The sequence below is a fragment of the Hyperolius riggenbachi genome, chromosome 3, assembly GCF_040937935.1.
Source record: "Hyperolius riggenbachi isolate aHypRig1 chromosome 3, aHypRig1.pri, whole genome shotgun sequence".
Classification (NCBI taxonomy): domain Eukaryota; kingdom Metazoa; phylum Chordata; class Amphibia; order Anura; family Hyperoliidae; genus Hyperolius; species Hyperolius riggenbachi.
In genome coordinates this window covers 105,317,127-105,380,634 of record NC_090648.1, presented here as the reverse complement: position 1 = coordinate 105,380,634, position 63,508 = coordinate 105,317,127, and the positions used below count along the sequence as shown (strand labels likewise).

At 46.0% G+C, this 63,508-nt stretch overlaps 1 protein-coding gene across 2 annotated transcripts; it reads right to left on the bottom strand.

Moving 5' to 3' along the window:
- Window positions 1–24,352: 24,352 nt before the first annotated feature.
- Window positions 24,353–34,615, bottom strand: NEFL (neurofilament light chain). Of its 2 annotated transcripts, none has more exons than XM_068272324.1 (4): window positions 33,569–34,615; window positions 29,991–30,115; window positions 27,606–27,955; window positions 24,353–25,310 (listed from the first exon to the last, which is right to left on the bottom strand). In XM_068272324.1, exons 1-4 carry the CDS (start codon window positions 34,595–34,597, stop codon window positions 25,141–25,143), a joined length of 1,674 nt encoding a protein of 557 aa, XP_068128425.1. In that variant the 5' UTR covers window positions 34,598–34,615; the 3' UTR covers window positions 24,353–25,140. The 2 variants fall into 2 exon arrangements, with proteins under 2 accessions (XP_068128425.1, XP_068128427.1); XM_068272326.1 differs by having other exon boundaries at window positions 27,618–27,955.
- Between the last annotated feature and the right edge of the window lie 28,893 nt (window positions 34,616–63,508).

Here is a 63,508-nt window from a genome sequence, read left to right as displayed (position 1 = left end):
GTTGCCTACAGTATAGGTAGCCAGTATAGTTGACACAGTATAGGTTAGCCAAGTAGGTGCCCCCGGTAGGTAGCCAGCCTGTCCCTCTCCCTCCCCGGCCACGGCTCATCTTCTGAGCAGCGGCCACTTCCTCCAGGACAGCCCAGGTCCCCCTCACTACTACTAGACTTCAGTTCCCTCGTAACATTGCATTGCATATACAGAAAGTAAGTACTTTCTGTATATGTGCCGCTACGGGAGCCGCTCTCCTCCCTTCACTGCGGTGCTGCGGCTCACCGCTGATCTGAGGTCTAGTGGTAGTGAGGGGGACTGGGATTGTCCTGGAGGAGGTGTCCACCACTCAGAAGGTAAATGAGTGGCTGCCGGGGAGGGAGGGGGACAGACAGCATGCCGCCTGATGCACGTTATTCAGGTGGCATAATGGACGGACGTCCCTGTTTGTTCTGGAAAGCTAGACATGAACATCTGTGACACTCAGACTAACAGATTTCCATAAACAAATTCAGAGAAGCTGCACCTTCTGCCTAACTGCATGTGCATAGTGCCACACAACTGTAGTTAGATTACAACTGGGCAAACTAAGGCCCACGGGCCATATAAAGCCCATTAGTGCTTTGTGGCCCGGATTCCTCTACTCCCTCCCTCCCTACAGAGTTGTGAGCGGTGCGTGGAAATATGTTGCTTGACGCCATATCCGATGTACAGTTTTTTATGCTGATTTAAATGCGTTATAGTTCAGGGGACCTAGCGAAAATTGAATTTTCTGGAATTGCTAGGCCTTGTAAGAAGGGGATAATTTGTGACATTAGAACGTGGGTTCTGATATTATGATGAGGGACTCGAGAGGTACATTACTGAGGGATTGTCAGGCCATGGAGTAGGAGTGTTGTTGTTACACATGAAGTTGTGTTGGGAGGAGGTGTTGTTTAAGGGAAATAATTACTACAAATGTTATACTTAGGATTAAGATATCAGGCAATAATGGATGGTTATGTTGGGAGGAGGAACATGAGGACTACACTTTTTTATGGGGTTTTGCATCTGTTTAAGGAATGGAAATTAAGACTTAGTTTGAAGCAAATTGTGATTAGAGATGGCCAAACCTCCGATTTTCGGTTCGCGAACTGCAAACTTCCGCAAAAGTTCGGTTCGCGCGAACTTTTGCCAACCGCAATAGACTTCAATGGGGAGGCGAACTTTGAAAACTAGAAACATTTATGCTGGCCACAAAAGTGATGGAAAAGATGTTTCAAGGAGTCTAACACCTGGAGGGAGGCATGGCGGAGTGGGATAGATGCCAAAAGTCCCGGGGAAAAATCTGGATTGGGCGTAAAGCAGCATTTTAAGGGCAGAAATCACATTGAATGCTAAATTGCAGGCCTAAAGTGCTTTAAAACATCTTGCATGTGTATACATCAATCAGGGAGTGTAATTAGAGTACTGCTTCACACTGACACACCAAACTCACTGTGTAACGCACCGCAAACAGCTGTTTGTGTTCTTATGGCCGTGTTGGACTGGTGCGCACCATCGCGAGAGTACAGGCCTGGGCGTTTTTGAGCCCATGTGGTCGCCGGGCTGTGATAGCTCAACGATAGAACAACAGTAACTGTCCAGCTAATCAAATTTGGTCTGTCCACAATGAAGCAACGACCTTATTATCTTGGGTGTGCCCCCTCATTTAGTCTTCGGGCGGGCAGTAGCCCTCCGGGATCCATGCCTCATTCATTTTGATAAAGGTGAGCTACTGAACACTTTTGTGACTTAGGTGACTTCTCTTCTCAGTGACAATGCCTCCAGCTGCGCTGAAGGTCCTTTCTGACAGGACGCTTGAGGCAGGGCAAGACAGAAGTTGGATGGCAAATTGTGACAGCTCTGGCCTCAGGTCAAGCCTGCGCACTCAGTAGTCCAAGGGTTCATCGCATCTCACAGTGTCTACATCCACACTTAAGGCCAGGTAGTCAGCTACCTGCCAGTCCAGGCGTTGGTGGAGGGTAGATCCGGAAGGGCTAAGGCGAGGTGTTGGACTATACAATGCCCGCATGTCCGACATCACCATGAGATCGCTGGAGCATCCTGTCCTTGCCTGCATGGACATGGTAGAAGGATTACTGGCAGTGGTATTTTTCTTGTGTTGTGCTGTGACATCACCCTTAAACGCATTGTAAAGCATAGTTGCCAGCTTGTTCTGCAAGTGCTGCATCCTTTCTGCCTTCTGGTGATTTGGAAACATCTCCGCCACTTTGTGCCTATACCGATTCCCCTTGAATTCTTTTATACGGGGGTCCCTCAACAGGCTGGACAGCATGAAAGACACCATCTGCACAAAGTTGGATGTAGACATACTATCCATCTCCTCTTGCTCTTCCTCAGTGATGTCAGGTAAGTCATACTCCTCCCCCTAGCCATGAACAATACCACGGGAACGTTGAGCAGCACAAACCTCCTGCGACGTCTGCTGCGGTTATTCTTCTGCTGCTGCCTCCTCCTCCTCCTCCAAAGAAACTCCTTCCTCATCATCCGAGTCTGACCCCTCTTCTGCATAGGACTCTTTCTCCTCCTCCTCCTCCCCTCTCTGTGCTGCCGAGATGTTGAGGAAACATCTGGTTCTGATGAGAATTGATCCCACAACGCTTCCTCCTGTAACTGTTCCTATTCACGCTCCTCCACAGCTTGATCCACCACTCTACGCATGGCACGCTCCAGGAAGTAAGGGTACGGGATCAAGTCGCTGATGGTGCCTTCACTGCGACTCACCAGGTTGGTCTCCTCCTCAAACGGCCGCATGAGCCTGCATGCATTTCGCATGAGTGTCCAGTTTTTGGGCCAGAACACCCCCATCTCCTCAGAGTGTGTCCATCTACTGTAGTTGTAGAGGTACTGGGTGACGGTTTTCTCCTGGTCTAGCGGGCAAGAGAACATAAGGAGGGTCTAATTCCAGCAAGTCGGGCTACCGAAAATCAGGCGTCTCACCTGCAACATGTTTCTCCGCTGAATATCGGCAAAGTGTGCCATGGCCGTGTAAGACCGCCTGAAATGCCCACACAACTTCCTGGCCTGCTTCAGGACGTCCTCTAAGCCTGGGTACTTTGACACAAATCTTTGAATGACTAGATTCAGCACATGGGCTATGCAGAGTATATGTGTCAGCTTTCCCAAATTCAACGCGGAAATGAGATTGCTGCCGTTGTGACACACCACGTTGCCGATCTCCAGCTGGTGTGGGGTCAGCCACTGATCCACCTGTTTGTTAAGACCAGCCAGGAGAGCTGCTCCAGTGTGACTCTCCACTTTGAGGCAAGACATGTCTAAGATGGCGTGACACCGTCATACCTGGCATGCAGCATAGGCCCTGGGGAGCTGGGGCTGTGTAGCTGGAGAGGAGATCGCAGCACCAGTAGAGTTGAACTGCCACACAGCCAAGAAGGAGGATGATGACAGCGAAGAGGATATAGCAGGAGGAGAGGAGGTGACAGGAGGCCTGCCTGCAAGCCGTGGAGGTGTCAGAAGTTGGTCCGCTGCAAAGCCACCTACTCCCTGCTTGTCAGCGGTCACCAGGTTGACCCAATGGGCTGTGTAAGTAATGTACCTGCCCTGACCGTGCTTGGCAGACCAGGCATCCATGGTCAGGTGGACCCTTGACCCAATGCTGTGTGCCAGAGATGACACCACTTGTCTCTCAAATTCATGTTGGGTATCGCCTTTTTAGAGAAATAATTGCGGCCTGGCATCTTCCACTGCAGTGTCCCAATGGCCACAAATTTACGGAAGGCCTCAGAGTCCACCAGCTGGTATGGTAACTGCTGGCGAGCTAACAGTTTCACCAAGCCAGCTGTCAGACGTCGGGCAAGGGGGTGACTGACAGAAATTGGCTTCTTTTGCTCAAAGATTTCCTTCACAGACACCTGGCTGCTGTGGGCAGAGGAGCAGGAACCGCTCAAGGTCAGAGGTGGAGTGGAGGAGGGTGGCTGTGAAGGTGCAAGGGAGAAAGCGACTGAAGATGCTGCACCTGAAGGAGGAAGAGGAAAAGGAGGGTGGATTTTCTTTTGTGTGCGGCTTTTGCTCAGGTGCTCTTCCCTTTGCAGTTTGTGCCTTTTCTGCATGTGCCTTCATAAGGCAGTTGTTCCTACATGGGTGTTGGCCTTTCCACGGCTCAATTTTTGGAGGCAGAGAGAACAGATGGCATTGCTCTGATCTGAGGCAGACACATTAAAAATTTCCAAACCACTGAGCCTCCCTGGGGCGATGGCACCATGGTGGCATCAGCAGCTGACGTTGAAGGGCATGTTGGCCTGCTGTCCATAGGTGGTGACACATGGCGCCGGACACTGCCTCCAGCTGTTTCTGAAGACGATCTCCCCCTGCTTCTTTCAGCAACTCGTCTCCTCCTACTCCTCTCTGACTTCCCCTCTGAACTGTCCCCTTGGTCATCTTGTCTCTTAGGATCCCACGTGGCATCCGTATCATCGTCATCATCATAATCATCCTGCCCAGCTTCGCTTGCCTCAGACACCTCCAAAACTGCACCAACAGCAGGTACTTCATCCTCCTCCTCCTCACACATTACGTCCATAGTGTCGCCTAACTCAAACATAGGAGGTGGTGTAACTTGCTTAGCGCCTTCATCTTGTTGTAACAATAATGGCTGTGCATCAGTGATTTTCCCACCAAATAACTCCTGCGAAGTGTCAAATGCAGCGGATGTGGTGCTTGTAGTAGCGCTGGTGGCTGCGGAAGATGAGGTGTTCTGTGTTAAATAGTCAACCACGTCCTGACAATCTTGGGAGTTGATGGGACGTGCCTTCTTTTGAGCACTGTATTTTGGTCCAGGGCCGCACGAAATCACATCAGCACGACCTCGCATAGACCTGCCGGGTGGCTTTCCTCTGGGTCTGCCTCTACCTCTGCCTCTACCTGTTTTGTCCGTTTTGTCCATATCGGGGGGGAGGGGGGGATGAAGTGAAAGGTATGCACTGACTTGACTAATACAATGTGCAGTCACACAGGTGCAGTTAACAGGTATGCACAGAGTGGTATATCACACTGCGTGCACTCACATAGGTAGGTGAGTGCACTGAACACAACAGGTAGGTATATGCAGTGATGGGTATTACACAAGTGCACCTGTCACATACACGTACCGTGAACAGGTACAGTGACTGGTGGTATTAAATATTACACTGCGTGCGCTCACGTAGGTAGGTGGGTGCACTGAACAACAGGTAGGTATATGCAGTGATGGCTATTAAATGTGCAGCTGTCACACACACACACACGTACCATGAACAGGTACAGTGACTGGTGGTATTAAATATCACACTGCGTGCGCTCACGTAGGTAGGTGGGTGCACTGTGAACAACAGGTAGGTATATGCAATGATGGGTATTACAATGTGCACCTGTTACACACAGACAGGTACCAGACAGGCACAGTTAGGTATATGCAGGTAGGTATATGCAGTGATGGGTATTACAATGTGCACCTGTCACACACAGACAGGTACTGGACAGGCACAGTGACATTGCGTGCGCTCACGTAGGTAGGTGGGTGCACTGAAGTGAACAACAGGTAGGTATATGCAGTGATGGGTATTACAATGTGCACCTGTCACACACAGACAGGTACCGGACAGGCACGGTGACACTGCGTGCGTTCACGTAGGTAGGTGGGTGCACAGAAGTGAACAACAGGTAGGTATATGCAGTGATGGGTATTACAATGTGCACCTGTCACACACAGACAGGTACCGGACAGGCACGGTGACACTGCATGCACTCACATAGGTAGGTGGGTGCACTGTGAACAACAAGTAGGTATATGCAGTGATGGGTATTATAATGTGCACCTGGCACACACAGACAGGTACCGGACAGGCACAGTCACACTGCGTGCGCTCACTTAGGTAGGTGGGTGCACTGTGAACAACAGGTAGGTATATGCAGAGATGGATATTACAATGTGCACCTGTTACACACAGACAGGCACAGTTAGGTATATGCAGGTAGGTATATGCAGTGATGGGTATTACAATGTGCACCTGTCACACACAGACAGGTACTGGACAGGCACAGTGACATTGCGTGCGCTCACGTAGGTAGGTGGGTGCACTGAAGTGAACAACAGGTAGGTATATGCAGTGATGGGTATTACAATGTGCACTTGGCACACACACAGGTAGTCACTGAATGTGCTGGGCCTGGCAGTGGCACACACAGTAGGAATTACCAAGGCTGTCTATGCAACACAAGTGTCTGTGGGACACACACACAAAAAAAAAACCCAAAAGATCACAAGAACAAGATTAGCTCTCAAAAGAGCTGTTGAGGGGTGATTTTGTAGCAATAAGAATCAGCGAGGAGCAAGCTAAGAATCCTACAAGAGCCTAACTAAGCTTTCCCTTTAGGTCTCTGCACAGAAGCTCTCCCTTCTCTAATTACGAGTGAGTCCAATGGGCTTGATTCACAAAGCGGTGCTAACCTACTTAGCACGTCTAAAGTCTTTAGGCGCACTAACCAGGGTGCTAAGTAGGTTAGCACCATTTTTTTTCAATCAGATCGCGCGCTATGTCCCATAGGCTTTAATGGGCACTTCGCGCTGAGTTTTGCGCGCAAAAAGCTTGTTTAGACGTGCTAAGGGGGTTTTCACAGGCATGCTAACAGTTAGCACCGCTTTGTGAATCAAGCCCAATGCCTGACGCTGCCTGACTTTTATAAGGGGCTGGGGCTCCAGGAGGGAGTGTAGCCTGATTGGCTACAATGTGCCTGCTGACTGTGATGTAGAGGATCAAAGTTGACCCTAATGATGCACTATGGGGGCGAATCGAACTTCCGGAAAAGTTTGCGGTTCTCCGTGAACGCGAACCACGGAAGTGCGCTGGGAACCGTTCGGGCCATCTCTAATTGTGATCATTTTGCTGCTCTAAGCAACATACAATTTATCCTCTCACCTCTCCCCCCAAACACACAAGCATATAATGTTCAGCTATAAAATCTCCTCAAAACATGAGTAGCCATAACGTCCTGTCTGTGTCAGGTGCAATTTTTTCCAAGGTCAGTAGCAATGTCCCTCCTCAGGAAGTACAGCCATAATAAGCCCATTGTAACAAAGGCAACCATATTGAGCTCCTTCTCCCCCACCCCCAACAAGCATCTTCACCACACTACAGTTACAGTCATTTCCTCTGCATATAACAAGTAATAAGTAGTAAGTAAAACAACTAGTCCCCATCTTACTGATCTTAAAAGCATAGCCGTCACCACCCTAATATAAAAAGTACTGCCATCCTTTATAAGACAAGTGTAGCTATAATGCATAACTGTAACAAGTGCTGGTGCTATCTTGTTTCCCCTCCCCATAACAAGTGCAGCTATAATTTCTATTATCACAGGTTCTATAGTTTCCCCTCTTATATAATTATCATTGTTCTTCCGCTCCATCTCTCTGAATATGAGTGCTGCAGCTACCTGCTTTGGTGGCAGCTCCAGAGCATTAAGCTCTTAATTCTATCCTCAGTGCAAACATTAGCAATTTAATGCCACAGGACAAAATCATGTAATCCGTCCCAGAGATGCCAATGCATGTAGATATCCCCTTCCAGTATGTCACTATATTCATTATGCTAGATAAAGGGAAGAGTAGCACAAACAGAGGCAGGTGCAGGCTAGCAGGGAGCTGGGGAGAAGTGTGCTATGCTTCCCCTGCGACAATGGTAATCCAAACCCAGTGGGACTCTAGCCCCCTCCCACTTAGTCTGCTTATGCCCAGAAATGGCCTTGACACCTGATCTGCCAAGTACCACCCCAACAGCAACCTTTGGTATTCTACTCATCCTCATATATCCTCCATTAGAATTGCCGCCTCAAATTCACATATACAGAATTTCTCATGGGCTTCTCCCCTCTTCTGGAATTCCTTCCCACTACATATTCTCCTCTCTCCAACTCTTAAACCATTTAACCTCCTTAGCGGTAACCCCGAGTCAGGCTCGGGACAGAAATCCTGCAGCTCAGAGCGGTAACCCAAGCTGGATCCATAGGAGGTGAGGAGCGTGCAGGGATGCCGCATATCTATCTAGCGGTACGATTTTTAGGGTCTAAAAGCTTGTTAAAAAAAAAAAAAAACGCTTTTAGACAATAAAATCTGCTAATAATCATACCGCCAGTTAGATGCATCCACACACCTTTTCAGGCAAGGATATAATTTAATATCTATCTCTAAAGATTAATTTTCTCTAGGCTGCTTTCACAGTGGGACGTTACAGGCGCACGTTAGTGCAGCCTGTAACGCTCCCCCAACGCACAGCAATGTAACACAAGTGGGCTGTTCACACTGCCCACGTTGCGTTACATGTAACGCTGCACGTTGTAGTGAAAGTGCAGCATGCTGTGTGTACTACGCGGCTTTAGCCACATTAGACTGTTTGCACATGCTCAGTGGGGGGCGGAGAGAGGAGGCGGGGAGATGCCGCTACAGTAGCCACGCACATGGCTACTTAATATGCACTGCACTGGCGGCCTCTGGTTGGCCGGCGGGACCACGTGATGCGCCACTCTGGGAGACCTTATGCGGATAGAGCCGCCTAACGCGGCTCACTCTAATGTCCTCTCCCGCACCACCATGCGTTGCGTTAGGGGCACGTTATGCGACCATAACATCCCCTAAAGCGCAACGTCTTAGTGTGTAAGTAGCCTAAAAAAAAAAAAGTGTTTTCACATGCATGCCCAAAATTTTTGCACATATGTGCAATTGCAAATGTGTTATCTAATGCTCATGGGCCCATATGCAATTAAGTTTCTCTCCTGAGTTTTCTCCTAGGTGATATTTTTAAACTTGCCAATAAAATGTCTTTTAATTCATAAGCAAGCAAAAAAATACTCAAAAAAATTTTGATAGTACTTATTAACTTACTTTTTTGGTACTTTTTTCCATTGCAAAGTGCTAAAAAGTGTGAAAATATTTTTTACATTTCGATATATTTTTGCAGATATTCTCATTTGTACAAACAATTTACATTGTTTTAAAAATATGGAGAAACGAAAAGGAGCAAATTCGCTCATCATTATCTCTCCTGCAGAATGTTGAACTCATCAACAAACTATACACAGCTGTCACGATTGTGGAACTTTCCCCGTGATCAGCGCACAACGCGTGCGCTGACACGGCGGAGATCCTCCACAAGCGTATAATTTGCAGGAACCCAGCAAAAGGTGCTACGCACCTGTAGAGGGAAATTCCTGTCGGCAGATGGCGCTGGGGAGTGCAGAGGAACCAATCCTCTGTACCTCCACAAGTGCCAGACAGGAATTGTACGAAGCGCAGAACGCAATCGCAAGAGAGGCGATTACGAATGAGTTTGAGCAAAGGGATAGGTTGTATGTGTGTGCGCCAATCCAGTCGCCACCCCGCGACCGCGCACACACAACAGCAGATACGAAATAGGAACGCGAGAGGTGCGATCGCCAGACGTGACACAAAGCAGATCAGAATAGAATACGAGGGTAGCAAAGGCACAGCAAATACAATAAGGAGATACGGAAAATAACAACCGCTAGCTAACCGCGAACACCACACTCATTCGCAACAGTGCACGCGGTTATGCGCGATCTCCACGTGATAAGCACAATAGAGACAAGCACGCCTAACTAACCATAAACAGACAAACATGAAACAGAGGATGCGAGCGCTTGCTTAACGGTTACCTCACCGAGCCTGCAGCAAGCGTAGCGGACAAGACAGACACACGAAAAACAGGAACTAGGCAGAAAGGATCCACCGCTCTTCCGCCAGAGCAAGTGTGATCCAAGCAGGAACACAGATCAGAAAGATCCACAGCCGCTAACGCTAGCGGCTAGTGCGATCTAAACAAGACAGAGCGATTCGCTATCAACCGCCGCTGGTGACAGCGCAATCGCGACAGACAAGACAGAACAGAAGGATCCCCAGCGCTCGCAAAAAGTAGCTAGCGCGATCCCAGGAGACAGAACAGAAGGATCCCCAGCGCTAGCAAAAAGTAGCTAGCGCGATCCCAGGAGACAGAACAGAAGGATCCCCAGTGCTAGCAAAAAGTAGCTAGCGCGATCCCAGAAGACAGAACTGAAGAGATAGCTGGTAGCAACCGCTGCACCAGCTATACTCCAAGAACAGAGATCAGAACCATTTCCTGTCAACCACCATAGGGACAGGACAATGGCAAACAGGCAAGACAAGACAGAACAGGCAATACAGATAATACAACCTGACTGGGCTAGCAGGGGAGCCTAAAGCAACCCCCAGGAATTAACTATACTAGATAGCAATGGCTGACACTCCAGCAGTGTCCATCAGGAACAGAGCATGGAAGGGAAATGTCCAGCAAAGCATTCTGGGAAACATAATGCTCTTATAGTGCCAGTCATCAAAGAAGGCAGGCAGGGGATTTGCATAACGAATGTATGCAAATTCCCCAGCAAGAGAACAGACCAGAAACTTGCAATGGAAAGACAGGTCTCTGTTCCAGAGACCTGCAGCCCACAGACTAGAGGAATGGACAAACAGCTGTCTGCCTGTGCAGCCAGCTGAGCGGATCATCACAGTACCCCCCCCCCTTCTAGGGATGGATTCCAGACATCCCTCAAAACTGGTATCATCACAAAACTCTAACTGAAGACTCATGAAGGTCAGGACAGCCCGACAAGGCCCAATTCCAGAGTCAGTCCATCCGAAACCGACCTCATCAGAAGCAGAAGCCACCGAAACATGCCCATCAGCACTGCAAGTCTCAGCGTAACACCCATCAGGACTGTGGACACCAGAGAAGAAGCCATCGACACCCTCCAGACAATACCCACCACCTTCCAAGGAGCGTCCAAGAATACCAAACCTGCCGCAATACCTGTTCGAAGTGTCCCTTACAACACCAAAGCCATTGCTGATCGTATTCAGGGCACCAAACAAAACCTTTCCCGGAATCTCCCAGAACGCCTTGAAGCTCCGCAGAGATCCCAAGAAGCCAGAACGCTCACCAGGCTCACATGGAGAACCACCAAGAACCCCTATGGAACCTATGATCATTCCAGACTCAAAATTAGCAGGACACCCATCAAGATCAGGACTTTCAGGGACCACTTCTGGGCATGCAAGCAGGCAGGCTATATCAGAACATGTCTCCACTGAGGAAGCATCTGAGTACGCTGGTAACCGAGGCACACTTGGGCTTTCTGGGTCACAGAGCACATCGGGGTACACTAGTACAGGAGAAACCTCAGGACATGTCGGGGAACTGCCAACCTCAGAGTCCGACACGACAAGACCAAAACCAGCACCGGGCAGAAAATCATCACGAGTAAAGATCACAGGTACTGGTCTTTCAAAAGAAGACTCGGACTCAAATTCAGAATTTTCTGTAACTGTAATATCATCATTGACTACACATGAATGAAGCTCCACAAGAGCTGCAAAAGTAGTCAGCAAGGCAGCAATGCCTACTGAAGTGGGCAACACCTCAGAAGGACCTGGGGGGCAGGAGACATCTCCTACAAGTTCTGCACCCTTTGGGAGGAACTCGGAGACCTTTAGATCATCAAACAAGACCTCAGGAACATCATTTTTCAAGTTGTCTAAGAAGGATTCTGTACTATCCATGTTACAGGGCAAAACTGGAACTTTATTTTGAGAGCAGGGCAGATGTCCCAGGGAAGGTTCCACCATAAACTGAGACTGAATTTCATCATCATGAGTGGAACGTACAGGAATATTCACTGGACCACACACTGACTCCCTAACTTTAATCTCGCTGCACCCAGAACTCTGCGTAGTAGTCAAACTAGCTTGCAATTCCAAAACTGCAGAAAGACAGGTAAAAATAGCAGCAATACCTAGACGAGCCTCTAGGGGCAGGGCAGGAGATATTGTACAAGGCAATATTGACTCATCCAGAGTACTGGGTGGAGAGTCAATACTTTCTTTAGAATCAGACTCGCAAATGTCAATGCAAGTGGACATCATGCCTTCATTCATGGTACAGGGCAGGTTCAGAGAAAGCTTCTCTGGACAAGGCAAAGAAGCTTCAGCATCAGATTCACAAAACCGAAGCGCTGTCTCACTCTTAGATTCAGCTAACAATGTCGAATCCGAGGAGTCAGAACGCAAAATTTGCGGATCCAAGATCGCTTTAGGTTGCGAAACTGACGCTTCCATATCGCAAACCTCCGCAATCTGCGGAGCAGACTGCAAGGCATCTAGGACAGAAACACTGGAGCAACTGTCATCAGGCAACAGGCCTGCACAGGTGCGAACAGAATAAGACATAGATTCATTTGCAAAAGAAATGGCGACATCAACAGGATAAACTTTATTAGGCATAAAAATTTTACTTTTGACGCTGCATAGTCGAGAAATTTTCCCCATAGCAGGGTCACAGACAGAAGATCTCAAAGATCTGTTTCTAACTGACAAAGGATCCCACACATCCTTGAGGAAACCGGCAGACTCATGCCGATCACAATCTGCAGGAACATCCGAGAAACAGGCATCAGATCGCAAAGATTCAAACTGCACACTTTCAGGAGAGAATCCTTCGGGATTCGCACAGGAACCAACCACAGCGGCACACTCATTCATTTCAGATTGCACAAAGTCAAGACTCTCATGCTTTACCCCAGAAAGGCAAGAACAATCATCCGACAAAGATGTCTCTTTATTGGAATCAATTGGTTGGTGTGTGTGCAACTCATCCAAAATCGTTTGCCATACATAGATCACCAGATCCACATCATCCTTGTCACATTCATCGGAATCAATCAGAAGGTACATAGAATCGAGACAAGCATTCAAGACATCTTCGCTTTTTGCGATGTAAAAATCGCAAAAGGCTTTCCAATCAAAATCGAATTCTTCCAGCAAGGCCCCAATATCCCAGGAAGCAAATGGGAGTTCAAACAGGCCAGTATCCAAATAATCTCCATAGGGGTGGAGTTCAGGAACAAGAACAGATTTTTTAACTGCTTTAATGTAGTGTGCGATCCTACCTATAGCAGGATCCACATAAGCTTTGGATTGGGGCAAAAACCCTGGAAACTGATCAGCAGATGCATTATAAACATCATTATCATACTGCATGGTTTTGCCCATTTCAGACTTGACAGAAATAACCTCTTTATTTGTGGTTGCTAGGGGCAACGGATCTTTCCGCTGGGAAGCCTTCCTAGATCTTTTACGTTTAGACTTAGGGGCTTTGGATGGCTGCTTTGTGGATGAAAGAGTAGATGGAACAGCTGATTGAGCTGCTGACAACAACTCATTAAGGGGGTATGGTAATTGAGGTAATCTCAGCCAATTGTGAATTAAAAAGGCCAAGAATTCCAGGGGTCTTTGACTCAGGGTGGTATGATTTAACACATCATAACCCCACATTAACATTTCGCCCCCCAACAGAATGTAGACCATTTGGGGGGCCCAGGTAGACACTGGGGTGCATTGGAATTCAGGGTTTGCTAACAGTTTCATACACTCAGACAAAAATTCGTCTGCTGATTCAGGTTCAAGTTTTTTAAATCTCTTAAAGGTACAAGAGCCATATTCGACAAAATCGTACAAATCAGAAATTCCGTCTACACTGGGGTTTTGGGTAGGGCTGGACATTCTGTCACGATTGTGGAACTTTCTCCGTGATCAGCGCACAACGCGTGCGCTGACACGGCGGAAATCCTCCACAAGCGTATATTTGCAGGCACCCAGCAAAAGGTGCTACGCACCTGTAGAGGGAAATTCCTGTCGGCAGATGGCGCTGGGGAGTGCAGAGGAACCAATCCTCTGTACCTCCACAAGTGCCAGACAGGAATTGTACGAAGCGCAGAACGCAATCGCAAGAGAGGCGATTACGAATGAGTTTGAGCAAAGGGATAGGTTGTATGTGTGTGCGCCAATCCAGTCGCCACCCCGCGACCGCGCACACACAACAGCAGATACGAAATAGGAACGCGAGAGGTGCGATCGCCAGACGTGACACAAGGCAGATCAGAATAGAATACGAGGGTAGCAAAGGCACAGCAAATAGAATAAGGAGATACGGAAAATAACAACCGCTAGCTAACCGCGAACACTGCACTCATTCGCAACAGTGCACGCGGTTATGCGCGATCTCCACGTGATAAGCACAATAGAGACAAGCACGCCTAACTAACCATAAACAGACAAACATGAAACAGAGGACGCGAGCGCTTGCTTAACGGTTACCTCACCGAGCCTGCAGCAAGCGTAGCGGACAAGACAGACACACGAAAAACAGGAACTAGGCAGAAAGGATCCACCGCTCTTCCGCCAGAGCAAGTGTGATCCAAGCAGGAACACAGATCTAAACAAGACAGAGCGATTCGCTATCAACCGCCGCTGGTGACAGCGCAATCGCGACAGACAAGACAGAACAGAAGGATCCCCAGCGCTCGCAAAAAGTAGCTAGCGCGATCCCAGGAGACAGAACAGAAGGATCCCCAGCGCTAGCAAAAAGTAGCTAGCGCGATCCCAGGAGACAGAACAGAAGGATCCCCAGCGCTAGCAAAAAGTAGCTAGCGCGATCCCAGAAGTCAGAACTGAAGAGATAGCTGGTAGCAACCGCTGCACCAGCTATACTCCAAGAACAGAGATCAGAACCATTTCCTGTCAACCACCATAGGGACAGGACAATGGCAAACAGGCAAGACAAGACAGAACAGGCAATACAGATAATACAACCTGACTGGGCTAGCAGGGGAGCCTAAAGCAACCCCCAGGAATTAACTATACTAGATAGCAATGGCTGACACTCCAGCAGTGTCCATCAGGAACAGAGCATGGAAGGGAAATGTCCAGCAAAGCATTCTGGGAAACATAAAGCTCTTATAGTGCCAGTCATCAAAGAAGGCAGGCAGGGGATTTGCATAACGAATGTATGCAAATTCCCCAGCAAGAGAACAGACCAGAAACTTGCAATGGAAAGACAGGTCTCTGTTCCAGAGACCTGCAGCCCACAGACTAGAGGAATGGACAAACAGCTGTCTGCCTGTGCAGCCAGCTGAGCGGATCATCACAACAGCTCCCTCACTACCCCACTTCAAGTCTCCTCCCCATCTCCTTAGATTATACACTCCAGCCCGCGGGCCAAATCTGGCCCTCAGAGCCATTAAAATTGACCCCCTAAGCGGTTTTTACCACTTTGCATTGTTTGGCCCACTCTAGACCACCAGGGAAACTATATTGGAGGTGAAGCTATATGGGGGGAGGTAGGAGTAAAGCTCTAAACACCAGGGAACTGTAGAGGGGAGAACCACTAGACACCAGGGAACTGTAGAGGGGAGAACCACTAGACACCAGGGAACTGTATAGGGGTAAGTGGTGAGTCATTAGACACCAGGGAACATTATAAGGGAGGAAGGTGGTCAGTAGATATTGAGGCTGGCCCGTGACTAGGTCCCAGTGTTCTCCAATTTTGGCCCACTTTGTATTTAAGTTTGACACCCCTGCCTTAGATTGTCAGCTCACAAGGGCAGGGCTTTCCCACCTATTGTTTCTTGAAAATGCTGTTTTTGTATTGTAAAACACTTTGGATTGTCAGTCATACAGAGTATGTTGTACTTCCTTTGTCTTATGCACCCTGACTTGTAATTATATTGTACAGCTCTACAAAAATGTTAGCGCTATATGAATCAATAATAATAATATTAATTTTCTGTGTTTTTTTAGACTCCTGAGATGTAAATTCACAGCCGCCCATTTTTGATTTTTGCTGAGTAGCCGTTCCTCCGTGATACTGCCAATTACAGACAGCTGACGGAGAGAGAACCTACAAGTCTGTATATCAAATACCTTCATTAAAGAACGGCATGTCAGCCAAATATAAAATGTAAATGAGTGTAAGAGCAGCCGCTGACTTCAGTGACTATGACAAGGAGTGAGAGGAGAATGTACACAATCTGTACTGAACAGCAGTCCTATGCAGAGCAGTCTATAATGGATGGTAGCTGCAGCACAATTACCTACACATTGTACACTAGACTAGCCACATTACCATAAGCTCAGCCTGCCAGTATGTTTCTATGCATACATATTTTAGATTGCATAGTCTTTCGTCAAAGTGCCCCTTTCAAGTCCTAATATATCCTCCCATTTTTAAATGCATCTAATAGTAAATTTGCATGAATTAGTGAAATATTGTGTATTGTACTGTATGTCTGTACTTTTGCAACAAATGTATAGTGCCTGGCAGGCTCCTGTTAAGTTGAATCCAGTAGCTCCTTACTGCCAATCTGCCAGGTAAGTGGGAGTTCCTTCCCCACAGCAGAGCAGCTCTGCCTCTATGCGCGTCAATCAGTGCGGATCGCCACCTCTCGCCTGCCCCTCTCAGTCTTCCTTCACTGAGAGGGGCGGGGGAGAGGCGGAGATACGCGCTGATTGATGCGCATAGAGGCGGCAGCAAAATCCACGACCAAGAAAGTCGTGGATTTTGCCGGCCGAGTAAGAGGTGAGTTTGGGGTGATTGAAGGTGTTTTCAGCCGCGGTTCTGCTACGTTTTAAGAGGGGCAATAATGTTAATGAGGTTTTTAAAGTAAAAACCTCGTTTTTGGGAGACTTCAGAGTCTCTTTAAGTGATGTGTCCAGCACAGCAACTGTATAAAAGCCATGTGCACTGCACATGTGTATCTCTCATCACCCTGCCCTGCCTGCTTAAAAATGACATTTCCAACTGTTCTTTTTTTTTTTTTTTTTATAAACACACTAAGAAGGGAAAATGCTGCAGTATATAACACACCAAGCAGGGAGGAGCTAGACGGGAACTGATAATGATACTCTGCTGACCTGTAAAGAGGAGGTGGGCGTGGTCAGTTGTGTGTCCAAAGTGAAAGACTGGCTGGCTCCCAGCTCCTGACTATTTCATGTGGGTGATAATGGGATAGGGAGAAACAGCTAAATAAGCTGCATCTGACAAATAGAAAAGGAAAATAATTTTGTAAATTTAGCAAGCAATGCATTAATCTCACCAGCTCTGCACTTGGCTAGACTATATATAGTGTGTACTGTAGTGTGTACTATGTAATTTATTGTAGTTGTTGGTGACATATTGTTTGTTTGCATGCACTTTGCCCCGATGAGGCCCCCAATTTGGCAGTGAAAGATGTTGGGTATGGGGAATGTCTGTATATAGCACTAGTATTTTTGTATAGATGGTACATAGTTCCTTCTCTCTAACTGAGGAAACTGAAGGACAGACTGCAGTGTTAGATGAGAGATCAGCTGATACATAGATAATTAATCTGGTCGGTTCCTCATCAATGATGATAAGATAATTGTCTGGATGGGGATTGTTAGGCATTCACTTCCTTATTTATTTATACCAGATCTATTGGAACTATATGCCCCTCCAAGCATCCTTCGCTCTGCCCATAAGAAAAATTTGGTTACTCCCATCAACTTATAAAAACATTTAGTGTTTATAGTCTTTAGCCTTTTCCCATGCAGCTCCTACTCTATGGAACTCACTTCCACAATCAGTGCGAGAGGCTCCTTCTCTGGACAGCTTTAAGAAAAGGCTAAAAACCCACCTCTTCTCCCGAGCCTTGAAGACTGCATAATGCAGGGTCACAGCGCTTTGAGTTCTCAGGGAGAAACATGCTATAAAAATATTATTATTTCTCTTTTCTTCATTTATTTGAATAAAGGTATATTTTAGCATTCAGGGCTTTTTAACCAATGAGCCAATGAAAGCGGCTCCTGACCTGCTCACAGAGCACTGCCGACTATAAGTGAGTGAATTGCGGCGGGTGCAGAATAGCGAGATTGGCGATAACAGCGGGGATGCAGAATACCGAAGCAGTAGAATCTACATTCAGTCAGAACCACAGCACCACCTGCTGGACTGAATCCGGGAGGGGGACGAGTGGAAAACAGCCTCCCATTTTGGCCACTACGAATATCTTGTGATGACCTTTGGACTTTGCAACGCTCCTGCCACATTCCAGCACTTTGTTAACAACATCTTCAGAGGTTTCTTCCTCTCAAAAAGACAAAATATCCATGGGCACCAATTCATGAAGCTTCAATTTATTCCAGGAGTGTTACAAGAGATTCAGAGATTTCATTGATGATTTCCTAGTGGTTTATTTGGATGACATTCTAATCTTCTCAACCTCCAAGGAGGAACATCACGGGCATGTCAGGAAGGTCCTTGCTCGTCTTTATACTCATAGGGCTTGATTCACAAAGCGGTGCTAACTGTTAGCACGCCTGTGAAAACCCCCTTAGCACGTCTAAACAAGCTTTTCGCGCGTAAAACTTTTACGCGCGTAAAACGTTATGCGCATAAAACTTTACGCACGCACTGCACAGAGCGCAGGGCATTCTGCGCGATGTGCCCATTAAAGCCTATGGGACTTAGCGCGCGCATAGGACTTTGCGCACGGTACTTAGCGCACGATCTGATTGAGAAAACCGGTGCTAACCTACTTTTCCAGAAAATTGAATGCCACGGAAAGGAATTATGACGTGGCAGATAGAGAACTCATAGCTATCAAGGCCGCCCATGAAGAATGGCGTTACCTCTTGGAGGGTGTGGAGCAACCTGTACTCATCCTCACTGATCACAAAAATCTTGAGTACCTTAGTCTGCCAAAAGACTTAGACCACGACAGGCAAGATGGTCACTCTTCTTCTCCCATTTTAATCTCCATCTGATTTATCGGTCAGGATCCAAAAATTCCAAGCCTGATGCTTTGTCCCGGATGTTCCATTCAGAGTCTGTTCCTAGTCCAGAGACAGAGAATATTCTTTCCTCTCAGCACTTTCTTCCTCTCCAGTCTGACCTCCTGAACTCCATCAAACTGTCTACGATACCTCAGGATCTGGTCCAGATTTAATTGTCAGAGACGGTTTGCACTACTTCCAAGACAAGGGGCCTGATTCACAAAGCGGTGATAACTCAGTTATCACGCCTAAAAGACTTTAGGCGTGATAACCTTTGCACTGCTGAGTTAGCACCGTTTTGTGCTCTTTATCGCGCGTAAAGTCCCGCGCACAAAGTTTTGCAATCGTGCAACTCCGCGCGCAGCGCCCATAGGGTTTATTGGGCGCATCGCGTGCACTGCACTGTGCACCGCTTTGTGAATCAGGCCCTTGTTGTTCGTTCCTCTGGAATTTTGTCCTCTGGTTCAGTCTTGCCATGACAGCAAACTTGCCGGTCATTTTGGTGGAGACAGGACTCTTGATCTGCTCCGAAGAAACTTCTGGTGGCCAGAGATCTCTAAGGACTGTAAGCAGTTTGTAGCCTCCTGCGAAGTGTGTGCTCGCTCCAAGAGTCCTTGTACTAGACCATGGGGTCTTATGAATCCTCTACCCATACCTAAGAAACCCTGGGAGAACATCGTTGTGGACTTTGTTGTTGAGTTACCATCTTCCCGGGGTTTTACTGCTAGCTTGGTGGTAGTGGACCGTTTCTCCAAGATGGCTCATTTCCTTCCCTGTAAAGGTGTTCTCTCTGCAGCCGAGACTGCTGATCTTTTCCTCAGAGAGGTCGTCAGACTCCACGGTTTACTGTGAGATGTGGTCTCTGATCGTGGGGTACAATTTACGTCCAGATTCTGGAAAGAACTCTGTAAGTGTCTGGGAATACACTCCTCGTTATCTTCCGGTTACCACCCTCAATCCAGTGGACGGACCGAAAGGACAAATCAGACCCTCAAACAGTATTTAAGATGTTTTACCTCTGCTTCCCAAGATGACTGGTTTTCTCTTTTAGCAACCGCAGAATTTGCTTACAATGATACCATCCATTCCTCCACTAATCAGTCTCCCTTCTTCGTGAACTATGGCTCCCATCCTTCTTTTTTGCCTGGTATTAACTTTACTGCCATGGTTTCTGGAGTCCAAGAGAGAGTGTCTGCCCTCAAAGACAACTTCAATATAGTCCAGAAAATCTTGAAACAGACCCAGGAGAGAGGAAAAAGGCTGACAAGATGAGAAGGGAAGGTCCTGGTCTAGTACCTGGAGATTTAGTCTGGCTGGCCACTGCTCATTTGTAACTTCGTTGTCCCTCCAAGAAGTTGGGTCGAAGATTCATTGGTCCGTTCCCAGTATTGAACCAGATAAATCAAGTGGCCTTCAAGCTTTCACTCCCTAACTCACTCTGGATTTATCCGGTTTTTCATGTATCTTGTCTAAAGAAGGCGGTACCCAGCAACTTCCCAGACCGTACCACTGTTCCTCCTCTGCCAATCTTGGTGGATGGAGTTAAAGAATTCGAAGTGACGAGGATATTGGACAGTAGGAGGGTCAGGAATTCTGTCCAATATTTAGTGATGTGGAAGGGTTTCGACATGGAGGAGAATACTTGGGAACCTGCCAGGAATATTCATGCAAGACTGGTCAGACAGTTTCACCAGAGGTTCCCTGACAAACCAGCTCTTAGGGGCACCCAGAGGTTGCCCCTGGGGGGGGGGGCAATGTCACACTCATCGTACCAGGCTCCCGCGGCATTCCCAAGTCCGTTCCTGTGTACGCACGCGCGGGTGCTCCCTGGGACTTCTTTGTTCTCTTCCAGTTCGGCGTATGGCGTTACGCGGTACATGCATGCGCGCAAGCTGTTACACACGCAAACTGTTACGTGCACAAACTGTTACATGCGTGTACGCAACGCAAAGTACTGCGCAGGAGCGCACATGCACAATGTGTTGCAGAGCGCTGATTTTGGTGCCAATACTCAGTATAAAAGCAGCACTGCCCTCTACTACAGTGCTGCTCGTTCTGACAGCTTGGCGTAAGCCCCGTGGAGACTGCTTCCTGCTGATACTCTGATTGATTTCTGGTTTGACCCTTGGCTTGTGACCCCAACCTTCGTTGATCACCGCCTGCCCCCACTCTCGGATTGTGATCTGACTCTGCTTGATTCCTGCCTGCCCCGACCTCTGGCTTGTGACCTGATTACGTTAAGTGCTGCCTGCCCTGGACCTCTGGCTAACTGTTTGACTACGTCTTCCTCTTCTCACATATTAGCGTTGCTGTTCTCCCAACCACTAGCTGAAGTTATCCCAGTAGTGACCTGGTGGTGGGCACTAGGCAGCGAAGTCCTGCACTCCCCTCAAGGGGGTGTGGGTGAAGACCCGTGGTCACTTAAATCCCACTACTGGGTAACCCCTCTTCCATCAGTGGAAGGGTCAACAGTGTCTAAAGATAACTGAGCCGAAGATAACAATTGTTGTATTAAGTACATGTAGCATTTTGCAGCAGGCCCACATCTAGGTGCAGATAGGTTGTAAGCGAAGCACATATTACTTATTGATTTTATATAGTACAAATAATCCATCTGGAAACAAAACCATTGGCCCAAGTTGTCCAAGCCTGGAGAGCACTGAAGAATGTGTTACTGCAAATCTGTCCTGCATTATTCAAAAATAATCTAATATTCAGTGGCAGAACCTCACAGCTCTCTTTTAATGGAGTTAGCAGTGCCAAGCTTATCCTTGCAACAAGGACAGCTTGGATCACATTAAAGAAACCATGTGTCCAACTGTTTATGGTGTGACTCCTGAGTAGGAAATTGTGTATGCCCTTTCCTCCCTCTCTAAGCTGCAGTCATCATTGACTGTTACTACAGCAATGCAGTATACCCTGTCACCAATAGCAGATGACTCGATATGTTGACAGTTGGCTACTGGGAGCAGTTTAGTAAGGGGTGAAGGGGAAAGAACAGCTTACAACTCAGACCTGAGGCTCACTTCATAAACCATTGTACACAGGTTCACTTGAAAAACCTTTTTGCTAAAGAGAACCAGAGGCATAGCACCCTCATGTATTTTACTAAATGTATCTGTGGGAACATGACAGTAAACACCTACCCTGCTCTCTGATTCATTCTTCTCTGCTCAATTTGCCTGTTATCAGCTCTGATAAGAATCCTCGACTGAGCATTCAGTCTAGGTTTCACTTGGGATCATTATAGCGGAATCAGGCTTCTATGAAGTCTTTTCAAGCCCAAGCCCGCCCACTCCTGGCTCAGTTTTCCTGCTTTGCATGCTCAGAGCTCTGATGACATGGAAGGGGCTGCTCTGCTGTGAAAGAAGCTCTGAAACAACAGACAAGTGTGGCTGCTGTGTGAACTGTGTGCACTGTGCAGTCATTATCATTATTATCTGTGCAGTTTCATTCCTATGAGAGACACTTCCTACAGGCAGCCACACAGCATACCAGAATAATAAAGTTGAAAGCACACAGATGAAAGGCTGCAGCAGCAGCCCTGCTTGTCTATACTTTCATAGAGCCTAGACAGCGCATCCAGAACAACTCATAACCCGGAAGCAGAAGGGATATGAGCTGGTGGCCATATTGGATTTTTCCTGGAGCAATAATGGATAAAAAACACTCAAAAAGGCACACCAGAGCTGCGAAATTATCAGGTAGAGCATTTATTCTTTATAAGCTATCAACTGATGTTTATTTTGTGTGAAACATTCATCTCTGGTTCCCTTGCTAAGGGCAAAACTGAACAATAGTGTTGGTGTTCCAATTCAGGACCACATGGTTCGGTTCCCGAAGACACACATTCAGCATCATTTCAGCACCTACTGTTCGGTCCTGAAATAATTCTGAATGTGTGTTTTTGTACCAAACCACCAAATTTGTACACCAACACTACTGAACAACTTTCACTGTGATCCAAATATGTGAACCCAGCTAAGGGAAGAAAACTGTAGATGCCTTTTCATTGATTCAAACCAAGCTTGCAAGATTACTTATAATCTCCAATGTGTTTCAGCATGGGAAAATCTTAGTAAAGCATACCCATAATGTTGCTTACGCCCAAATATTTAGGTACACTAATTCACATACAGTAGGTCCTTCCCAGTTGAACTTCATACTGCTGTGGCCTATTTCATGTCATCTGTAGTCCCTTACAGCTTTCATCACACTTGTACTGTACCCTCAGTTCACATTGACCATTCACTTTGAAGTATAATTGCACTTGGCCAACTAGGTCCTTGGGGGGGGGGGGGGGGCAAGTGGGGCAGTCACCCCAGGCCCTGTACCTAGAGAGGGCCCTGTATGTCATGCCCACCATATTACGCTCATTTTGGTGGTAAAGGAAAGGTCTACAGAAGTCTAGCTGTTTGTGTTCTGAGCAGTGTGTCATTTACAAATACTCAGATCTTCCTATTTTGTTTTATGCACCTTATATTTTGCACCAACCTCCCTTTTATTGCTTAGGTTTTCGCTTTCAGCATGCTTTACTGTATTATGCCGTTTGCATTTTTGTAATGAATTTCTGCACTGACAGGAAGCTTGCCAAATGTCAGACTAAGGTAGCCTGCAAGAGCCTCAGCCTGAGGACCCCGGGGCATTTAGGTCAGTCGAGCATGGATGGGAGCCAGAGCGGGCTCAGGCTGGAGCCTCCAGATTGGGGATGGGTGCTAGGCTGGTTGGAGAGCTGGGATTGGGTACTAGGCTGGCTGAGTAGCTGGGGATAGATGCTAGGCTGCCTTGGAGAGGTGGGGATGGATGCTAGGCTGGTTGGGAAGCAAGGAATGGGTTCCAAGCGGGCTGAGGTGAGGGAAGGTGGGTGGGATTTATGTCACTTAAAGGGGCACTCGTCATGGGGGATTCTCAGGGATTTATTTACTTTCAAAAACACTTAGTAAATGGCAGTTGCTCTGTCCAACTGCCAAAAACTATGTTTAAAATCTTTTTAGGGAATATCTTTATAAAGAAGAAAAGCCTTCCTGAGAATCCCCTATGAAGAGACGGACTAGTCCAAAACCTGTTGCTTCTGTCAGATTTCTACTACCTACTGTAAGTGACGGCAACATAGGAGAAAAGTAATTTATGGCTCATTTTACTCTGGGAAAAACGTACTTCTTATTTGTCTGTTTGCACATATTTTAAATGTTACCAATTTTTTTGCCATAGTGCTCCTTTAAGGGGAAGAACTTGAAACTGCATGTGAATGAGCTCTGGCTTGGAATTAAGAGTGCCTAAGGGGATACCGCTGTACTGACAGTGAGGGGGTGAGCCGAAGTAGTAGGATCCTTCACCCCTCTACTTGTGGACCCCTGTAGATTCCTACTTTTGTGGTCACTACACTGTTATAAACCAGCATTTCTGGGTCTATGACTGCCTTTTCAGACACAAAAGAATGTTTTGCATTTTCACTCATTGAGCTGAATTGATGCAAACTGTAGCTTTTTGCTCATCTGAAGCTGAAAATACCTTCAAATTTGTACAACTGTGAGTGAAAACCATGAGAAACCAATAAAACTACCAATATAAAAGCAATCATTGTGCGTTGTCCCATTGCCTACCCAGCCGACTCCAGCATGCAGGTGTTTTAGAAAGAAATACACGAGTGTCACACGTGTTGGGTTTTCTGACTGAATGCTGTTTTGCCTCTTTATTGCGCGTACAGTACACGGATCCACAGAAGCCACCAACATACTCATTTAGCTGCGTCTCTCCATCGCGCTGTTGACAGCAGTGCTGGGGAATGGGGAGAAAGTGCATCATTGCAAATGATGAGAACACAAAGGGCTAAACCTGCTACTGTCCCTGGGAAGCAGAACCTAGATTTCCCCTATAAATCAGACTTGGAAGTGAACATATGCACGTTTCAAGACTAAGGCTCCCAAAAATGAATGTCATTTTTGGAGGACACCAGAAAGTTCAGACACAGCCATGATGGAACTTCCAAGTGACTGGTGCCTGTGGAAGACTGAAGCTTGTTCTACGGGAAATAGATTGCCGGGTTATGGCTATGTATTTTTTTGTTTTGTTTTGTTTCCTTTTTGATTTAAAGGGAAATCGGTATTGCTATGAAGTGTGCTGATGATTGTGGGACAGACAATGACTTAAAAAGAGGAAGACTTCTTAAATTCCACCAGCTTTGCTGAAGGGTTCTCTGCACTGACTATGGGTGGAAGTTCCAGGTTCTGGATTCACCTGTGTTAACCATGCACAACCTTGGGGGAGGGTAGGCTAAGTTGGGTTAGGACTCTGCTTCAAGCGGGAGGGTCCAAACTCTAGGCACAGAAGGCAACACAACCATAGAGGTGATCAGGATGGTCAGTGGACCGGGAGGGACATGAAGTGTATTGGTGATGAGGAAATTTTATTAGCGTGGAAATAATTTGTGTTTGGCGGAAATAGCAATAAACTTATTTCTTCTTATCTCCACTCTTCTTTTCTTCTGCAGGTGGTTCTTCCTCTTCTTCTTTTTCTTCCTCATCCTCTTGTTCATCTTCTCCCTCCTTACCCTCATCTTCATCCTTACCCTCCTCCTCCTCTTCACCTTCCTCTTCCTTAGCTTCCTCTTCCTCTTCTCCTACTGCAAACAACAAGAAACAGGAGTCTGAAGTGAACAACATTATTATTAACCTCTCTGGCGTTCAATTTACCCAGGATTTCTGCTCAAAAAGTGATCCAATTAATTTTCATAACCTTTTTTCCCTGTAACTTGCCAAAATGTGTCAAGCAAGGGTCTAGTATACAGTGCATGAGAATATTGACGTGTATGCACATCAATACTGTTCACAGCATGTTTTGTATAACGCTAGGGATATATAGGTTAATATAGTCTTTTTATACAGTAGTGCCAACTTCCTCCACAGCGCTGTACAAAGTATATAGTCTTGTCACTTAACGTGGACCCAAATTAAAAATACAAGATTTCAGAAATAAAATCTATTTTCTAAATTATAATAATAAATAGCAGCATTTTTTCAGCTGCATGATGACAAATATAAAATATTTGACATTTATTGGAGGAACCGCTCCCTTCCTTTAATATTGACAGGACAGAATCCAGCAAACTGGTGAAGGAGATAGAAAACAAAACACAGGCTGCTACTGATGATGTCACAGGGGAGGTGATCTCAGCTTGTGTGAGATTTCACATAGAGGAAGCCCCTGTGAGGGAGGGTAGCTGATAACAAACGCACCCATGATCTAAAACCTCCTACTAAGCTCAGAAGTAATGGCTGCCACCTGTATAACCCTAGTTATGAAAAGAGAAGGGTGAAAAGCATGCACTGAAATGCTCATAGGCTTGAAGGAGTGTTTATTTATTTCATAGTCCATAGTCAGAGTGGTTCAACTAAATATTTTGAATTAAAAAAAATTTTGGTTTGGGTCCGCATTAACTGTCTCGTCCCGCAGAGGGGCTCACAATTTAATCCCTACCATAGTCCATACCATAGGGCAAATTTTATGTATATTGAAGGGTAGGGTAGTGTATGTATCGTAGTCTAGAGCCAATTTAGGGGGAAGCCAATTAACTTATCTGTATGTTTTTAGGATGTGGGTGGAAACCCATAGCGCCCTTGCTGGCATTCAAACGGAGGAGCCAGCACTGCAATGTGAAAGTGCTATCCACTATGCCACCATGCTGCAGAAAATATATTTAAGATAGATTAGATAGATAGGTGAGTAGGTATAGTTATTTTCCACTGCCTCCTATTGCTGATGTATGCTGAAAATTCTAGAGGACAATCCACATTGGCAAAAAGTCCAGAGCATCCAGTAAAAATGATCTTTTGTCTCACTGAATTATGTTTTGGAAACAGGTGTGTAACTAGCTCCCACAACCTCAAAGGGCGCCCACTACTCTTCCACCTTCTGCAGAGTAGTACGGCGGAGCATTATATTTACCTTTACCTGCTTCTCTGCTCATCCCTGTAGTCACACGCTCTATGCTGCATGCCTGACTTTTGGCTTTCAAGACGACCTGCATGTCACATGACATGCATTGGGAGCCAGTGCCATGTATGCAGCAAAGACAATGCGACTGCAGGGAAGAGCAGAAGAGAACCATAACAGCACTGGAACAGGTAAGTATAATGCTCCACTGTGTAGATGGGAAGCTTTGGATATGAAAGGATGGGGGTGGATACGGTGCATTAGGGCCCATTCACACTTAGAAGCGCATTGCGGGAGTGATTTCTCCACGATTTCACGTGGAAAAATCACTGGACACTGCTGCGATTTTTCCGCGATCGCGTTTAGCACTTCTATAGCACTAAGACGCGATCGCCGGGAAACTGCCTAAAATTGGTACAGGCTACGCATTGGCGTTTCGCGATTTTGGGCGATTAGCGCAAATCGCCCAAGTAAGAATGGGCTCATTGGGTTTTATTACACTAGCGCTTTCAAAAGCGCTAGCGTTTGAGTGTTTTGCCAAAATTGCCAGCAAAATGCTCTAGTGTGAATGGGGCCTTACTGCCAACATCTTTAGGGGGTGGGGGTAATGATACACTGACCGCTCCTTGAAGGTTTGATACTAGGTAGGGGGGCCTCATGAAACTTTCAATGGGCAATGGTGTTGGTGTTTGTACTCGACACCACGTGGTTCCGAGCCCGAACACACACATTCAGCTCAATTTCAACATGGAACAGCAGCGGTAAATGCGTGTGTTCTAGTTCCAAGCCCCATGGAGCCAAATTCAAACACCAACACTATTGGGGAACCCGGTTGGTGGGAGGAACAACTAATTGCCTGCTTGCGCTCTGTGAAGGGCAACCTGAAAAAAAAGGCTAACACAACTTTGCACAAGGTCAACTCCAGATAGAATGATCATGTGAGATTTGATACCAAATATCAGTTATTTTGCAATAAAACATTTACCCTCTCCTTCACCTTCTCCCTCGTCTTCTCCTTCACCTTCTCCCTCTTCTTCTCCACCTTCTCCCTCTTCTTCTCCTTCCTCCTCCTCTGCAGCCTCTCCATCCTCTGGAGGCTCTGCCTTTGCCTCTTCTGCCCTGGTGGACTCAATGGTCTCCTCTACATCGAGCTGCTCTTCCTGGACATCTCTGGAGTAGTAGGTGGGGAAAGAACGGGTGGACATATAGGAAGCAGAGCTGCTCTGCAAGCTGTATGAGGAGCGTGCAAACATGGGAGCAGAATGCGTGTATCCACTGGTTATAGCACCAACGCCGGAAAAGCTCAGCCTGGTTTCCTCTCCTTCCAGTAACTTCCTGCAGCAAACAAGGACAAAGATAATCTCCTCATTCTGCATCACGTGAAAATACAGACTATGTTATAGATAGAGTAGTCAGAACATTCATGTCAGCTACAAGTCAGCTACAAGTCCCTGCTTGGTGGATCTTTTACTAAAGAACTGTAAATATTTGTTAAAATGGTATAGGAAAATCGAACTTCCTCCAGTTTTTCCAGTGACGATATCAGTGCTTCCAAGCTAAGGTCTTCATGGTCTATGATGTAAAAGACAGGTGCCTGGGTGAGAAGGCTGCACATACCCAACAGTACAGTGTACAGCAGCAGAAGGAGGTAAGATACAGGGCAGGATCATCTACAAGGCACCCTAGGCAGGTACCTTGGGACTAGTGGGAGTGAAGGGGCCCAGCTGCCATCTTCTTTGACCGCCCTTTCCCAACTCAGCTTACCATAAAGCAGCCAAAGCTACTGACTTTCCTTGGGCCCAATTTCATCTTAATCCTTCTTTGGTAAGATATGCAGGGCAATGTTGATTAACCAGCACTAGCACTTCAGTTTGTTTTTAATTTCAGCCTATATTTGGGCTTAGGTAAACCTACAGAGCTGTTGTTTTCTTATTGTGCCCATTACCGGTACAATTTTTAATGAACAATTGTATTGTCTATCAAATCACTCAGATTGATTGGATTAAAACAGAAGCTGGTGGGCCAAATTGCTCTTTAGAGAACTGGTCGATCAGCATGATAGATTTTTTTCACTGGCCGAAATATGGGAAATAGTTTGGATTCTTTAATGATGTGGATCAATTAACTATAATCTTTTTATTTGTATTGAGTAATTGGATCAAAAATACAATCGTTCTTTATAAATTGCAATGTTAATAGACAGAAGCAAAGCAAAATGGAGGACATTACTTATTTCCAAAAGCCCCCTTTGGCCTCTAAGTATAGACGGGCATGGGAGCGCAGAGGGGGCGCACGCAAGGCCGGGTATGCACGCCTGACTGGCTACGACTGGCCAGGTTACCAGGACTGATATGAAGTAAACGGAACAGCCAGAGAGGACGGCGATGAGGGAGCTCATGCACCTCATGGGCTGGAGGAAGCCCCAGGTAAGTATAAATACATCCAATTGTACCATCTGTTACACTTGAAGATACATGGAGCAATATGCAATGGGAAAGTCACTGTGCTCAGGGAGTGCACAGCAATTGTATCATTACTAACACTGGGGGAGCACCATCCGTTAACCCATTACTGCGGCAACGTGCACATTGCTATGGAATAGCATGTTATGCTGTGCATTAATGTGTGGTGCTCTTGATGTGTTAGTAACAGTAAAATTGGCGAGCACTGCCTGCGCATGATGACTTTACCCTTGTATAGTGCCTCAGGCACACAGAGTCTGCGGGAATGCTATGACCCTGAAGACATGGACAGTAGTGATGGTCCCAATTGCCAAATTCCAAATCTGATGAAATTTTGCACATATTTCCAAACTTCATGAATTCCGAATTTGCATTGCAAAATCACAAAATTGTAGTTATGATTAGTGTGAATTCACTAAAAATATGTTCACAATAGTTTACAATTTTGCTTGAATTTTTGCATAGAATTTTCAAATTTTCGTATAGAATTCTCTTATTCATGTTCCTTTGCTCTACAGGAAAAGATTTGTGCATTTCACAAACTTAACCTTGCATAATGTTCCGAATTTACGCAGCAGAATTCCACATTTTTTACTTGAAATTGGTAAATTCCCATGTAAGAGTTGGAATTTGGAGTTCTGCGTAATCTGTGCATTCATCCCTAATGGACAGCAGTAAAGTGCAGTTAAAAAAGATTAACATTATTAATGAATACTGTATTTAGAACCGGTTAGCTCCTGATGTTGATAGGCTCAATTTCTATCTGGTCATTGGTCAGTAGAAATTTGCATGCTAGTAGAATTTCTTGCTCATCACTTCTTATGAGTGACAATAGCTATAAATGAAAGTGTAGATGGGAAATATTTCCTGTGAAACACAAATCCCCCAGTGCAGCATCAGTATCATACCTGTATGCAGCAATTTCTATATCCAGAGCCATCTTCACATTGAGCAGGTCCTGGTACTCTTTTAGATACCTCGCCATTTCACTCTTGGTATTCCTAAGCTCATCTTCTAATTTGTTTATGGCATCCTGTGATTAACAGAGGGAATGAAAACATATAGTGTGATAGGATACATACAATCAACCTGAAAAAGAGGTACCAGTAATCAAGTACTGCAAGGTGGGTTAAGGCACTAATTGAATGAGAATAATAATTGGAAATACTTAGAAAACATATACAGAATAAAAGTGTGGCCTTGTTAGCAGAAAGCCTACTGGTCCTTATTTTCCCCCAATGACAGACAGGCTCTCTTACTCAGTCTACAGGAGCCCAAGCTCCTCCCCCATGATGGATACACTTCCTTTCTCTTATAGACCCCTATGGGGCACAGGTTGAGTGGCATATTGACCACACACACTCCCAACCGTGTCCTGATTGGGAGGGGTGATGATGGACAGTTTGGAAACACCTCCCATCCCGCAGGATGCGCTTTAGCTTCAATCCGAATGCAGGGTCTGATAGAGCAGTGGTGGTCACATGGTCTCTGCTATTTCCATTTCAATTAGAGCATTTAATGGCATTCTTTTCAGCTATCTTATTAGGCCATTTTTTTATACAGATTTAAAGCGGATCCGAGATGAAAAACTAACTATAACAAGTAACTTGTCTATATATCTCATCTAAAGTTTAGATAGTTTACACAGCATATCTCTCTGCAAACAGCTTCAACAGTTTATGATTATTTATTCCTGTGATATGAGGGCAGCCATGTTCTGTTTGTCACATTGTCACAGGCTGAGGGCTGGAGATGCTATCAGCTTGCCTATGTGTAGATTCAGTCCCCTCTTCTCCTCCCTCCTCCCCCCTCCCCCTGCCTCTGAAATCAATGGCTAGTAACCTCCTCCTCCTCCTCCTACCCAGACTGAGCTCCCATAAGCCCTTGCTACAGTGCCAAGTTACTGTGAACAGCTGTGGGCGAGGCTTGTTTCGTTTATAGGGAATTATTAGAGTATTAAAACAAAACAAAAAAAAGCATTTGGCTTGAGGAATGCCCTATAAACTATATGAAAGGAACACAATTATGTAATGAGTAAAAGTTTATCTCAGATCCACTTTAAGCTGGCGGAAAGCTTTAAGTTGTTCAATGATTACAGCACAGACACATGCCATTTATATTGTGCTTTTCTCCAGGTGGACTAAAAGCGTCAGAGCTGCAGCCACTAGGACATGCTCTATAGGCAGTAGCAGTGTTAGGGAGTCTTGCCCAAGAACTCCTTACTGAATAGATTCTGGCTTACGGAACAGGAAGAGCGAAGATTCAAACCCTGGCCGTCTATGTTAAATATAGATCCCTTAACCATTACACTATCCAACCACTGAACCCGGTTTTTATTGCTGATTGTTGGCTATAATGTATATACATGTGTGATTTTCTTTAGTGGAAGTATATTAGTTACCACACTGAAGTATTGTTATTGTTAAAAACAAAACAAACAACAAAACTCATATAATATAGCTGAATAAATGACACAATTCTACAGCAGCCAGAATAATTAAGCACCAGGGTTCGAATCTTGGCTCTTTATGTTCAGCAAGCTAGCTTCTAATTAGTAAGGAGACCTCGGGCAAGACTGTACTGCTACTGCCTGCAGAGCGTGCCCTAGTAGCTGCAGCTCTGGCGCTTTGAGTCTGCCAGTAGAGAAGCACAATATAAATGTTCTGTGCCCTGTCACTTGCTTATTTTGTTATATACTGCTTTGCATTTATGCAGATTCATAACTGTAACCACTTGGAAACAGACAGGGACCTTCTTGCTCAGTAAAAGACAACTATTGTGTGGCCAGCAAAACCAAGTCCTTATTCTGCACATCGGCACCTCATAACCTATGAATGATTAATGAACTTGGCTACTGACTGCACCTTACTGTTGTATTACTGACTGCATTGTCTTACACCTCAATAGGAATTTCCTACAAAGCTAATGCTGATTTACCTCAGCTCCCAAGTATTGCAGTTTTATCACAATGAACAAACCAAGATTCCAGATACTGTGAAACTACAAATCCCGGCTTGCTTTTCACATTTGGCAAAGATTCATAGTTCCACCACAGATCTCAAATCTCGATTATTATCTTTTTGATTTAACAAGCTATTTTTATTTAGCAAACGTGCTATTTGTGTACAATAATTGCCCAAAAAGGTTATAATGTTTAAAGTTGCATAGTGTCAAAATAACAATGAAAATAAATTATTAAAAAAAATTGTCATACAGGGATGGGTGTCAATTACTATTCGCTTCCCTACTGCTGTCAGTGATACTGTTGGCTAAATGTTGTCACTGTCGGCTCAGAATGTGCTCTGCGGATCTGTACCACATCAGTGACACAGCAGATATTTGACATCAGAACAAATTTGTCAGCAACCCGAAAAAATCGCATCAATGGCTTGTCTGCTCTGTCCAAGGTGCTGAATCATCTCAGACCATTCAGAAGAGCGGAAGATGCTGCTCTCTGCTGATCTCTGATGAGAAGCAAACAGAAAAGAAAAACTTCTGCCAGCTACACACTGGTTGGTAATGAATGGCCTGATGCAGCAAAACAATACATCGGAAATACATTGGGTATTAGTTACCAATTTGATCTCTGTGTCCCACTTGATTTCCATAAGATTTCAGCAGAATTGTATCAACTAGTGTTGAGCCACTCCATTCAGCTATCAATTTCTCCCCCTTGCCCACTGCACAGAGATTTTGCAACATCATCTGTCCAAAATCGATCAAAAGTTGTTCGATCAGGCAATTTAAAAGGGCAATAGTCAGAGAATCTTCAGAGATTTAATAAAGGATGCATGTGTAGTCAGCTGTATACTTCTATTGTTACAATTTATTTAAATGCATAGATTGCTCTTAAGGTTTTAACACACACACACATACTCTATACAAGTACCTACACACACACACACACACTGTACAGCACCTTCACTGTACACACACACACACACACACACACACAAACACACACACACACACACACACACACACACACACACACACACACACACACACACACACACACACACACACACACACACTATACAAGTACCCACACACACACACACTCTACAGGACCTTCACTGTACACACACAATACATAAGTACCTACACACACTGTATACACACAAACTGTAAGAGCATACGCTATGCACACACATTAAAACACAACACAGAAGTACTAAGACAAAATACATAAATACCTATACACACACTAAGCACATACACTGAGCACACACAGCACAGAAATAACACTGAGCACACACAGCACAGAAATACACACATAGCACATAAGTACACCCATTGTAGAGCACACATACACCAGAGAAGTATTCACATGGTACACACACAATACTGAAATACACACATCGCACAGAAGTACACACATTGTACACGCACAGGCAGAAGTACACCCATTGAACATACACAGAATATAGAAGCACACACAACCCACATAAGTACACACAATACAGGAGTACACACCCACACATACCTGCATCTGTGCGATCTCGGAGCTCTGCTTGTCCTCCAGCTCCTGGATCTGCCTCTGCAGCGCATCATTGACCCCCCTGCAGGCGTCTATCTCCAGGGCTTTGGCTTTGAGCATCCTCCGGCTCTCGGACACTTCATCCTTGGCCGCCCGCACGGCGTCCGTGTTGCGCGCTGCGCTCTGGGTCAGGACAGTGAAGCGGGACTTGAACCACTCCTCCGCGGACTGCATGTTCTTGGCCGCCAGCTTCTCGTACTGCGCCCGGATATCCAGCAGGGCAGAGCTCAGATCCGGCTTGGCCACGTCCACCTCCAGGGAGATCTGGGCATATTGCACCTGGGCCTGCAGCTGCGCCAGCTCCTCCTCGTGGACCTTCTTCAGGAAGGCGATCTCGTCCAGCAGGCTGTCCATCCTCTTCTCCAGCTCGGCCCGGGCCAGGGCCGCCATGTCCGCCTCCTTCCTGGCGTCCATCAGCCGGTCCTCGGCGTAGTTGAGGTTGCGCGCCTCCTCCTCGTACCGCCCCTGCAGAGCCTGCAGCGCGTCTTCCAGGCGTTCGCGCTCCCCTTGCAGCGTCTGGCGGTCGCCGATGGCTTCCTCGTGGGCCATGCGCAGCTCCCGCACTTCCTGCTCGTACAGGTCGCGGAGCCGGGAGGGCTCGCTGTGCTTCTGGCGGAGCAGCATCAGCTCCGCCTCCAGCACCTTGTTGCGTTTCTCCAGTTCATGCACTCGCTCGATGAAGCTGGCGAAGCGGTCGTTGAGGTCCTGGAGCTGCGCCTTCTCCTGGGTGCGCACGATCTTCAGGTCGCTGCTGATGGCGGCCACCTGGGTCAGGTCCAGGGACTCGGCCAGGAGCGCGGAGCCGGCTGCGGAAGAGGAGGAGGCATAGCTCCGGCGCACGGTGGCCACGCTGGGGGAGTAGCTGGTCCGGCTGGGGGAGGCATAGCTGCTCCGGATGTGCACCCGGGGGCTGCTCTCCACCACCCGGCGCTTATAGGAGCTGGAGTAGTACGGCTCGTAACTGTACGCGCTCATGGTGCGGGCTGCGGACTCTCTCCCCCCGGCGCAGCTACTTATAGGACTTGCGAAAGTGCCGCGCATGCGCACAGCACGCCGCTCTCTATCAGCACCAAGGACAGCGCTGAGCTTCTAGCAGGAGGACCACGCCCCCTCCCAGGGAAAACTTTCCTCCTGTCCTGCAGAGCTGCCATTATATACAGTCTGCACAGCCACGCTTCAAAGCTGCCATTGTATCCGGGGCTGCTCGGAGAGTCTGTCTCCAGGCATCGCTGGTGCTGCAGAGAGAGGCACAGGGGGAGAGCATGGCAGTAATATCTGTATATCTGTATGGGAGGAAGACTGTCATTTGTAGCAAGCAGTGTGCAGCAGTGCAGGGAGGGAGTCCGGGGATACTCAGGCAGAGTGCAGGAAGGCAGCAATAGTCATATTTATATATTCTGTTCATCCAAGCCAGGGATCGTCTGCTGAGGCACTACAACTCCCAGCATGTGGCCGTAGAAGAAGCTAGGGTCAGTCGATGCTGCTAAGGAACCACAACTCCCAACCTATGGGCACACAGGGAGGCAATGTTAGCAGCTGCTGCTGTGGGACTACAACTCCCAGCGTATGGCCACAGAGATAGGTGATAGCAGCATAGCAACTCCCAATCCCATCCTATGGCCACAGAGGTAGGTGATAGCAGCTGATGCTGCTGAGGAACTACAGTTCCCAGCCTATGACCACACAAGCAGCTGATTCTGCTGATGAACTACAACTTCCAGCCTATGACCACACAGGCAGCTGATTCTGCTGATGAACTACAACTCCCAGCCTATGACCACACAGGCAGCTGATTTTGCTGGGGAACTACAACTCCCAGCCTATGACCACACCGGCAGCTGATTCTGCTGATGAACTACAACTCCCAGCCTATGACCACACAGGCAGCTGATTCTGCTGATAACCTACAACTCCCAGCCTATGACCACACATGCAGCTGATTTTGCTGGGGAACTACAACTCCCAGCCTATGACCACACAGGCAGCTGATTTTTCTGGGGAACTACAACTCCCAGCCTATGACCACGCCGGCAGCTGATTCTGCTGATGAACTACAACTTCCAGCCTATGACCACACAGGCAGCGGATTCTGCTGATGAACTACAACTCCCAGCCTATGACCACACAGGCAGCTGATGCTGCTGAGGAACTACAACTCTCAGCCTATGGATACAGGCTGGTGATATCAGCTGATGTTGCTGACGAACTACAACTCCCAGACTATCGCCATGTAGACAGGCAGATGCTGTATTCCCCGCAGAAGCTAGCAGCTGCCTGTGCAAGTCCCACAGAACCCCATAAAGCACAGGGTTTTCTGCTGCAGTGTCACCGGGCAGATCACGTAGTGAATTCGGGTGTGGAGGTTACATTGTAGCAACAGAGGCAGTTGTGAATTCGGGTGTGGAAGTTACATTGTAGCAACAGAGGCAGTTGTGAATTCGGGTGTGGAGGTTACATTGTAGCAACAGAGGCAGTTGTGATTTCGGATGTAGAGGTTACATTGTAGCAACAGAGGCAAAGGCAGATTTCATTTGTTACTTTTATACGTCATTTCTGAATCAGAAACTCCCTAGCATTTGCTGTTTCTTGCTGATGAGGAAGGAAACACTGCGATCCCAGGCACTGAAGGGCATTGGTGTCATTGTCACCTCTCTGCAGGTTATGTTGGTCTTCTGACTGTGCCGCTGGAAGACAATCCATACATTGAAATGCAATCGCAATCTAGAATTTGCATGATGATTTTTCACCCCCTACAAATCGGAGAGGCAGGCGATGGCATGACATTAGGGCAACCCCCATACACTCTCACCACCTGGAGATCATGTTACATAAACACTGCAGTCCATTATATGGGCGTTATTGGCGCATTGCTGGCAACTTTATTGCAGGAGGTAACCCACATACAGCCATTCTGCTTGCACACTGACAAATATGAAGCTATTTTCCTAGGTACATTCTAAAAAAAATTAATAAACTGGAACCAGTGGGCAGCTAAATGACTAATTAGGTAGGAAATCCAGCATATTGCCAACATAAATTGTGCTTCATGTGCTGGCATAGTGCACTGAATATTCCCCCACCCCTCCATCAGAATCAGCTTAAACCTTAACTGTTATATTTTCACAAAACAAATGTGAAAACTAAGAACAGGCAAACCAACCTAAGCATTGCTTTTTAGTAGGAGGGCTTTTGGTCTCTTTTAGTCCCCTATACTCTCCTTGTGGTTTGAGTCACCATGAGCTGCTTTACTGTATTAAGAACAGGTGAACGCTTAATGAGAATATACATTTGATGATTTAAAGTGAACCTGAACCCAGTAAAACTATTAAAAATAAACTCATGATGTACCCTCAAATGAATATTACATACTTACCTCATCATCAGTTCCTCTCAGAAGCTCACCTTTGTCTTATTACAACATTCCTTGCATTTTTGACAAGATTTTGTCAGAACTGAAGTATATCAGTTGCTGTCAGTTATTTATCAGTTAATGTCAGTTACAACTGAAAGGGCAACTGATAAGAAAGGTAATGTCCATGTTTCCCTGTGTCTCAAGTGGGGACATTACAGTTTAATAGTGTGCTGACCAGGAAGCTGTTACAGAGTCATTGCCATTTTTAAAATGGAGGACAGAGAATTCCATTGATCACAGTGGACAAACAGGACACGGGAGAGGAGAAAGAGATTGATGAGTAGATTTTGACTTTTAATTTTTAGTTCAGGTTTGCTGTAACTGTGAATTATTATATATTTAGCAACATCAGGCTCCTCTGCAACAAGTCAATCTTGCAAATAATGCTCATCTGTCATTTTCCATGAAACTCTGAATAAATGTGTCTATCCATGATACAATCCTGATTGTACAATCTTACTATATCTGTGTAATATGTGGGAACATTTCCAAGGTATCCAAAGTATATGATCTCAGTTTACCCCTCAATAAGCACTTTGAATGATAGATTAGATGCCAATTTTTAAGTGCATTGCAATGTTGTTATGCTATGCAGTATGGCAATAAGGCAGCTCCTGCATTTAGTTTATTTTCTTGTTGCATAAGATTAGCAATAAAAAAAATGCAATATGTTTGTAAAATTAGTATCTCAGAAATAAATCTCAGGTGCTTTCACAGTTACTTCAATTCACTAAGGGCAGTTAAAATTATTTAGGTTGTCAAAATGCCGCATTCTGTATTTTACATTTCTTTTCCAAATTCACTATGATTTCCTGTAAGCGGTAGAAGTTTGGTAACATACTGAAAAAAATGCTTCAATGTACTAAGCCCTGCTCAGTAAATCTCACCATGAAGCAGGTCAGGCAACAAGCTATCAGGGCTCGTTTCCACTATTGCGGTGCAGAATCGCATGGATTCCACCGCTGTTGAAATTCCATGAATTAGCAGGCGGATGCGAATTTTTGCGCGTTTTTTGCCGCGAATTCGCATGCGAATTCGCATAGGTGAGGGTATATGCGAAATTAACCATGTCACTGCCTGTTTGAATTACATTGGTACCTATGCGAATTCGCATGCGAATTCGCATGAAAATTCGCATACCATAGCCGCATGCGAATTTCCTATTAAATACATTAGCGGCGATTCGCATGCATTCCACTCGCAGGCGAATTGGTTGGCTCTTTTGTGCGTTTTTTTACCGCTGAAAAAAACGCACCTCAACAACGCTACAGTGGAAACAGGCCCATCCACTTGCATTACATGTGCGAATCTGCATGCGTTGGACGCATGCAGATTCGCGATAGTGGAAACGAGCCCTCAGTCTTCCTACAAGTCTGTGCAGGAGCCATCCTATTTTCTGTCCAGTGCATCCCCGAAATCCCTTTATATGTTCATCTATGCTAACGAGAGGGAGCCCTTCTGTGAATCAGTATACTGAGACATGCACATCTAAAGGGATACAGAAAAGTCTTTTTAAATCCATCCTTCTGCTCTGCCATTCTGAAGTCCCACCTGCTAGAGTATCAGATGAAATGGGGTGAGAAGCAGAGCTGTGCGGCTCTCTCTAATGGCTGCCTGCTACATCCGTTAATGTTACCACATGGAGAATGTGAGTTACCGGCTGGTTAGAGCTGGAGGTAAATACCGAACACTTTTACATGATTACCGAATGCTTTATTTTTTGTGAATTGCAATTTCTTGACATTTTTTGATTTATTTACCGCACAAGTCAGTAATTTACCTCACTAGCTGGTCATTTTACTTTTATATAGGTTTAGTATGGCCCAGTGCACACCAAAAACCTCTAGCAGATCTGCAAAACTCTAGAGGTTTTTGGAACAGATTTTCAGAGCCATTCTAGGCATGTTTAGGGCCCATTCACACTTGAAAGCGCAAAACTGCGGGAGTGATTTTTCCATGCTTTCATGTGGAAAAATCACTGGACAGTGCAGCGATTTCTCCATGCTCGCGTTTAACGCTAGCGTTTGAATGTTTTTCCTAAATCACCGGCAAAACGTTTAAGTGTGAATGGGCCCTTAGAGAGGTTTTCTAAACATGCCTGGCGTTTTTTGGAGCGTTTTTGTGTAGCAGATTTCATATATTGTTACAGTAAAGCTGTTACTGAACAGCTTCTGTAACAAAAACTCCTGGAAAACCGCTCTGATCTAGAGTTTTTCAGAGCGGTTTGAGCTTTTCCTATACTTTACATTGAGGCAGAAATGCATCTGAAAACCGCAAAAATGCTGCAGGAGCCACGTTTGCGGTTTGCTAAAAACCTCAAACCGCTTGTTTGCAGCATCCCATTGAAATACATTAGCCAAGCATTTTCACAGGCGGCAGCGGTTTTGAAAACGCTACCAAAAACGCTTGGTGTGCAACAGCCCTGAATTGGCATTTGGCAAGGTGATCAGTAAACAGGGTTTTCTGTGAAGCAAAGTTCACTTATTTATTCTTCATACGTTATTTCTTCAAATTCAATTTTTTCCTTGCAGCCCATACAGCCAGGGGCGTAGCAATAGGGGTTGCAGAAGTTGAGACCGCATCGGGACCCTTGGGCCAGTGGGGCCCTAAAAGCCCCTCCCTCAACTACAGTTTTAGCTCTCTATTGGTCCTGTGCTCATAATACTCAATTTTATAGATTCTTTGATTAGTGGGAATCATTAACTAGCCATTCCCCATCCCCTTCTTGCACCTCTGACACTGTAGTTGCCATTGGCAGGTTTTGGTGCGCCGTATCAATTGTTATGTATAGAGTACTTAGGGGGGCCCCATTGTAAAACTTGCATCGGGGCCCACAGCTCCTTAGCTACGCACTGCATACAGCTATGGGATCATCGCTGATGGAAGCCTTTTTCTAGACTTCAGATTGCGGTGATGAGTCAGTCGTAGGCCGACCGATGTTTTGTATTCGGTGTGCCTCTGAAGAAGTGGCTTTTGGCATGAAACACGTGTCAGGCATTTTTTGATGTGAAGTGAAGGTCTGATGTTGTATCTACACGTATTATCTTCAATTTGAAGAAATAACGTATGAAGAATAAATAAGAGATGTGTTGTTCACAGAAAACCCCGTTTTTGAGTGTGTTGAACTCTGGAGTATTGTAAATTGAGGGGTGGAACCACACTACTTTTTATTCTCTCAGTGCTAAGGTGATCAGTAAACAGCTGTTTTCTGCATTACTGAATGTGGTAATGCTTAGTAAATTGCAGTCACTATGTGGGTTGCCACATTTCTACATTGTAACGCATGGCTCTGTCATAATCAGGGATGGGCTTTCGAATATGCAACTACTCAATTTTGAAAGTAAAATGAGGCTTGATTGCCTCAGGGTCCTTTTACACTTAAAGGGTCACTACAGCAAAAAACTGTAAAATTTAAAATATGTGCAAACATATACAAATAAGAAGTACATTTTTTCCAGAGTAAGATGAGCCATAAATTACTTTTCTCCTATGTTGCTGCCTGTCACTTACAATAGGTTGTAGAAATCTGACAGAAGTGAAATGTTTTGGACTAGCCCATCTCTTTATAGGGGATTATCGGGGTTATATTTATTTTCAAAGGCACTTAGTGAATGACAGTTGCTCTGTCCAACTGCCAAAAAAACTGTGTAGGGAGCAGGGATACTGGCCGGCATTATTGTTTAAATTTTTTTCTGGGAATATCTTTATAAAGAATTAAAGCCTTGCTGAGAATCCCCTATGAAGAGATGGACTAGTCCAAAACCTGTCGCTTCTGTCAGATTTCTACTGCCTACTGTAAGGGCCCTTTTCCACCAGCGCGTTTGCGCTGGCTGAATCGCAAAACCGCAAACCGCTAGCGATTTTACAATCGCTACGGTTTGCTTTTTAACATAGGAATCGCGGTAGGTCATTTCCACTACCGCGATTCGCTTTTGTCGGGAACGCGAACGCGCGGCGGAGCGATAATTGCCGCGATTTTGCTATGCAGTGCATAGCATAGCAAAATCGCGGCCGCAAACGTCGGGGGAATCGCCGGTTTTGCGATTCAGCAATCGCTAGCGTTCAGCGTGAACGCTAGCGATTGCAGGTGGAAAAGGGCCCTAAGTGACAGCAATATAGGAGAAAAGTAATTTATGGCTCATTTTACTCTGGAAAAAAATGTACTTCTTATGTGTCTATGTTTGCACATAGCTTAAATTTTAAAGTTTTTCGCTGTAGTGCCCCTTAACCACTTGAGGACCACAGTCTTTTCGCCCCTTAAAGGGACACTTAAGTCGAACTAAAAAAATTGAGTTTTACTCACCTGGGGCTTCCAATAGCCCGCTGCAGCTGTCCGGTGCCCTCGCCATCTCCCTCCGATCCTCCTGGCCCCGCCGGCAGCCACTTCCTGTTTCGGTGACAGGAGCTGACAGGCTGGGGATGCGAGTGATTCTTCGCGTTCCTGGCCACAATAGCGCCATCTATGCTGCTATAGCATATATCATATACCATATAGCAGCATAGAGGGTGCTAATGTGTCTGGGAACGCGAAGGATCACTCGCGTCCCCAGCCTGTCAGCTCCTGTCACCGAAACAGGAAGTGGCTGCCGGTGGGGCCAGGAGGATTGGAGGGAGACGGCGAGGGCACCGGACAGCTGCAGGGGGCTATTGGAAGCCCTAGGTGAGTCAAACTCATTTTTTTTTGTTTGACTTAAGTGTCCCTTTAAGGACCAGAGCCTTTTTTTCCATTCAGACCACTGCAGCTTTCACGGTTTACTGCTCGCTCATACAACCTACCACCTAAATGAATTTTACCTCCTTTTCTTGTCACTAATACAGCTTTCTTTTGGTGCTATTTGATTGCTGCTGCGAGTTTTAGTTTTCATTATACTCATCAAAAAAGACATGAATTTTGTCAAAAAAAATGACTTTTTTAACTTTCTGTGCTGATATTTTTCAAATAAAGTAAAATTTCCTGTACATTTGAGCACGAAAGTTATTCTGCTACATGTCTTTGATAAAAAAAAAAACATTCAGTGTATATTTATTGGATTGGGTAAAAGTTATAGCGTTTACAAACTATGGTGCCAAAAGTGAATTTTCCCATTTTCCAGCATCTCTGCCTTTTCTGATCCCCTGTCATGTTTCATGAGGTGCTAAAATTCCAGGATAGTATAAATACCCCCCAAATGACCCCATTTTGGAAAGAAGACATCCCAAAGTATTCAGTGAGAGGCATGGTGAGTTCATAGAAGATTTTATTTTTTGTCACAAGTTAGCGGAAAATGACACTTTGTGACAAAAAAAAACCAAAAAAAAAAGTTTCCATTTCTTCTAACTTGTGACAAAAAAAAATTAAATCTGCCACAGACTCACTATGAATCTACTCTCTGAATACCTTGAAGTGTCTACTTTCCAAAATGGGGTCATTTGTGGGGTGTGTTCACTGTCCTGGCATTTTGGGGGTGCCTAATTGTAAGCACCCCTGTAAAGCCTAAAGATGCTCATTGGACTTTGGGCCCCTTAGCGCAGTTAGGCTGCAAAAAAGTGCCACACATGTGGTATTGCCGTACTCAGGAGAAGTAGTATAATGTGTTTTGGGGTGTATTTTTACACATACTCATGCTGGGTGGGAGAAATATCTCCGTAAATGACATTTTTTTATTTTTTTTTTACACACAATTGTCTATTTACCGAGATATTTCTCCCACTCAGCATGGGTATGTGTAAAAATACACCACAAAACACATTATACTACTTCTCCTGAGTACGGCGGTACCACATGTGTGGCATTTTTTTGCACCCTAAGTGCGCTAAGGGGCCCAAAATCCAATGAGTACCTTTAGGATTTCACAGGTCATTTTGCGACATTTGGTTTCAAGACTACTCCTCACGGTTTAGGGCCCCTAAAATGCCAGGGCAGTATAGGAACCCAACAAATGACCCCATTTTAGAAAGAAGACACCCCAAGGTATTCCGTTAGGAGTATGGTGAGTTCATAGAAGATTTTTTTTTTGTCACAAGTTAGCGGAAATTGATTTTAATTGTGTTTTTTCACAAAGTGTCATTTTCCGCTAACTTGTGACAAAAAATAAAATCTTCTATTTTGGGGAGTAGTTTTGAAACCAAATGTCGCAAAATGACCTGTGAAATCCTAAAGGTACTCATTGGACTTTGGGCCCCTTAGCGCACTTAGGGTGCAAAAAAATGCCACACATGTGGTACCGCCGTACTCAGGAGAAGTAGTATAATGTGTTTTGGGGTGTATTTTTACACATACCCATGCTGAGTGGGAGAAATATCTCGGTAAATGACAATTGTTTGATTTTTTTACACACAATTGTCCATTTACAGAGAGATTTCTCCCACCCAGCATGGGTATGTATAAAAATACACCCCAAAACACATTATACTACTTCTTCTGAGTACGGCGATACCACATGTGTGACACTTTTTTGCAACCTAGGTGCGCTAAGGGGCTTAACGTCCTATTCACCGGTCATTTTGAGGCATTTGGATTCTAGACTACTCCTCACGGTTTAGGGCCCCTAAAATGCCAGGGCAGTATAGGAACCCTACAAGTGACCCCATTTTAGAAAGAAGACACCCCAAGGTATTCTGTTAGGAGTATGGTGAGTTCATAGAAGATTTTTTTTTTGTCACAAGTTAGCGGAAAATGACACTTTGTGAAAACAAACAACAATACAAATCAATTTCCGCTAACTTCTGACAAAAAATAAAATCTTCTATGAACTCATCATACACCTAACAGAATATCTTGGGGTGTCTTCTTTCTAAAATGGGGTCACTTGTGGGGTACCTATACTGCCCTGGCATTTTAGGGGCCCTAAACCGTGAGGAGTAGTCTGGAAACCAAATGCCGCAAAATGACCCTTGAAATCCTAAAGGTACTCATTGGACTTTGGGCCCCTTAGCGCAGTTAGGGTGCAAAAAAAGTGTCACACATGTGGTATTGCCGTACTCAGGAGAAGTAGTATAATGTGTTTTGTGGTGTATTTTTACATATAACCATGCTGGGTGGGAGAAATGACACTTTGTGAAAAAAAACAATAAAAATCGATTTCCGCTAACTGTTGACAAAAAATAAAATCTTCTATGAACTCGTCATACACCTAACAGAATACCTTGGGGTGTCTTTTTTCTAAAATGGGGTCACTTGTGGGGTTCCTATACTGCCCTGGCATTTTACGGGCCCAAAACCGTGAGTAGTCGGGGAAACCAAATTTCTCAAAATGACTGTTCAGGGGTATAAGCATCTGCAAATTTTGATGACAGGTGGTCTATGAGGGGGCAAATTTTGTGGAACCGGTCATAAGCAGGGTGGCCTCTTAGATGACAGGTTGTATTGGGCCTGATCTGATGGATAGGAGTGCTAGGGGGGTGACAGGAGGTGATTGATGGGTGTCTCAGGGGGTGGTTAGAGGGGAAAATAGATACAATCAATGCACTGGGGAGGTGATTGGAAGGGGGTCTGAGGGTTTGGCCGAGTGATCAAGAGCCCACACGGGGCAAATTAGGGCCTGATCTGATGGGTAGGTGTGCTAGGTGGTGACAGGAGGTGATTGATGGGTGTCTCAAGGTGTGATTAGAGGGGGGAAATAGATGCAAGCAATGCACTGGCAAGGTGATCAGGGCTGGGGTCTAAGGGCGTTCTGAGGGTGTGGGTGGGTGATTGGGTGCCCTAGGGGCAGATTAGGGTCTAATCTGATGGGTATCAGTGACAGGGGGTGATTGATGGGTAATTAGTGGGTGTTTAGGGTAGAGAACAGATGTAAACACTGCACTTGGGAGGTGATCTGACGTCGGATCTGCGGGCGATCTATTGGTGTGGGTGGGTGATCAGATTGCCCGCAAGGGGCAGGTTAGGGGCTGATTGATGGGTGGCAGTGACAGGGGGTGATTGATGGGTGGCAGTGACAGGGGGTGATTGATGGGTGGCAGTGACAGGGGGTGATTGACAGGTGATCAGTGGGTTATTACAAGGAAGAACAGATGTAAATATTGCACTGGCGAATTGATAAGGGGGGGGGCTGAGGGCAATCTGAGCGTGTAGGCGGGTGATTGGGTGCCCGCAAGGGGCAGATTAGGGTCTGATCTGATGGGTAACAGTGACAGGTGGTGATAGGGGGTGATTGATGGGTGATTGATGGGTAATTAGTGGGTGTGTAGGGTAGAGAACAGATGTAAACACTGCACTTGGGAGGTGATCTGACGTCGGATCTGCGGGCGATCTATTGGTGTGGGTGGGTGATCAGATTCCCGCAAGGGGCAGGTTAGGGGCTGATTGATGGGTGGCAGTGACAGGGGGTGATTGATGGGTGGCAGTGACAGGGGGTGATTGATGGGTGATTGACAGGTGATCAGTGGGTTATTACAGGGAAGAACAGATGTAAAAATTGCACTGGCGAATTGATAAGGGGGGTCGGAGGGCAATCTGAGCGTGTAGGCGGGTGATTGGGTGCCCGCAAGGGGCAGATTAGGGTCTGATCTGATGGGTAACAGTGACAGGTGGTGATAGGGGGTGATTGATGGGTGATTGATGGGTAATTAGTGGGTGTTTAGGGTAGAGAACAGATGTAAACACTGCACTTGGGAGGTGATCTGACGTCGGATCTGCAGGCGATCTATTGGTGTGGGTGGGTGATCAGATTGCCCGCAAGGGGCAGGTTAGGGGCTGATTGATGGGTGGCAGTGACAGGGGGTGATTGATGGGTGATTGACAGGTGATTGGCAGGTGATCAGGGGGGAAAGATGCATACAGTACACAGGGGGGGGGGGTCTGGGGAGAATCTGAGGGGTGGGGGGGTGATCAGGAGGGAGCAGGGGGCAGTTTAGGGTTTAAAAAAAATAGCGTTTTTAGATAGAGACAGGGAGTGATTGATGGGTGATTAGGGGGGTGATTGGGTGCAAACAGAGGTCTGGGGGGTGGGCAGGGGGGGTCTGAGGGGTGCTGTGGGCGATCAGAGGAAAGGGGGGGCAGGATCAGTGTGCTTGGGTGCAACATAGGGTTGCTGCAGCCTGCCCTGGTGGTCCCTCGGACACTGGGACCACCAGGGCAGGAGGCAGCCAGTATAATAGGCTTTGTATACATTACAAAGCCTATTATACTCTTTACATGCGGCGATCCGGGTGCTAGTAACCCGCCGGCGCTTCCGAACGGCCGGCGGGTTACAGTGTGAGGGGGCGGAGCCAGTCGCCGGTGGCTGATCGCGTCACGAATGACGCGATCGCCGCATAACCACGCCTGCCGCCGCCTCCGCCGATGGGCGTATTGCGGTTGTTTGGGCCCAGTCTTGGCCGCCGCCCATCGGCTGGGGGCGAACGGCAAGTGGTTAAATCAGCTGCTCTCAGTTATAACCGAAAGAAAACTGATTTTCAAAGCAATGCCCATGTTTTCCTATGGCCTCTTTCACACTTAACGAGTTTTAACTGAAATCTTCTTCCCAATGCACTGTTATGGAAAAAACGCATACCAACACGCACTACCGCGTACTAACGCACACTAAGGCATACCAACTGATTAAGTGTAAACAGGGCCTCAGGTGTGAGCATGGGAGACAGGGGGTTACTTACCCAGAAGTCTGTTGGCTTCTATGCGTCTCACTCCACTTGCACATGACCTATGGGACACATTCCATGACTCACTACTACACTTCCTGCTTCTGCCTTGAAGCCTGCCTCATTTTAATTTTGGATTTAAGTAGTTGCATACTTGAAAGCCCATCCCAGGTCCTAATGTGCTTTTGCAGTGTGTTTCTTGATAATGTGCAAAAATGAATGCGCTCCAAAACAACTGCCCATGCTACAAAATAATGCACACTTTTTACGTGTGTAGTATGTGTTGCAATATGTGCATGTTATAGGGCACAGGTTTCCCAATGCATAAATGGCCTCAGTTCACTAAAGGCAGTTTGGTCGGTAAAATACATCATTCAGTATTTTTGCATGCAGTAGAAGTTCAGTAATATACCAACAAAAATGCTTCAATTCACTAGCCCTGCTTGGTAAGTTTCACCAGCTGTGGAGCAGGTCTAGTAGGCAGCTGTGAGTCTTCTCACAAATGGTGAGCATGAGCTTCTGCTTTTTCTGTCCAGTGCTTCCCTGGCATCCCTTTAGATGTGCATGCACGCTTACTAGAGGGAGCTTTTCTGGGTAACAGTAAATTCGGGCGCCTGAGGCTAGTGGACAAATCGGGCGCCGCCATTCACTCCTATAATAAATATCGTTTAATGGGCGCCCGATAGGAAAAAAGGGCGCCGGAGAAAAATAACGTTTTAAAAGCGGCGCCCGGAGACTTAATGTTTTATTACTGCTTCTCATGATTACACATTATTTAATGATTTATACATTTTTAAATATTATTTTTAAACGAAAAACAGTACAATATTTTTTTCAAACATTATTTTTAAACGAAAAACAGTACATTTTTTTTTTTTTTTTTTTTTTTTTTACATTATTTTTAAACGAAAAAACCAACAGGGGGGTCTTAGGTTTAGGCACCAACAGGGGGGTCTTAGGTTTAGGCACCAACAGGGGGGTCTTAGGTTTAGGCACCAACAGGGGGTCTTAGGTTTAGGCACCAAAAGGGGGGTCTTAGGTTTAGGCACCAACAGGGGGGTCTTAGGTTTAGGCACCAACAGGGGGTCTTAGGTTTAGGCACCAACAGGGGGGTCTTAGGTTTAGGCACCAACAGGGGGGTCTTAGGTTTAGGCACTAACAGGGGGGTCTTAGGTTTAGGCACCAACAGAGGGGTCTTAGGTTTAGGCACTAACAGGGGGGTCTAGGGGTTAGGGGTAGGTACAGGGAGGGTTACTTAGGCACCAACAGGGGGGGTCTTAGGTTTAGGCATCAACAGGGGGGTCTAGGGGTTAGGGGTAGGTACAGGGAGGGTTACTTAGTCATTTTTTTTTTTAAACGTTATTATACGTTTCAGTATTTAAACGAAAGATGAACGTTTTTACAATTGCCGATTTAATGCACATTATTTAATGATTTATAACTTTAAAAAACATTAATTTTAAACGAAATACAGTACAATACATTTTTAAACGTTATCCATGCTTATCTTTAAAAACCCGGCGCCCTTTTTTCCCAGCGCCCCTTTTTAACGTACGCGCTTTTCTGAGTATCAGAATACAGATATGCTCAAATAGAGGGACACAGAAAAGTATTTTTAAATGTCTTCTTCTCCTGCTCTGTCCTTCTCAAGTCCCACCAGCCAGTACCCTGGATCAAATGGGGTGAGAAGCAGGGCTGGGTGGCTCCTCGTGTTGGCTGTCTGCTACATCTGTCAACATTTTACCACATGGAGGCAGGGCCGGTTTAAGCAACAATGGGGCCCCAGGGCAAAATAAACCTGGGGGGGCCCCCCAACATATACCACGGAACAAAAATCGGCATTAGGGGACCTTTTTTGCAGCTGGTATAGTCAGGGTGTGAAGTACCAATCGGTCAGAGCTCCACATTCTGGCTATCCCAGCCTGCATGGAGAACAAGGGGTTAAAAAGTTTCAGGAGGGGGGACCCCACATAATTTTTTTTTTTAAATTCCCACACTCTAAACATAAAAAAAATTTGGGAAAATAGGAAAAAATGCCAGGGATCTTCATGCAGCCATATTGCGGCTGTATAGCGATCCCTGGCCAAAGCGCTGCAGCTGCGTATAGACCCCCTGGAAACCCCGTCAGGAAATTTATTGCGCTTTGGTTTGATGCATGTAAAATTACACTACCGTTAGGTTTGCTACTAAAAGTGACATTTACCGCATTTAAACGTATACTTTTTTCCTTCGAAACTTTAAAATCGATTTTCTCAAAAACTATAAGGTCTTTTTGAAAAATAGTTTTTTCCTCTTATTCCCAATGATCTCCTTAACATATCCTGCAAATTTAGGGTTTCTAGCATTTAAGGTGGATTTTCTATTAACCATTAAAATCGGCTGGTTTTTAAATGTGTATTTTTTTTCCTTTGAAACGTTAAAATCGATTTTCTCAAAAACTATAAGGCCGATTTGAAAAAATGTTTTTCCTCTTGTAGCCACTGGGGGCCCCTACAAGCTCTGGGGCCCTGGGGCAGCTGCCTCCACTGCCTCTATGGTAGCGCCGGCCCTGCATGGAGGTTGTAAGTTGCCGGCTGGTCATGGTCAGAGCTGGAGATAAATACTGAACACTTTCACTTGATTTACCAAATACTTTCATGTTGGTAAATTGCAATTCTTTAAAGCCAATGGGTACCAATGTAAAAATAAAAAAGTCAGTTACTCACCTAAGGAGAGGGAAGGCTCGGTCCTAATGAGCCTTCCCTCTCCTCTCCTGGTGCCCTCGGTGCTGCGCTGGCTCCCCCGTTCGCATCCGCCGCCGCAGGGACTTCGGAGGTCTTCGGAAGCACTCGGGCTTCCGAAGACGGGCCGCTCTATACTACACATCGTAGAGGGCGCTCGCACATGCGTACTATGGAGCAGCCCCGTCCTCAGAAGCCCGAGTGCTCTCGAAGGCTTCCGAAACATCCCTTCGGCAGCGGAAGTGGCAGTATTTGACCGAACTGGTCGAATACTGCTACGGGGGATCCTGCGCGGGACCAGGCACCGGGTGAGGAGAGGGAAGGCTCATTAGGACCGAGCTTTCCCTCTCCTTAGGTGAGTATCTGACTTTTTTATTTTTAAATGGGTAAACATTCACTTTAAGGCAGGGGGCACACTTGTTTTTCGGTTTTCTGCGCACGTTTTTCAGCATGAATTTTCTGCACACAATGGGCTTGATTCACTAAACCATAATAACTCATATCACGACCGTTTTCATGCACATTTTCCTGTATGCGCACGATTGTGCATTTGCACACGCAGTTGTGCATTTTTGCAAATTCGACATCGTCTGCACGTGAAAATTCACATTTGTAATTGATATAGAAAACTGACATTTGCGCCCGTGATAACACAGACTTTTGTGTGCAATCGGGCATCGCTCGCACGCAAAAGTCTGCATTATCGCGCGCAAATGTCCGATCGCGAGACTTTGCACATCCAAAACTCCGCGATCGGCACTTTGCGTGCTAACTGTTTAGCACGCCCGTGCTAACAGTTAGCACCGTTTTGTGAATCAAGCCTCAAATGTGCAAAATTATTCTGCAGGATGTCAGGTTTTTTTTCTGCAGGTGAAAAAAGACATGCACTAGGGTCTCGGTTATCATGCGTGAATGGCCTAATGTTCGATACATGTTATTTCGGATTGCTTGAGAGTTCGAGCAATCAGTGGCCTTAACATAACACTAAAAAGTAATTGAAGTCTGCATCCATACACTACCCGGAAATCTTGTGTGTTTGCAGCTAAGCATCGTTACTTCCGAAGTATTGAGAAAGGTCTCACAGAGATTTCTTGAAAGCTTAAAGAGGAACTCCAGGGAAAATAATGTAATAAAGTGCTTAATTTTTACAATAATTATGTATAAATGACTTAGTCAGTGTTTGCTCATTGTAAAATCTTTCCTCTCCCTGATTTACATTCTGGCATTTATCATATGGTGACATTTTACTGCTGGCAGGTGATATCAGTGGAAGGAGATGTTGCTTGCTTTTTTGGCAATTGGAAACAGCTGTTATTTCCCACAATGCAACAAGGCTCCCACAGTGTGATGTCAGGACCTCAGAGTTGTGAGGTGCTGACATCACACTGTGGGAGGGGTTTTACCACAATATCAGCCATACAGAGCCCCCTGATGATCCATTTGAGAAAAGGAAAATATTTCTCATGGGAAAGGGGGTATCAGCTACTGATTGGGATAAAGTTCAATTCTTGGTTACAGTCTCTCTTCTACTAGCTTAAAATCATACCTACAGGGCTAAAATGGTGTACAGATTTATTTCAGTCAAAGAAACACATGGTTGCAGATATGCCACTGGGAAATTCGCCACAGCAGTTTTTCACCTTCACCCCGCGCCCAAATGTCCTGGCACCTTTTTTACATTTATGTGCAGACTGGGCCACATCGTTCTTTCATAGGACTCTGTTGGAAGGAGGTCAAGCAGTAGTCTGGGCCAGAGTGGGAAATGTAAGCGCCCGCTATTGGCCATAGGCACCATTATACATTTTTGCTAAGCTGTGAAATTGGGTACTTGCATTGCCCGGCTGCCCACTATATATCAGGCAGTGCGGATGCCCAAATTCCACAGTATTGCCGCAATTTATAATAGCACTTATGGTGGAGTCCTAACATTATCGTAATTGCAGTGGATCGGCGACGGGGGTCATTTGAGGTTAAGCATGGCGGTGTTTTAAGGGTTAGGTGTGGGGCGTGGTTAAGGTTAGGCATGGGGGCAGTTTAGATTAGGTGTGGGGGGGTTAAGAGTTAGGTGGGGGGTAAAAGTTAAGGTTAGGCATCAATTAGGGAGGACTCTGTGTGAGAATAGTGTTAGGCTTAAGTGGTAGTAAAATATTGCTATTATTTACTAATATTTTACTATGGTAATTTACACTTTTACTGAGATTCTACTAGCCAAAGTTGGGCGCTGAAATTTCCATGCGCCCCTCTCTCATGCAGGCATCTATGTCCTTTCCGGCGTACTTATTGCATCATTTACCTGGAACACAGTGCCCGCCTCCAGAGGGTGAAGGGTTGTGGAGAAAGACTTCAGTGGAAGGAGATGCTGCTTGGTTTTTTTTTGGTAGTTGGAAACAGCTGTTATATCCTACAATGCAACAAGGCTCCCACAGTGTGATGTCAATACCATGGTCCTGACATCACACTGTGGGAGGGGTTACCACAATATCAGCCATACAGAGCCTGCTGATGATAATAATAGTAATACAGATTATCTAAATTGACCACTAGAGTTAATTAAAATTTTCTACCAAGGATTCGCATTAGTATAAATGGTACAATTGCAAAGCTCCATGGGAAATTTAAATATGCCAATTCTGGGGTTCCCAGTGGGGAGCAGGAAACCAACAAAAACAGATGGCAGGCATGGTGTGGTGTGGTTACCATTGCTGGTTTTTAATAAGATAACACGAAGAACTGTGTGTTTATTAGTTTTTTCATTGTGTCTGTTTATTTCACTGCTAAATCTTTTCTGGTAAATAGATTATGATAACTAATTTTACCTATTAATCTGATTGGGAGGTATTTGGACATGTGGACAGCTTCACTATTTAGGTGATGTTTACTGCAATCACCTCCAGGCCCAAAACAATGTCCAGTAATCACATAGTAAATCCCTGATCTAGCTGAATTTTTTTTACCCATAATTTTTTCATAAGCAGGGTATTGTGCAGCTATGCACCTATCCATACAGATGTAAGATCTCTCTTGTCTTAGTGGTTTCTTGTTAGGAGCAGGAATGTAACAATCACCCCTGCAGTGGATGCAACTGCGGGGGAGGGGGGGGGGCAGGAGGAGAAGCCTGGGAGGGCGCAGCTTTGGAGCCCACAGAGGGCAGTATTTATGGGTTCAGCGCAGGGCCGGGCCGAGGCATAAGCTAGAGAGGCTCCAGCCTCAGGGCGCAGTGTAGGAGGGGGCGCACAATTCATTCAGCTGTCATTCCTAATTGTGTATGAAGCAGAAAGAAATACGAAAAGGGCATACATAGCAGTGACTGCAAGCCAGATAACTAGATATTAAGGTGTTGGGGAGGTTGTGGGCCCTGTGGCCCTCTTAGTCTAATAGCAATCAGTGTGTGACAGCTGGGGTGGAAGGGATGGAGGGGCGCACTTTGGTGTCTCAGCCTTGGGTGCTGGAGGACCTTGTCCCTGCTCTAGTTCAGCGCAGTGCAGGAGGGGGGAGCAGTGGTCTCATACAACCACAGGGAGGGGTGGCCTGACTCTCCCTTTTCCTCATTTCAGTCCCCTCTCCAGCGCTCCCCCCTTTAGAGGTTAGAGCAGCGGCCAAGCAAGGGGACTCACCTCTTCCACATTACATGTGCTGGAGCCCCAATCTACTTACGCTGATCAGGAGACAGAGAAGACCAGCGGCTATTGGTGTTCTCTAGTACATGGAATGCCGGCCACTGCTCTAATCCCGGCCACTGCTCTAACTTCTGGAGAGGGGCATGCAGGAGGGGAGACCAAGGTAAGAGCGGGGAGTCGGGCCCCCCTCCCCGTGATTGTGTGCCTGCTGCTTCCCCCTCCAGGCTACCTATACTGGGGCACCAATACCTGCTACCTATACTGGGGGCAACTATACCTGGCTACCTATACTGGGGTTACCTATACCTTGCTACCTATACTGGGAGCACCTATACCTGGCTACCTATACTGGGGTTACTTATACCTAGGTATCTATACTGGGGACACCTATACCTGGCTATCTATACTGGGGGTACCTACACCTGGCTACCTATACTGGAGTTACCTATACCTTGCTACCTATACTGGGGGCACCTATACCTGGCTACCTATACTGGGAGCACCTATACCTGGCTACCTATACTGAGGTTACTTATACCTAGGTATCTATACGAGGGACACCTATACCTGGCTATCTATACTTGGGGTACCTACACCTGGCTATTTATACTGGGGACACCTATACCTTGCTACCTATACTGGGGACATCTATAGCTGGCTACCTATACTGGGGGCACCTATACCAGACTATACTTGGGGCACCTATACCAGGCTACCTATACTGGGGCCAACTATACCAGACTACCTATACAGAAATTTTTTGCAGGGGGGCCCAGTGATTTTAGTTATGCCACTGTTAGGAGACTGCAGTCTTACAGTTGATTACCAAATTTCTATGAGCTACAAGTCTACCTCCTGACATAGGACATATGGCGATTGATTCATTGATTCATGCAAGTATTAGTGCATCAGTGAAAAGCCACTTAGTGCCCAAAATGTAGCTTTATGGGCACTAAGTGCCGCGCAAAGCTACATCGCGCACAGCCCAGTGCAGTGCGTGCGCAGTCGCACCCGCTGCCCTGTAAACGTCGCACCTGGTGGACATCTGTGCGGCACCTGATGCGCCATTTTCACAGGGCAGCGGGTGCGACGTTATCGCAGTTTTCGTTGCACAGTGATGGAACGAAAATGGCGCATATGTTACATTTTTTTTAAACTAAAAACATTACGGAGCATGTGCAACACAAATAACGCAGCAGATTCATTTCTAAATGCACAGCATGCAGCACTTTCTAATAACGCTACACGTTACACACAAACGCAACGTGTGCACTGTGAATGTCACACAGACCTTGTATTGCTGTGCGTTAGTCTGCGTTGAAACATTTTCTAATGTGCATCTTTAACGTCGCACTGTGAAAGAGGCCTGAATGCATTTTAACAGGATTAATAAGGAAAATTTTAAAAATTCATTATTTCTTAGTTTTCAGCCATTATACTTTTAAAATAAAATGTGCTACTGTTCATAAAACCCACTCATTCTTTTTTGGCCATTTGTCCCGGCTAGTACAATGTTTAAATTATGTTCCAAGTACAATTTATGGCAACAATATTGTATTTGGAAATAAAGGCGTATTTTTTCAGTTTTGTTGTTCCTTTACGCTATATCAGTAATTTACTAATTGCAAGCCTTTCTTTGCAAAAATAACAGTACTAAAGCCTTATGACAAACATATAAAAAAAAATTGAGTCCCTAAAATAACTATATATTTTTTTTATGTCACTTTTTAATACAAGTGCTTTATTTTGGTGACTACATGAGGGGTGGAGGAAAGGGGTTAATGGTGGATCTATTTATTTTTATTTAATATAATGTATGGAGATGTATTTTTACTATTTGACCACTAGATGTCCCCTCACTTTATTTCTGTGTACTGCGAACAGTACACAGCAAGTAACGTGTGTGTGTGTGTGTTTTTACTATCACTATGACCACCAGCATTTTACTGATGCAAGTGATCATTGATTACAGGAACTTTGATCAGCTTTGGGAACACCTGTTCCCATTCACCGATTAGTGTAGTAATGGGTAGCGACGAGAACTCGCGTGGAAGTGCACTCGGCATGCGATATTGGCGGAGTTCAGATATCTTCGCCCTTGAGGCTAAGAGGAGGTCTCAAGGGGCATAGATATAGGGCTTGATTCACAAAAAAGTGCTAACTGATAGCACGGCCGTTTTCGCCCATACTGTACTAAACTCAAGAACTGGTTAAAGGCTACATAAGTTTAAGATCTGTATAAAGTTTTATTTACCTGGGGTTTCTCCCAGCCCCTAGAGGTCTGTGTGTCCCTCGCCACAGATCCGCTGTGGTTCAGTCAGCTGCCATCCCCTCCATAATGTTCAGTGACCCGGTCAGGTCGGCAGCATCTGCGCATGTGTGGGAAGCACACTGCTTGTGACTGCGACTGGGAGCATTCTGCGCATGTGCAGTGCTCATGCGCATGGGCAGAAAGCTCAGAGGCACGAGAGCATGATAGTGAGTGGCGTGCACGTGTTCACGCACATGCGCAGAAGCCGCTGACCTGGCCGGGTCGCTGATTATTACGGAGGAGATAGCAGACACCTGAACCACAGCGAATCCGCGGCGAGGGACACACAGACCTCTAGGGTATGGGAGTAACTGCAGGTAAGTAAAACTTAATACAGATATTCAACTCATGTTTCATTTTAGAACACAGCATATAACTATGAATTTTTACAATTTTTGTTAGTGTAATATTTCGGTTGATATAGAGAAACTGCCTGGGCTGTATGTACTGTACATTATAACGTTACATAATAATCTGTTCTAGGTGGTGGCTTTCTGTCTTAGGCAACTGCCAGGCCAGCACAGCACAGCCCTCTGGTGGCCCCTCTTTAAGAATGAGATGGCAGAGCATCCCTGGAGGGTTAAACAACCACAGCATCCTGTAATGCAATAGGGAGGAGGAGGCGAGGCCATAATGGGTGGCGGATAAAGCTTAATAAATAAGCTGTATCAGCCAGGATAAGGGAGGATCCCCAGCACGCTGCAAGATGATGATGCAGTCTCTTTGGCACAGATTCAACACTGCAGCAAGTTCCTATAGTCTTTGGAAGCAGGGCAGGGACTGTAACTGTGGAGGAGTAAAGATAAGTATAAGGTTGAGGCAGTATAGAAAGCCCGGATCATTTAGATCCTCCTACAGTTCTAGAGAAAAAAAATTGTACTGACAAAGCTTAAAAAAAATTACTGACAGAAATTTTTTTTATTGACCTCTAATATTACTAAAATTAAATATTTGCCACGGATTTAAAGACAGGGGGGAGGAACCTGGAGATCATAAGCAGGGTTGGCAACTTCAGGGTTTCCACCCAGGAAACTTGGTCTAAAAAATGTGGACACTTGGGGGTGTGGGCAAAAGTAGGACTTGTTTGAGGGCTCGTTTCCACTGTAGCGGTGCGGAATCGCCTGGATTCCACCGCTGAAGAAATCGCATGCGGCTGCGTTTCCGCATGCAGATTTACCCGCGATTTCGCATGCGATTTCGCATGGCAAGGAGCCATGCGAATTTAACCATGTCACTGCCTGTGTTAAGTTCCATTGGCTTTCATGCGAAATCGCATGCGAAATCGCGGGTAAATCCGCATGACAAAGCCGCATGCGATTTCCCTATTGAATACATTAGCGGCGATTCGCCCGCATTCCTGCCGCACGTGAATCTGCACGACCCTGTCGTGCAGATTTTCCCCGCACCGAAAAACGCCGCCGCACACATGGAAACAGCCCCATCCACTAACATTAAGTATGCGAATCCGCATGCAGTGCCCGCATGCGGATTCGCTATAGTGGAAACGAGCCCTTAAGGTATGACCATGTTCAGCCTATATTAAAGTGGCAGAACTAAAAATCATGGGGCTCCCAGCAAAATTTTTATGGGGCCCCCAGGGCCAGTTCTAGTAACAGTGGGGCCCCAGGGCAAAATTAACTAGGGGGCCCCCAGTGGACACCCCCCAACCAAAAAGCGGCAGTAGGGACCCTTTGTTGCAGCCAAATTTCTCCCATGACTCCTATGCCATGGGCTGACACTCCGTGGTTCTGCTGAAGACTCTGCTGGGTCCCTGGGGAGCAACAGTTAAGTTGGGGGGGGAGACACCTTGAGGGCCCTACAGGCTCTGGGGCCCTGGGGCAATGGCCCCCTTTGCCTCTATGGTAGCTGCACGCCTGGGGGCCCCCAGTGTTCATACCCCTTCCCTTGCCTCTTGTTGGTGGCTCTCACAGCCTGGGAGTTCATCTTGCAAGGGTCATAAAACAAGTGTGGATACCATAATTTTCACACCGGTAACAAGTATATTATTATTATTATTTATTGTATTTATAAAGCGCCAACATATTGCACAGCGCTGGACAATAAATACATACAATGATACAAGGATGATAGACGGAACAAGGTTATACATCATAGGACATATATCAAGTTATACAAGGCAAACGGTACAAGATGCATAATCATGCAATTTTGGGCTGGATAGGTTGGTCCAGTAATACAAATACAAGGCTGTCATAGGAAAGGAGCACACAGTCCTGTAGAATACACTAGGGAAGGGAGGACCCTGCCAAAGGCTTACAATCTAAGGTGGGGGGGAGGTAGAACACTTTATCGAACGTTTGATAATTTACCTCATGGGTAAAATCTAATTTTGGACTCACTAAGGTGTTATAAATGTATCAAATGTTTTATCGATAAAACGTTCAATAAATCTATAACACCTTAGTGAATTCAAAATTAGATTTTACCCATGAAGTAAATTATCAAACGTTCGATAAGGTGTTCAATAAAGCTTAGTGAATTGAGGCCTATGTAGGGTGTGGAATAAATATTCAGTAGAGAGTTACCATGTGGTAGGGGTTGGGTCGGTCATCTTAAAGAGGTGAGTTTTAAGGGCTTGCTTGAATGTGTTGAAGAAGGGAGCCAGTCTGATGGGTGGTGGAAGGGAGTTCCAGAGGGTTGAACCAGGGCTGGATTTAAGCCAAGGCCACCTAGGCCTTGGCTTAGGGCACCACACTATAAAGGGCAGGTGGGCAGCAAGCTTCAGGCTATCTATACAGAAAGGGGGGGGGGATTATCTGGCTTCTTATACTAGAGGGAAGGGGGTGTATTAGCATATTTATACTGGAGGGAGGGGGTGGTCTTCAGTCTATCTAAACTGGAGTGGGGGAGGGTCATCTGGCTATCTATACTGAAAGGGGCAGCTGCTGACAGTGGCCTTGGGTGGTAAAGAGTACAAATCCGGACCCAGGTGGAGCTCCCACAAAATAGCCACAAAAATATCTGATCTGAAGGATGGACCTGGTTATCGGAGGGAGTGAAGTAGTATTGGGGCCCCTTACAGCTCTGGGTCGCCCTGTGGTTGCATGGGCTGCTCCCCTCTAGTTACACCCCTGCTTAAAGAGTACTCCAGGTAAAAAAAGGTAAAAGTTATCGATACTTGCTTATTCTTTGATGGCCTCCCCTTGTTGCCAGCCTCCCCTCCACTCATACTTACATATAAAAGCACAGTAAGATACACACATTCATTCATTCATTCAGGCAGAGCACAGGAATGAGTTCCATTCCTCTGATTCACTTTAGCACATTTTAATCCCACAACCGAGATACAAAAAAAAAAACCAAAACAATTTCCAATGATCTGTGAGTATTGCACCAAGTCTGTTTCCCCTGGGAACTGATTTTAGCATTGACTTCAGTTTCGATTGAGTATCAGCATTAATAAGCCGAGTCTTTTAACTCCAGTATGCATACTCTTAATAAATGTAGGGTTAATGTTGCAGACATGATTCTCTATGCACAAGGTATGTAACCTGCTAACATTTATGAGCTCTTGACATTGATTAACACACAGATCTATGGGTGGTGGTCAGGTTGCAACACCCAATGCATCCATTTAACTATCCATTTAACATGCAGAATTATGAGCAGTCTATGCATGTCAGAATCAGGTAAGGAACTACCATATGACTGTTTTCACTGGAAAATCTATATACGGTAATCACTTGTGATAGGTTCACTTTAAAAAAAACTTTAAAAAAATGCTTGCAGATACAGCCAAATAGTCTCTCTTGCTTTTTTTTCTCCCTCTTTCTCTCTCTCTCTGCACATCAAAATAATCCATCAAGGGCTTCTGAAGGATCAGGGCAGAGCAGGATCATCCACTAGGCAACCTAGGCAGGTGCTTGGGGCCTAGTGGGTGTCAAGGGGCGCACCTGCCACCTTCTTTGACCTCTCTCCATGTCAGCTTACCAAAAGGTCCACAAGGGGGCGCCAAATCTACTACCTTGCCTAGAGCCCCATAACATCTTAATCCATCTCAGGATCAGGGTAAGAATTTACATCTTGGGAGCATATAGGCACAGAAGATATGGAGCCCTAAACTCCGCCCTCCACTTAACCTGCAAATCCCAACAGAAATGAAGATTCACTACCTGCATCGTACCACAAGTGTGCTGGCTGCCCCCATTCCCTGGCCATCTCCCCAGCTGAAGCATCAAAGCATCAAAGGGCAAGATGATGGCTTCAGTATGTTTAGATCAGGGGCGTAACAATAGATCCTGCAAGGGATGCAGCAGCAAGGGGGTCCAGAAGTCACAGAGGGCCCGTGGGGGGAGAAGTTTCCTTTCCCTGTCCTGAGAGACTGGCAACTAAGGGCACAGAGAGAAAAAACAAAACTTTATGCTCTCTGCACAATTGTTCTAATGACTGCATCTGCTCAGCCACTGATAAGGAATTAAACAAAGTTTTGCAGACATATATTTGTGGACAGTCCCTGTTCAGTGTGCAGTAGGCTCTTGTGTACTGCGCCCAGCCCCCAGCTTCTCCACCCCTACCCAAGTGCTGTGTACTGTAGACATTCTGAAGAAGTTTGCAGAGCCAGTTCTGCTCCATCAGAGATGGACAGAGTGAGTGTAATAAGCTGAGGCTGGGAGCACACTCATCTGTTGGTTTTCTGTATGCTTCTACTGCACACCATATGAGTCTGTATGTGTGAAAATATGCACATTTTATCACAGAAGCTAATGTAATTGATAGAGAAAATGCGTCCAGTGCTTCTCTGCTGTCTGTTTTCATCTGTATGGGAAAAACACATTCAAGTGTGCACTAGCCAGTTGAATGACATTGATTCTCAGTTTATCTGTGCTGAAATTTCTAGTTACTACCCTGGTTTACATGTTAGTAGAGGACTATCTTCAACACAGCATACAACAACAGGGACATTAGGCTTTCAAGCCAAAATGCATTGAATTTTACTGTAGGGTGTCCTCTACCACCGCGGCAATTTACTGCAACCAGGGGCTTAATAATAGCCCCCATGACCCCCAGAGCTAAGGGGCCTGCTCCTGTACGTAATGCAGAGCAGGTCCTCTTCACTCCTCTTCAGTGTACAAGTGCCGTACAGCCAATCATCATGCAGTCTCTGTCCCTGTCAAATGACATTCAGGAATGGAAGCCGCAACGTGATTGGCTGCATGGCGCTGGTACACTGACGAGGAGTAAAGAAGACCTGTCTCACTGCCAGAAACATGTAATGCATAATGCTGTGTTAGCACTGCTGCTCTATATCATGAACAGGAGCCCCCACCCCCGTTACAATATTTAATGTCATGACTACGTAGTGCACATGCACAAAGTGCTCCCGGCCATGGGCGTGCGATCAAGGACGTGTGTCGCTGGGCAGCGCATCTGCACTGCTCACTGACCCTGGCCGACTCGGAAATAGCTTCGGGGGCCTTTAGGCAATAATGGAGGAGGATGGAATGGGGTAGCAGTGGGCATGATGACTGCTTGTTACACAGGCCGGCTCCCCCTGGTTTTAAAATTCCCGACATCTAAGGTATCCTATATCCTTATATCTGTACCCCCTCTGGAAAGGTTTCCAGTACTTCCTGTCTCACTGACAGCTGTTATCAGGGACAAAAAGTCCATAGAAATAACGTACAACAAGGATACAAATACCAGAATTAAATGGAGGCTCTGACCATGCGTTAATCTGTTGACAGAGGCGTATCTGGGTAAAATGGTGCCTATGACAAACACTGAACCCCCCCCCCATCTAAGCTTCCTTCCCCTTTAACAGCAGCAGTAGATTCCCCCACCCCCTTCGACTGTAAGAGGCCAAATGTGTGTCCTATAGTGTAGATGCCCCCCATGTAAATTCAAATGTAAAGTATAGGAAATCCCATTGTAAAGACACAACTCTCCCTCCCCCAGAATATAAAGTAGAAGTGAAGCCCTTTTGCCTTGCCTACTCCCTCCTCTCCCATGCTTCACCATTCATGCCATGGCTTAACTGCAGCTGCCCGCCTCCTCCTTCCTCAGCCACACACTGAGTCGTGCCTGATTGCCACCCCAACTCACTGACAGACCTCCTCAAATCAGTACAACCAAAAGAGACAGAAGAGTACCGGCTCACAGTGACCGCGGCTGTGCTTCAAATGCAGGAAGTGATGTCATTAGTCACTTCTTGCATTTGAAGTGCACCCGCAGTCACTGTGGTCGTGCTAATTTGAGGAGGTCTGTCAGTGAGTTGGGGTGGCGGATGTGGCAGCGGGGGGGGAAACGAGGCAGGCTTATTGTGATCAGGCACAGCGCAGTGTGTCCCTATTCATGCAATGCCTAACCTGTGGGCGGGCAGCCGCAGGTTAGGCAAAGCATGGGAGAGGAGGGGCATGCATGGCACCCGTGGGGCAGTGGCACCCATAGCACGAGCCATGCCTGCACCCGACTAAATATGCCACTGTTTGCCTGGAATCGTGCTTTAAATATTTTATTATTTTGCTGCTTCAATGGCATTCCTTTACCTACATCTGTCATTGACAGCTGTGTATGTAACACGGCACTGTCTTGCTCTCACAAATACTCACAATTTTTAGGATCTGGCTCATCATTTTTAGACTTTTCCCAGGGCACCACCTCCTGGTGATATCTGGTGTTGCAATTCCTATAGATCCTATAGTTCATTTTACCTATTAATATACCACTGTGAATTTGTTTTGCTGCACTTTACAGAGGACATTTTGGAACCTGTTGTGTTCTGTAAGCTTTATCTAGATTATTGTAGCACACACCCTTGGGGCCTGCTGAGTATTTCTCATGTTCTGTTCTCTGGCTCATTGTCTAGGCCGGTGGTGGCGAACCTATGACACACGTGCCAGACAGGATACACAGAGCCCTGTTTGTGGGCATTGGTAGCGTTGCCTTAGCCAGTGGCATAGGGATCTGTCAATAAAGGGATTTGTGGAGAAAAGAAAAGGAGGGACTCTTTGAGTGGTCTACTTCTGTCTACCTATATGGGTGGGCTACTTCAGGCTCCCTACACTGGGTGGGGGGGGAGGCACATCTGGCTACCTATACTGTCAGTCCCTCTGTCTATGAATATGGGTGGGGGGCAAATTCAGGCTACCTACCCTTAGGATCACTTCTGGGTACCTAAACTGGAAGCTACCTAAAATTGGATGCGCCTCTGGCTACCCATTCTGGGGTGGGGGGAGAAGAGTCCCAATACTGGTACTGGGGGGTACCTCTGGCAACATATACTGTGGGCTATCTAATACTGGGGGATATCTCTAGCTACCGATTCATCAGTTTTAAGATAAATTGCAATTTGCAAATTGCACTTTGCAATAATTATATGGGTTTTTTTTACATGAGTTTTGGGCTCAGTCTCTATAAGGATCACCATTACTGGTGTAGGCATTCTTCTGCGCATTTATTCTCTGCCCTCCATCACACAGTCACACTCAGATGTGAAAAGTTGTACTGAGCGGCAAGCAAGGAAGCGTTATATTCTTCCCCATCAACCTGGGTATCCCCAGAGGGAGGGCCGGGTGGAGGTGATTCAGTAAATCCCAGCTGCAGGCACAGATTATAAAGTAATATATTCCACAGTAAGCATAATACTGAGCAGCAAATACATTCAATACAATCAGGTTAGCCTTGTATTCCCACAGCTTAAAGCAGATCTGAAGGTCTGAACTGCAGGGTAACTTTACATATATCACAATGGAAGCACAAGTTATAATATATTTGCCACTGAAAAGGTTATCACAATGACCTTTTTAAGTTAATGTGGCCTTATTTATATGGGTAACAACTGACATCTAATCATGATAATTCATTGGCGACAACGCAAGGAAACAGCGCTAGTAAATTCCTGCTACTCGCGCTAATAAATCAGCACGACTTACTGATATCTCCATGCATGCTACGTGCGCTAGTGGCAGCATAGCGTGCATTACTTAGGATTAGCCAATGCTTTACCTTTACCTATAGAGACTGTAGTGACATATGCTACCCCGATCAGAGACGGGACAAGGTCCTTCAGCACCCAAGGCTGAGACAGCAAAGTGCGCCCCTCTATCCCTCCCACCCCAGCCATCACACACTGACTAATAGGTGACCCAGGGCCCCCAACCTCCCCAACACCTTAATCTCTAGTTATCTGGCTTGCAGTCACTGTCCTGTATCCCCTTTTCTTATTTCTTTCTGCTTCAAACACAATTGGGAATGACAGCTGAATGAATTGTGCGCCCCCTCCTACACTGCGCCCTGAGGCTGGAGCCT

Coding starts and splice junctions, on each gene's coding strand:
- NEFL (XM_068272324.1), bottom strand. CDS start 34,597: ATGAGCGCGTACAGTTACGAGCCGTACTACTCCAGCTCCTATAAGCGC. Junction 30,116..33,568: donor CCGAGATCGCACAGATGCAG/GTATGTGTGGGT, acceptor TGTTAATCACAG/GATGCCATAAACAAATTAGA. Junction 27,956..29,990: donor ATAGAAATTGCTGCATACAG/GTATGATACTGA, acceptor TGTTTGCTGCAG/GAAGTTACTGGAAGGAGAGG.